A 51,422-nucleotide genomic window follows, 5' to 3' on the forward strand; every position below is an offset into this window, starting at 1 on the left:
GTGAGGTATTGCCGCAATCGTCTGAGTGAGAGCAATAATTCTAGCAAAAGACCACCTCTGTAACTCTGACCTGGTAACCATAAAAAATTTTTTTAGAAAGTCGCTTATGGGGATTTTTAGGTACCGTAATTTGTCACCATTCCACAAGTGTGCGCAATTTCAAAGCATGACATGTTAGGTATCTATTTACTCAGCGTAACATAATTTTTCACATTATACAAAAAAATATTGGGCTTACTTTACGGTTTTGTTTGTTTTTAATTCATGAAAGTGTTTTTTTTTTCCCCAAAAATTTATTTTGAAACGCCGCTGAGCAAATACCATGGGACGTAAAATATTGCAACGATTGCCATTTTATTCTCTAGGGCAGTGGTTCTCAACTCCTGTCCTCAGGACCCACCAACAGGCCAGGTTTTATGTATTACCTTGGGGGAGATGCAGACCAGAATACTGAAATCACTGAGCAGCAAATGATATCACCTGTGATGTATTTCAGTTATCTTGCAAACCTGGCCTGTTAGTGGATCCTGAGAACAGGCGTTGTGAACCACTGCTCTAGAATCTGCTATAAAATATTACATACTGTATAATATTTGGGGAGTTCTAAGTAATTTTAAGAAAAATACGGATTTTAACTTATAAGCAACAAATGTCAGAACTAGGCTTAGGCATGAGTGTTTTAGGGTGTGCTGGAAAGAAATTTTGAAAAGGGACACATGATGGCACTTTAGAACTGATTAGAGGTACACTACTATAGAGGAGTGCTCTAGGAATGTTTTTTAAATGTCTAGACTGCAAAAGGTTAAAAAAAAATCAGTTTCATTTATATTTGTGTCTCTTTTTACCATCTAAAGCTGTCAATTATACGCTGTAATGACCTTCAGAGAATTGAAAGGCTATGTTAAAGTGCGGCTTCAGCCAAAATATAATTGGGGGGGGTTAGCAAGTCTCAATAGGAGGAACCACCTCTGTCTATGATATTATGTTTCTGATTAGAAATTGCAGCCGGCCCTCATGGTCTTCCATTGGTTTTCCTGGCTGTGTCTGTCATCAGATGGCCTCCCTCTAAATCAGCCTGTCTACACCTTTCCCTTGTAGGTCCATCCTAGCCTCCACATTCATATTGAAATACAGGCCCCAGCTATTAGGTATGGAGGAATACACTACTTTCCCAATGTGACAACTTTGGGGATTAGACCAGCATTGTCACATGGGGTGGGGAGACAGTCCTTGACCCTAAAGCAACGCTAAGCTTGAATAGTGCCATCTTTCTTCATTCTGGCAACTGAACAGATTGATGGAAGAGCAAAGATAGGTAATCATGTGCAATGTCCCAGACTGGAGGAATCGCAGCATCCTGCTAGAAAGAAGCCTAGCATGCCTGATGTCCATGGTGTTGTGGCCAGGCTATATGCTAGGTTTCGATTTGCATTCCATTGATCATACAATTAAAGGGCAGGATTTGCAGTCTCAAAGTGATTCTAAACAATCAATTCAGTTTAAAATAGAAATTAAAGGCAAAACAGTTGTATATATTATAAAAATACATTATAAATACCTTTTTCCCATTTTTTTTATATATATATATATATAATTGATTACATTTCCTCTGTTCTCAGCTGCATAGGAGCTGCAGCAGTACACTGATCTTCCCAGTGAAAGGCTGTTCCGGGTGGTGGGAGGGGTGTCGGGATAAGTCAGATCATTGGAGGAGAGCAGGCTGGGTTCCCAGCATAGCTAGAGAACTGACCACGCTGTGTCCTGCTTGGTGTGGTCAGTTTTTAATAGGAAAGCGGAGGGACTGGCAGGAGCACCAGGGATTGCCCATAAAGGATGCAATACAAAGAGAACAGGAGACTTTTTCATACAAGTACATTAGGCATATATCAGGAATATGAAAAGTTGGATCTATATATTTACAGCTGAACTCCAGGTATGATGTTTATTGCACACTTACAATGGTCCAGCTAGGATCGATGTAAGTATACGTATTTCATACCTGAGGTGCCACTGCTGAAGTTGGCTATCACTGTAAATAGTTGTGATCTTCTATGTCCTGGCCCAAGCAGCATCCCCTCTGCACTATGACCACAGGGGGTTGCTCGCTCAGAACTTCCATTGTTCAAAGAATTACTTGTAATTTTTTTTTTTTGTTTGTTTTAAAGAGCACAAGGTATTCACTGGATGAGGTGGAGAGAAAGTGGTGTTGTCATTGTCTACACCTCAATTACAAATGTTGTATTTATCATAACTGCTCATTTTTTCTCAAGGACTGAACATTTTTCCCGTTTGTTGATGGATGTAAAAAGTCTGCTTATTTCTGATGTAGCACTAGAGATACCAGAAGGTTTTATTACCAACAGCAGTCAACCAACACAGTGGGGGGGGGGGGGGGGGGGGGTTACTAAAACTGGAGCACTCAAAATCTGGTGCAGCTGTGCATGGTAGCCAATGGGCTTTTAACTTCAGCTTGTTCAATAAAGCTTTGACAATAAAACCTGGAAGCTGATTGGTTTCTATGCAGAGATGCACTAGATTTTGCACACTCCATGATTTGTAAATCTCCCTCAATGTGTTTCTCCTTAAAGCTGCTAACTTTACATATAAGGACACTTACCTGTCCAGGGATCCAGCGATGTCCTCATCAGAGCCAAGTTGTCAATCAGCTTCTGGTCAGGTACTGGTATCTTGGGTAAGGAAAACACGCAGTTAACCTTGCAGCTTCAATGCGCTTTTTGAATAGGTCTGCGGTCTTTTGGGACCTGTGATGTGTCCCAGAAGGAGGGGCCGAATATCGCTGCATCAATCTGGCCAGAAGTGGGAGTGGGTACCTGTCAAAAAACAAGTACCCACCCGCCTCAAAAAGTGGCAATTGACTTCTAAATGATTGTAATGCTCTTAATCCTGCTTTGTCCCCAGTTAAAAATAATAATTATATTACACAGAGGAAAGATGTTCTGCAATCTTTCTTAAAGAATTTAGACTCTGTCCACGATCATCATTTACAACCCAACCACCTTTTCTCCTATATTTAGAATTTGGCATTTCAGATTCCTTTCAAATTTGGCCTTATAGACTGTACTCTACAAAGGATAAATGATGGGCTGCTGCCCCCATGCCTTTGCATCGTTGGATATAATTGAATCAAACACATGAATGAAAGTAGTTTCCTGAAACACCAATGATCTACCACCTACAAGTTTGATCAACCTTCTTCTATGGAAGTTGTACCCCATATAGGACACAGCAGCAGTAATGGACACCCCTTGAAGTCCAGATAGTGTTACAGACAGTTGGTGAGTTTTATGGGAGACTGGGCATCTACCAACAGGAAGTGTGCCTGCTCCAAAATACAGCGCTACATCGTTTTCCATCCAGAAACAGATGGGAATAGAAACAGCTAATACTGGAGTTCTTTAAGTGTAGCTGGTGTAAATACGGACTTGGTTTCTGCCTCCCCCCCATGTACAGCAGCACTAAGACTGGAAAAAAGAGCAACATCACTAGGATCCTATCAAGTGTCATTCAGTATTCCTGTGCTGACAGGAGAGAGCAGAGATATCATCAGCGTGCTGTTGATCTTAAACTTTGCAATCACAGTAAGCTTATAGAGAGATCACCTATTCTGTGTTGCTTAAAGGATAAGTTCATCATTTGTAACATATTACACCCATACGCCGGGTGTAACATGTTACAAATCCACCAGCCCTGCTGCTGTTTAGGGGCTCCGTGCTTTAGAAAAATGGCAGCCTCCAGCAAGAAGAAACGGGAAGAAGGCTGGAGGCAATTTACAACAGACACTAATTTTGGTAGCAAAATTATTAAAGTATAAGTTCACCTTTGCCAAAAAAAAAAATGTTTTTAAAAATTTCACTTTTTTTGCAGGTACAAAAATATGCAATTTTTCTTTTTTTAAGGACATGTAAATCATGGGGGTAATGCCACGGTCCTGCAGACCCCTCTGTGTATTTGTCTGCCTGCACCGCTGATACAGGCAGGCAGTTACACTGAGCGGAAGCCCAATGAACCCCAACAGAGCTTAACAACACGGTGGTAAATTCATTGAGAATTATAAGCCAACAGTCGCAAAAGGATGTCAGACCTTATAGGTTTCCCATTCACAGAGCATTGTGACAACTAGTGGGGGGAGAAGACCCGACCCCCCCCCCATGTTACAAAAGATGAACTTATCCTTTATGTATGTTCTTGCTAAACAATATCATTTTTTTTATCAAGTGGTTATGGGTGAAGTTCCACTTTAACTGCAGTGAAGAAGTCTGCATTACAAATAGCGAGGAGCAAAAAGGACTTGTTAGGTCAGAACAGGGGGACCCCCTTGTTATGGCAAACTGACTCTTTCTACCACCTTCAGTGCAGAATTTGCCCCAGTTAGGGATATTATTCATTAGTATTTGCCCATCCTGAATATTGATACAACCTGTGCAGACATTCTTAACCACTTCCCACCCGGCCAATGCGTATATACGGCCGGGTGGGAGCCGCCTGCTCCTGATAGGACGTTTGGGAACGTCATTCAGGAGCAGCGGGATCGCGCGCGCCCGCGCAGCGGCGCGATCCCGATGTGCTCGTGTCACCCGGACACGGCACATCTCAGATCGGCAGGAGGGCTCTGTGATTGGCCCTCCTGATCACATGACGGCCGTGTCCAATCACGGCCGTCATGTGATGTAAACAAACAGCCGGTTGCTAGGCAATCGGCTCTCCTCTCCTCACACGGAAGTCACCGCTGAGGAGAAGAGAGCAGATCGCTGCAGCCGGCTGATGATCAGTGAGTATGGGCTGCTTTTTACAGCTTTTTACTCACTGATCATCAGTGTAGTGTACACACACAACACACCACACAGTACAAACACAGTCCCCACATATGTCCCCAAAACACACATGTCCCCAAAACATACATGTCCCCAAATAATAAAAACACATGTCCCTAATAATAAAAACATGTCCCCCACATATGTCCCACTAAAATCACATGTCCCAATGATTATCTGCACACATATGTACATGATCATTTGCGTACATATGTCCGTGATCACACAAACCAATTATTATACACTTAACGGAATTTTTTTTACCAAAAACATGTAGCAGAATACATTTTGGCTTAAATTTATGACAAAATTTGATTTTATTGGATTTCTTTTCAAATAGAAAAAAGAAAATATAGTTTTTTTTCCAAATTTCCGCTATTTTTGCGCTTATATCGCAAAAAAAAAAAAACGGAGTCGTGAATAAATAACACCAAAATAAAGCTCTATTTGTGCGAAAAAAATGATAACAATTTCATTTGGGTACAGTGTAGCATGACCACGCAATTGTCACTGAAAGAGCGAGAGCGCTGAAAGCTGAAAATTGGGCTGGGAAGGAAGGGGGTGAAAGTGCCCTGTATTGTAGTGGTTAAACAAGGGGTTAATGTAGTATCCCGAAAAACACTAGACATGTGCATTCGTTTTCGTCCGAATGCATTTTCGTCCGAATTTCAGCTATTTTCATTTTCGTTTTGACAAACGATAACGAAAGCACAAAATCCGAAAAACGAAAGATCCGACATAAATAAATGCTTTATTTTCGTTTTCATTGTTACAACAGTTCGATATAGAATAGGAGATTCGACATGACTCTGACAACAATCTGACTATAGAACCTGTGGTCGAATGTGCCTAACCTTACCTCTATTAGTCCAAGATTATATAGAGAAAATATTCGACAGAGAAAAAAGATTTGACAGAGAGAAAAGATTCTGCAAGTTACTGTCCTAAAAAGTGTTTGGGGACCCGGGTCCTGCCCCAGGGGACATGTATCAATGCAAAAAAAAGTTTTAAAAACTGCCGTTTTTTCGGGAGCAGTGATTTTAATAATGATTAAAGTGAAACAATAAAAGTGTAATATTCCTTTAAATTTCGTAGGGGGGGGGGGGTTGTCTATAGTATGCCTGTGAAGGGGCACATGTTTCCCGTGCTTAGAACAGTCCCTGCACAAAGTGTCATTTATGCAGGAAAAAAAGTCCTTTAAAATCACTCGCAGCTATAATGAATTGTCGGCTCCGTAATACAGAGAACACTCATTGAAAGTCATTGATAAAAAAAGAAATAAATAAATTTAAAAAAAAGCGTGAGGGTCCCCCAAATTCAATTACCAGGCCCTTCAGGTCTGGTATGGATATTAAGGGGAACCCTGCCTCAAATTTAAGAAAAAATTTGACGTGGGGTTCCCCCTAAATATCCATAACCAGACCCTTTATCCGAGCACGCAACCTGGCAGGCCGCAGGAAAAGAGGGGGGGACGAGAGAGCGGCCCCCCCTCCCTCCTGAACCGTACCAGGCCACATGCCCTCAACATTGGGAGGATGCTTTGGGGGTCTGTGACCCCTCAAAGCACCTTGTCCCCATGTTGATGAGGACAAGGGCATCATCCCCACAACCCTGGCCGGTGGTTGTGGAGGTCTGCGGGCGGGGGGCTTATCAGAATCTGGAAGCCCCCTTTAACAAGGGGACCCCCAGATCCCAGCCCCCCCCCCCCTGTTTGAAATGGTAAGGGGGTACAAAAGACTCAGTTAGACTTACCGGTGACGGTATTTCTAAGAGCCTTTCAGGACAACCCCGGAGAGAGTGTAGCTCCACCTTGCAATCAGGAAACACATGCCCACTTTAAAAACACCTCCTCCTCCTCCATGGCTTCAGTTATTGTGGCCTTCCGACGCTGGAAAACAAAGCACAGAAAGCACAACACCATGGTAGAACTTAATACATTTACTAAGCATAACCTAGGGAGGGAAGTAACGGTTGTCCTGAAAGGCTCTTAGAAATACCGTCACCGGTAAGTCTAACTGAGTCTTTCTCAAATCGCCTTTCAGGACAACCCCGGAGAGGATAACCGAGAAACTTACCCTAGGGCGGGACTACTGCCTGCAGTACCTTCCTGCCGAAGGCCTGATCTGCTGCAGACAGTAGATCTAACCAGTAATGCCGGAGAAATGTCGAATAACTGGACCAAGTGGCAGCCTTGCAGATTTGTTCAGGCGTGGCACCGGCCCTTTCAGCCCAGGAAACTGCCGTGGATCTAGTAGAGTGGGCAGCAATACCTGAGGGAGGTATTTCTCCTTTTGCTTTATAGGCTTCTGTTATAGCCAACTTAAGCCACCTACCCAGCGTACTTTTAGAAGCTTTCTCCCCCTTGCGTGATCCAGAAAATATCACAAAGAGGGCGTTTGATTTTCTAAATTCTTTAGTAACTTTCAGAAACTGTAAAAGACATCTTCTCACATCCAATGTGTGAAAAACTTCCTCTCCTGCATTTGCTGGGCTTGCAGAGAATGTAGGTAACACTATTTCCTGTGATCGATGGAAAGTTGAGGATACTTTCGGTAGGAATGCTGGATCCGTCCTCAGTACCACCCTGTCCTGATAAATTCTAAGGAAGGGTTCTGTAATAGCTAGAGCTTGGAGCTCGCTGACTCTCCTGGCCGAGGTGATGGACACCAAAAAGATTGTTTTTAAAACCACCTTCTGCAAAGAAGCTTCCTGTAAGGGTTCAAACGGTGCTCCCGAGAGACCCTGTAAAACTGTAGACAAATCCCAACTGGGAAAGTCTTTAAGGGCTACTGGTCTATTTCGAGCAAGAGCCCTAAAAAATCTAGAAATTAAAGTTTCTTTAGATAAAGTCTTTTCAAAGAAAACTGATAAGGCAGCCACCTGAGTCTTCAGGGTACTGGCTGCGAGACCCTTCTCCATTCCTTCATGGAGAAACTCCAAGACGGACACCGTGCTCTTGACCTTGAGTTCTCTAGAACTGCACCAGGAGTTGAACTTTTTCCAGACCTTCATGTAAATTGCCTGTGTAACTGCCTTCCTACTGGACAGCAGGGTCTTTACTACTTTATCTGAGAGACCTTTAGCCTTTAACAGGTCCTCCTCAGAAACCAGGCGGTTAGCTGCAGGAGTTCCACTTCTGGATGACTTACTGTCCCCTGGGATAACAGATCTTTTCTGAGTGGTAACCTCCATGGGGGCTTCGAGGCTAGGTTTCGAAGACCCGCGAACCAGGGTCTTTTTGGCCAAAAAGGAGTGACTAGTATTAAGTCTGTCCTTTCTTCCCTGAATTTCCTCAGTACTAGTGGAATTAGAGGAAAGGGGGGAAAGGCATAGCACAGCTGGTAATGCCAGGGGTGAGCGAATGCATCCAACCCTATTGCTGCATCTCCTCGGTGAAGAGAAAAGAATCTGTCCACCTTTGAGTTCTGCTGGCTGGCAAAAAGGTCTACCTGAGGAACCCCCCAGGCCTCGGAGATCATCAGGAACACTTCCTGATTCAGACTCCATTCTGCCTCTAGCAATTTGCGCCTGCTTAGGAGGTCCGCAAACAAATTCTGAGAGCCCTTCAGATGCACTGCCGATAGTGAGGCTGTGTTCTGTTCTGCCCAGGCTAACAACAGATTGGCCAGCTCCATCAAGCTCCTGCTTCTGGTTCCCCCTTGCTTCATAATGTAGGTAACCGCTGTTGTGTTGTCTGACAACACCTGAACATGGTGGCCTCTCAAACTCTGCTGAAATGCCACTAAACCCAGAAAGATCGCCTTCAACTCCCTCCAGTTGGATGATCTTTGAGCTTCCTGTTTGGACCAGACCCCCTGAGATGTCTGACCATCCAGATGGGCTCCCCAGCCCCAGGCACTTGCGTCTGTAGTAAGGCGCTTGTCCACAGGAAAGGTCCACACCAGGCCCCTTGAGAGGTTTGCCTGGTCTCTCCACCACCAAAGAGCCCTTTTCGTCTTTGACGAAATTTTTAGCTGTTTTTCCAAAGGATCCTGATGGGACCAGCTTGACAGAACCTCCCTCTGAAGGGGTCTGGAATGGAACCTGGCCCACTGAACAGCCGGGATTGCTGCCGTAAGCAGGCCCAGAACTGCCATAGCCATCCTGACTGAGACTGTCTGGTTGCTCTGTATCCGCTGTACAGCTAGCTGTAACTTTTCCTGTTTTTCCAACGGCAGGAAAACTTTCTGGAGAATCGAATTTAATGTATACCCCAGAAATTTCATTTCCTGTGAGGGGGTCAGGATTGACTTCTCTAGGTTTAGAAGCCATCCCAGGCCCTCGAGGTGAGACTGGGCCCTCTGGAGATTGACTAGGACCTGCTCCCTGGAGTCTGCAAAAAACAAAAGGTCGTCCAGATAAGGAACGACTGGAATCCCCTTCAATTTCAGGGGTTCCAAAGCCTCTGCCATAATCTTCGTAAAGACCCTGGGAGAGGACGAGAGTCCGAACGGCAGAGCCCTGAATTGGAGGTGCCATACCGAACTCCCTACCTTCAATGCCAGGCGCAGGAACTGCTGCGATGCCTGATGAATTGGTATATGAAGGTAGGCATCCCTTAGGTCCAGGGATGCCATGAAGCATTCTGGGGTCAACAGCTTTGTGATGGAGAAAATTGTATCCATCCTGAAATGTTTGTACCGAATGAACCTGTTCAGGAATTTCAGATTCAGGATTAGACGGTACTTCCCTGAGGGTTTTTTCACCAGAAAAATATGTGAATAAAAACCCCCGCCCTGCTGGCTTACTGGGACTTGAATCAGAACCTCTTGCTGTATCAGCTCCTGTAACAACAGCTTCATTGCAGAGGCCTTCTCCTGATCCCTTGGCAATGTTGTCACATAAAACCTGCTCGGGGGTAGTTCTGAAAACTCCAACCTGTACCCCTGATCGACAACGCTCTTCACGAACAGATTTGGAGACAGCCTGTCCCATTGTTCGCGAAAAGCTGACAGTCTCCCCCCCACTGGGGAGATATTGTCACTTGTTCTTAGGGGACTGCTCTGGGGGAGATCTAAAGAGGACTCCACCCCTGCCTTTGCCCTTCTGTGAACCCCATCTGCTCTTGTGCTCCTGGTCTTTTTTATGGGACTGCTGAAAAGCACGAAAATTCTTTTTAGCCATCTGCTTTTTCTTAACTGGAAAAGCCTTCTTTTTATCGGCTGTTCTATCCAGCACAGACTCTAAATCAGGACCAAAGAGCAAGTCACCCGAAAAGGGAAGACCACACAGCTTGACCTTAGAGGCAGTGTCCCCAGACCATGTTTTCAGCCAAACTGCTCTCCTGGCTGAATTTACAAGAGCCGAAGACCTAGCGGCCAGTTTAACTGATTCTGCTGATGCATCCGCCATGTATTTGACTGCATTCAGGATCAGTGGAAAGGACTCTAAGAGATCCTTGCGGGGTGTCCCCGCCTCAATATGGCTCTTCAGCTTCTCTACCCAACATTCCAGATTCCTGGCCACCACCGTAGCTGCCATTGCTGGTTTTAGACTGACTGACGCAGCATCCCAAGCTTTTTTAAGGATGGAGTCAGCTTTTTTGTCCATTGGGTCTTTAAGGATCCCCATATCTTCAAAGGCTAGATCCGTTCGTCTGGATACCTGCGAGAAAGCTGCATCGACTCTGGGTTTCTTGTTCCAAACCTCTGAGTCCTTATCTTCGAAGGGAAACCTTCTTTTGAGAGCTTTAGAGAAGAAAGGGGCTTTTTCTGGGTCCTTCCACTCCTTTCTCACTGAGTCTGAGAGGACCCTGTGGACAGGAAAAACTCGCCGTTTTGTTTCGTCCAACCCCTGGTACATTTTGTCATGAACTGACAGTTGTACTCTTTCTTCCTGAATTTCTAGAGTAGTGTAGATTGCTTTTAAAATATCATCTACTTCCTCTAGTGATAGCTTGAATTTGGAGCCCCTGCTATCTTCTTCCTCTTCCTCCTCCTCCTCAGAATCCCTGAAGGAGATGAGAGTACTACCCCCTTCGTCTCCAGACTCTTCAGTTTCCACCTGTCTGGATGACGACGCCCTGGGGCTGGGCGGTAAGTTCTGAGGCTCGGTCTGTGCGGGAGGGTTTTGTATCAGGATGGACTTGACTGAACTCAAAGAGTTTGTCAGCTCTTTAACCGAAGAAAACAAATCCTTATATTGTTGAGATGTTTCCTCTTCCACCAATTCTCTGATACAATTTCTGCACATTGCCTTCTGCCATGAATCTCTGAGGGGGGTTTTGCAGGAAGGACATTTTCTCTGACCTGGTCTAGCTTTTCCTAGTGATTTTTCCTGAAACGACATACAGGTTTAATTCACTAAAAGCTCTCAACAACCAGTTGCTTAACACCAAGCCAGTGCAGAGACCCACCACCAAACAGACCTACTAGTGAGACCCCAGAACTAGGCTGCAAAAGGTCAGAGCGAAGTCCACCTCTGACCTGCAGCGACAGGCCCCCAAGAGGGGGGAACAAACAAAGACATACCCACAGTAAAGCAGAGGGTGCCAGTGCACCTTACGTACCTGGGCTGGACCGGTGCTGGGGGCGCCTGTCTCCGCCATAGCTGGCTTGCACTCTTCCATCGTTTGAGTGAGGCAGCTATTTTACAAACAGCTCTCATTTTAAATTTTCCCGGCCGCCGCGTCATCAAGGCCGGCCGGAAGCGGAAGCACACGGTCACCTGACCCGCCCCATGACCCCTGCGTTCCAGGCGCTGAACCACGGCGCCACGCCCCCTCAGAGCGCCCGCGCGTCACCGTGAACGACGCCGTCGCCGCCCGGGACCCGGCGCCGAAAACGGAGCCATGCCGCTGACCTGCAGCGGCCTCCGCCAGCAACAGAGCCCTCCCTGCGCTAACAAGCGGACACCGGGCACCCGACGCCGGCACTCCGAGGGTCCTTACTCCCGTGAGATGGCGGGACCAGGAGCTCCAGGAGTCCTCTCCCCGTGGAGATGCTGCTGGGGGTCAAAGAGAAACAACCTGCAACAAAAGGTAAGCCTTACTCCCCTGCAGAGAGTGTAGCTCTCCCTGGTTCAGGCACATGCTTCCTCCAAGGAGGAAACACAATAACTGAAGCCATGGAGGAGGAGGAGGTGTTTTTAAAGTGGGCATGTGTTTCCTGATTGCAAGGTGGAGCTACACTCTCTCCGGGGTTGTCCTGAAAGGCGATTTGAGAAAGTACCCCTACCATTTCACAAAGAAAGTGTAAAAAATGGTTAAATAAAACAAACACACTTTTGAAAAATATCTAAAAAACACCCACGATAGGTCTGTCATTATCTCCAAGTTTTTTCAATCCTTGAAAACAAGTGCAGTCATTCGTGTGGCTGCACTTTAAAGGACATTTTAAATGTAGAGCCCATGACCCGTGGTGTAGCCATATTCGGGGGGCAATACTTTTCAGGCCACAACTACTCAGAAACAATTTCACATCTCATCTTTTTATTAAAAACTGCAACACCAAATATGTGGTTTACCTGATTATGTGCGATTTGTGCAACCTACAAGGTTGAGGGACCATTTTTACAAACGTGTACAGTGTTCAGAAAAAAAGATAAAAAATACCAATGTAGCGTGATATTTCAGGGAATCCCGTGCTGGTGATATTTCTGCTATGAAGGTTCAGGTTATTGAAAAGATCCTCACTCCCAAAAGAGGTGGGGATAGATCTTCCATATGTTATGCTGCAGGAAGGTGGTCTGGATTTTTTTTTTTGCTCCAGACCCATATTCCCTCCGGCTTGGGATGTAAGCCATTTTTATAACTAAGAAGTAGCATATATAATATGGGGTCTCCCCCACTCTAACTTGCTGTTCATTTGGGCCCCCATGAGCCCTTTGACTATTGGCCTGTTTATACTTATCTGTATGTCAGGGGGTTGTGATTAGGTAGGTTTAGGGAACTATTTAGAATACGGTTTTATTAGGTTGTTATTTATCCCTGTACCTACTATATTCAGGTCTGCCACTGATATTTAGCAGGGCGCTTTTCACATGTCTCCACATAGTATATTTGTGCCCATTTCCTTTTTGATCTGTTCCCCCTGGACAGCTGCGTGAGCGTGGATCATCTCCCTACCCTACTTCTTTGCTTCCTCCCCCCCTTCCCATTATAACCCTGGTTTCATTTCGGACTTCCTTTAATACAATCATATTGATTGTGGACTTGAGGCCCCTCTATTTGCATGCATATATTATAATGCTTATCAAGCACATTGATCAAATAACTCTGGGATTATAATCATAGTTTTGCACCTTCTACTTGTATAAATTCCTTTTTGTATTGTGATGATGTTTGGTGGCGATTTGTTGTTATTGCTTTAGGAGACGCATTTATTTTGTTGTCCTCCATACAAATATTTGTATTCACTTTTGTATGTACTTTTCGATTGGTGTCCGTTTTTTTTTTTTTTTTAATGTGGTTACTTTGGCTTTACACACATGTATTTGTATTGTCGTTAAGAATGTTTTGCTTATCAAGCTAAGGGGAGCGCTGATCACACCACCCTACACCAGTGTAGTTTTGGTAGGTCAGTCTTCCTTTGGGTTTTGACAAAGCACAATGTATGTGTGAAACGTCGTCACCCCTCGGTCCGTTGTTTTAGTCCTGGTGGCAGCCTTTCAATAAACCTGTTGTACGGATGTTGGGGTGCAGCTAATTTTTCTCACTTGGTCAGAGAAGTCGGCTGACCTGCTCCTAGGGCTGTGAAAATCACAAGACTGAATGAACATACAGTATATTCAAATCCTGTCAGATGTAATGATGTATTTTAGCGGTGTATCTACTGGTTAGCCTAGCGATCAAATTCACTGAGGGACGCAGTTCATGTCCTTCTTTCTCTTCTACGCTTGTTCCTGTCCAGCTGTATCCTTTCACTGCTTGCTATAGATTGAAGAGTCTTTGCCCAGGGTAACGCCCAGGGTAGAAGCAACTTTCTTCTGCCCAATCTTTTATACGCATGTTAAATACCCCAGATGCAATTCTGCATTCCCAGTGAATGGAACAAATAAAGAAGGAATGCTCATGATGTATGGGGACAAGTGATAGGAATACCTCAACATTCCTATGTAATGGTTGGGTCACCAGCGCATACCTCTGAGATTCTGGAAAATAAGTCAGAATGCAATCCATTTCTGGAGACAGTAACCACAAATTTCATAGTTTCGATTTGGGAAAAAATAAAACACAGCAGGATAAAGAAATAATATATTTAAATTTTTTTTATATTAGTCCAAGTTGTTTTTTGTTTTTTTTGGGTTACTAGTGTGCATCCTGTAGCACTCGGTTAATGTACTTCTCCATGTCATGATCATTACAAATCGTGGAGATTCCTTCCAGTGCAATCTGCAGAAAATACAAAAACACATTATGAGCCACGATCCAGACAGTTTTACTATGGTTTTTTTAAAAGTAAACAGGAGTAGATGAAATCAGCCCAGAAAAGATCTGAGAATCTTAAAATGCAAGTCCATGCAAAAATTTAAATCCCTTTATCTATAGCCACCAGCATTCTAACACTAGCCTATCTGACCCTGTAAACAAAAAAAACCAAAAAAAAAAAAAACACCTGAGTATAAATATTTTTTTGAAGCTGCAACAATCCGATCCCATGCCGAGTTGTCAGCCGGGGCTTCGCTGTGGAGGCGGGTGCATAGGACACAGATGACAACGGAAGCCCAATAGTAAGTCTATGGGCGATGGTTCCCACATTCCCATAGACACAGAAGCTGTTATAGCTGCAAAGGGTGGGCCAACTCAATATAGAAACCTACAGACTAAGACTGGAATGCCATTAAAGTTCATGTACATGTGAAGGCAGGTATCCCAATACAGTGGGGGGTTATTTACTAAAGGCAAATCCACTTTGCACTGCAGGTGCACTTGGAAGTGAAGTTGCTGTAGATCCGAGGGGGACATCCAAGGAAAATAAAAAACAGTTAGGGCTGAAACAACTAATCGATTAATCGACAACTAACCGATTATGAAATTAACCGATTACTATTTTCATAATCAATTAATCAGCCAGTAACAAAATGGGGTTAAAGTTAATGAGTCTGATATTTACCAGATTGACCCTTTAATAGTATATGCACTCTCGCCTCTAATATTATATACAGTATCTCTATATCTACATACACACAGTATACATCTCCTCTAATATTTACACAGTATCTCTCTTCTGTCTGTTATTCTCAGAGTGGATTAGATATTTTGCTCCCTAACCATATAGTTGGTTATTTATATTTACTACTGCATATAGAGATATTTAAGAATAAATTGCCCCTTTTTAAACTTTACTTATTAACTAAATTATACACCACACTTTTTTTTTTTTTAAGGTAATTAACCGATTAATCAAAACAATAAATCTGTCAACTAATCGATTATGAAAATAATCATTAGTTGCAGCCCTAAAAACAGCATTTTAGCTTGCACATGACTGGATGATAAAATCAGCAGAGCCTCCACTCATTTCAGATCTACCCCTTACATTTAGAGCGACTGCACTTGTAGTGCAATGTGGATTTGCATTTTGTAAATAAAGGCAAAAAAGGAAGACATTTAAGTAAATTAGATCATGCTTTATTGCCTTCCTCTGGATCAACTGTGGGTATAGAATTGTTTATATGGAGGTTTTCTATGCATTCGTGGCGTTTTTTTGTTTTTTGTAATTGCAACACTAAATATATATTTATTACACATATACATACAAAAACAAGGGCAAGTGTGGTGTACAAGTTTCACGAGGCAGAAAGGGAGGAAAAAATAAAAAATATCCAAGGGCAACACATATTTTTCTTTGTATAAATAGGGAAAGCTAGAATCCCCCCCCCCCCCAACAAATTTGTGTCTCTCTGTCAGATTTGTCTTCCTTTCCTATCTGGATAAACGGTTTTTACCATGACAGTAAGAGGAAATTTCACTAATGGTGTAAATGTCCATCACAGGTTTCAAACCTTTGCCCACTTTATCCAAAATGGAAAAATAAATAAATTAAATTAAAAAGGTTGTGGCTGGATATAATCTATTTCTCAGAGATTTGCTTATTTCCGTTTTCAGCCAACTTTGAGGCTGGATTCACATATGCGAATTTAATGTGCGTTTCTCCAAATCCGATTTGCATGACAGGCAAGTGTGACCGGCTCCCAATGAGGCCGGTTCACACATGTCCAGAGCAGCCGTGGTCCAGATTGAAAGAGGGTCCGGTGCGTCATTGGGTTTGTTTCAGGTTGCAAATTCAGGGTACAATTCACACCTGAACCGATGTACAGAACGCCCCGGACATGAACCAGCAGTCACACATGTGAAGCTGGCCTAAGACATTAGGCCGGGTTTCCCCGCATCCAATTCGCATGACAAGCAAGCGTGACCAGCTCACCTTGACTTGTCCTTTGGAACAGCACTCTAGAAGCATCAGACACTCGGTGGCACTGTGTAGTAAAGCTTCTCGAACCAGCTCAGAATGCTGACCTGGGTCAGCTGAAACCTCATACATCAGTTTCAGTAGTGCCTTCACTAGCAGTGGTAGTCTTGGTGGGATCCTAGGAAACAAAGAAGGGTGCGTTTATTAACATAAAAGCATAATGACACCTTTTAGTTAAATCTAATATTGTAATAAAAAAATAAAAAAAATAAAACATAGCCTGGTTATGCATTATGATATTAAAAAGGGACGTTCACATTCTGGGAGGGTTGGGGGGAATTGATGAGAGAAGACCAGAGCTCTGACTATCACTAGACCCTGGAGTAAGGCAATAATGCTGCTCTTTTTAAGCCCCCTAGACTAAACCCGCAATGTAGCCCTTTTTTTTTTTATATTTGAATTCGCAACAAATACTAAAAAAAAAAAAAAAAAAAAAAAAAAAAAAAAAACATGAAATATCACTATAATAAAAAAATGTTTGAATGTCCTTTGCAAGATAGGGTGAATGATCTATAGGCACCTTAATCTACCAAATTTGGGAAGTACCTTCTTAAAAATAGGATACCACCCACGAATAGGCTCACCTAGGCCATGCATACTTAATAGTCCCCTGTAAGGTATCCAGGATACACAGCCGGGCAGTTTCTTCTGGTCCATCATAAACTTCCAGATAACCAACAATGACACGCAGCAGCCTTTTCATGTGGCGGACTACCCTTACACCTAGTCTGCAAGGAGAAGAGGGATTAGAGGCAAAAGGTATGACATAGAAGAGAAAATAGCTGTCATATTATCCGTTTATCGTCTTTTGGTACAATAGTTTATTAAAAGCAGAACTCAGATTTAAAAAAAAAAATAAAAAAATCCCCCATTAGTATACACCCCCCCCCCCACACAAAACACTAAACAGTTATTCCATTTGTGAAATTTCTTACCGTTTAAGAGATGACCGATTACATTTTCAGAAAGTCGGCTCTGTGATTCAAAAAAATGCAGCCTGTATTCTAGCAAAGAGGTGTTAGAACAGTGATTGCATCATATCCTTTTCTCCCTCTAAATTGTAATTAGACTACATTTCCCATGAATCCTGGGATTGGGGTGAATGTGGTAGGTACACTACTAGGCTTGTACATGTAAATGTGAACTCGCCTACTTCAACATAAATCACACCCCTCATTCTGCAGCCAGCAAGTCAGACTGCCCAGTAACAAGCAGTATGATAAGTTACAGCCTTATAAATGCAAACCATTTTAATGTTAATGCATATTATTACAATATTCATTTAATATAAATGCAAACCAGTGCCAAATGTCAGGGACCACCAGTGCAGTGTCACCAGTGCAAATTATCAGTGCCCATCATTACAGAGTGGGAATAGTTACAGATCCTCTGGCAGACAGGGCGCATCTCAGGCTGACAGGTCTGTATGTGAAAACACTGTATGGCCCCCACCTCCTGCACCGGAATTGTGATAGACAGCGCAGAGCGCACTGTTCTAATATTCAGGGAGGCAGAGCTGTACAACGAGCGGTGCTTTCACATACAGACCTGTCAGCCTAAGATGTGCTCTGTCCCGATTATCTGGAACTATCCCCACACTGGAGAGATGGCGGGGGCAGTGCTGGCAGGGAGGAGGAAGAGAACACCCCCCTCTATGGGTGGCACAGACCAGGGGCTGTGAGACCCCCTCCATCCACTTCAGTGAACCAGGCAGAAGTACAATTCCCTGCTCGCTTTCAGAGGACTACAAGGGGGCATATCAGACCACTGGCTGAGGTTACTGTAGGAAGGCAGCCAGTGGTCTTGCAAACAGGAAATCACCAGGCAATAACAGTTTTTCAGCAAGTTCAGTAGGCTATTGCAGAGGAACTACAGAGCTCAGAAGAACATGGTTGGCATAGTTGGTAAAGGTAGGAGATCAGCAACAGGACCATGGAAAAAAAAGTTTGACTGAAGTTACGTAAAACAATGCCAAAATACAGGCCTAAAGGAAAAAAAAAAAAAAAAATAGGGAAAACGGTCCCACACAGAGGAACAAAACATCATATTTCAAGTTTTCAAAGTGTAAAAGTAAACAATAGAAGCATCCGGCATAAGTCCCAGAAGTGGCAATAAATAACTTTTTTGGGGGGGGGGGGGGGGGTTTCATCCCTTGGTGGAGGGGAGAAGGGAGGGACAGGGTTGAGTGGGAACGGAGGAGGAGGAGGGAGGAGGGAGGAGAAGGGAGGGACAGGGTTGAGTGGGAACGGAGGAGGAGGGAGGAGGGAGGAGGGAGGAGGGAGGAGGGACAGGGTTGAGTGGGAACGGAGGAGGAGGGAGGAGGGAGGAGGGAGGAGGGACAGGGTTGAGTGGGAACGGAGGAGGAGGAGGGAGGAGGGAGGAGAAGGGAGGGACAGGGTTGAGTGGGAACGGAGGAGGAGGAGGAGGAGGAGGAGGAGGAGGGAGGGAGGAGGGAGGAGAAGGGAGGGACAGGGTTGAGTGGGAACGGAGGAGGAGGGAGGAGGGAGGAGGGAGGAGGGAGGAGGGAGGAGGGAGGAGAAGGGAGGGACAGGGTTGAGTGGGAACGGAGGAGGAGGGAGGAGGGAGGAGGGAGGAGGGAGGAGGAGGGAGGAGGGAGGGAGGAGGGAGGAGAAGGGAGGGACAGGGTTGAGTGGGAACGGAGGAGGGAGGAGGGAGGAGGGAGGAGGAGGAAAAGCGAGATGTAGAACTAGGCCAAGAAATAGAGAGAAAACAGTCAAGACAAGAATGGAAAAGGAGGACCTTGCTTTGTACGCTGGTGCTCAGTCATGGTGGAATTGAAGAGCATAAAATTGTCAAAAATGTCTTGGTATGCTGACGCCTTAAGAGTTCCCTTCACTGGAGCTAAGGGGCCAAGCCTAACCCCTGAGAAACAACCTCACACCATAATCCCCCCTCCACCAAATGTTTTGGACCAGTGCACAAAGCAAGCTCCATAAAGACATGGATGAGCGAGTTTGGGGTGGAGGAACTTGACTGTCCTGACCTCAACCCGATAGAACACCTTTGGGATGTATTAGAGCAGAGTCTGTGAGCCAGGCCTTCTCATCCACATCAGTGCCTGACCTCACAAATTCACTTCTGGAAGAATGGTCAAACATTCCCATAGACACACTCCTAAACCTTGTGGACAGCCTTCCCAGAAGAGCTGAAGCCGTTAACCCAACCATAACACCTAGCATTTAACCATCCCTAAAACTTAAAGCAGCCTTGCAGTACAATGTAGGGTCTGCTTATTATTACCAAGACCCCCTCTGTTAAAAAAAAATAAAAAGATCGGATTTTATACTCACCTTACCAGTCTTTCCTTTCCACAGCTGATTTAAATCAATAACGTGGTATTGAGAAGAGCCATTTAATCTAAGGAAAGTTCCCAAAACATGGCCCGTTGGGGGTACTTGAAAACTGAGGTTGAGAACCATTGTTCCACATCACTGGGTGTGACATCACAGTGCTTCTGGCGGGATTCCTGGGAACTGCAGAGCAGGCCAAACCTCGCAAGACACTCCACTACACTGGAAGAGCATCAACATTTGGGCTGCTTAGGTTAGTCTATGTAATGTACACAGTCTGTATGAACCTGTGAGGGGTTGGGCTGAGATGACTGGTATTGTTGTGGCACATCTGATGGGGGCTGTGCTGATAATGTGCTATCAGCGCAGACCCCCCCCCCCACGCTGACAGGCAGAGCCGCCGAACAGCTCTCCCTGTCAGCACAGAGGAAAGCCATTTAACGGCACTTCCTGGTTCACACTGTGTTGTCACAGCTGATCACGTGGTAAAGAGCCTCCATCAGAGGCTCTTTACCTTGATTGGAGTTGTGGTGTGTCAGACTGACACACAGCAACATTGATCACGGTGCTGTGCACCCCCACGGGTGCACGCCGGCTCGTCATCCTGAAAGACATCATATGACATCCAGTCAGGGTAATGGAACTGCCCGGCCATCATTCTGTAATAGGATGGACAGGAAGTGGTTAATTACCAATTGTTTAAAAAATATATTATTAATAATAAATGGGGGAGGAAGAGGTGCTTGGGTTACTTAAGACAACCAACTTACCTGCCATTTCTACTGAAAAAAATAAATTAAAAATTAGAAGGGGACACCTACTTTGATATGGTTCTCCCCCCCCCCCCCCAGTTTATAGCCGAGGTGTACTGTGCCAGGAAAGAGTCTATAAGTATCATTAGTTTAAATCTATGAATAGGAAACATGTATATGAACCTTTCTTGGAGGGCAGGCAGGTTGCGGGCATACAGGCGCCGCAGGGCTATCTTATGCTCCATCTCCATGTGAGTGAGGATCAGCTGCATCACCTGGTCTGACGGGTTCTCTCCATCTTTCTGAAATGAGCCCACAGCTGGGGGAGGTTTGTGTAGGACGGGAAACAAGTCCAGCAGGCAGGGCAGGACCACCTGAAAACAGAAAATGTAGTTACCTACATATAATGTCTGCATGGAAAAAAAATTTTTTATATGTTCTAAGCGGACACTGGTGGACTATATTAGAGACTCACATTATTTATAGATTGAGGAACACCAAAATCACTTAACCTCAATGCTGTCAAAAACAGTCTGCAAAACGTTAGCTTTTGATCTTTAGTAACGACAGGATTGCAGGTAAGCACATAAGGTATGGTTCATGGGGTGGAGTATTTAATTGGGGTGTTGCAGATCTGATTTGAAATAAGTCTCAGACCTCCTACTATAATTTCCAAACAAATTGCAGGTAAAGTCTCATTACCAGTAAGGAATAAACAGTATTTTATATCTGCAGGCTAATAATGCAAGGTGCAGAAAGGGGGTGGCACTGAGCAAAGAACCATTGCGGTGTGCAGAACAGAGGACCCTAGGTTTCTGAGATCCTCAGTTGTACAGGGCATCCTTAAACTGGCCATACATGCATAGATTTCTTTTGTTGTTCAGACTCTAAGATTCCCTGCTAAATCTTATTTATACCCTTCATGTATTTGCAGGCTTCTACAGCCTCAAGATTGTAGATATAATGATCCTGATGTTTCTTTTGATATGTTTATCCCCCAGACTCGTCACCATTTTTGCTGACCTCCTCTGGACTCAGGAGGTCTTCAGGGCTACACCCAGTTCTAACAATGTCTAACTGAATTTTGTTTAGTTTTTTTTTTTTTACATCATGTAATCTTTACATAAAAAACACAACTTTGAACTACTTTGTTCTATTGTGTACCGTTTTATTACATATTTTCCATATATAAATATTTTGTCATACATGTCATTTTTCCCCAACATCATCATTCTCCTTCACACTGCAATTTCCATAAAAGTAGAGCGAACCTATTTATTTTCAATATTTCATTTATCAATATACCACAGTCCTTTATTTTAACTGAAATTCTTTATAGGGGGATCTGGACTTCCTTCCTCCTGTCGGTAATCCCTTTCACGATACACCCCAAAATTCTCATAGCTTTTTTCACTGCTTGGCCACACTCTTTGCATTTATCTAAAATAAGTACCCCTAAAATCGTTTTCCTATATAGTGCTGGCAAATGCTGTACCCCCAATATTGTACTCTCAAGGAATTATTCCTCCCTATGTGCATTATTTTACAGTTAGAAACAAAAAACAAACTGCAGTTCCCCATTCTTTGGCCAAACCTCGAGCAATGCTCCATGTTACAAAAGACCTCCAGGAATTATTGCACACCTTTGTGTTATCAGCAAAAGGCATACCTTGCCCACCAACCCTTTAGTTATATCACTTACAAATAGATCAGAACCTAGTACAGAGCCTTGTGGTAAACAATTAGCAACTGCACTCTGTTCTGAGTGAACCCCATTTACACCCACACTCTGGTATCTATCCTTTAGCCAACTACATATCCACTGAACCACCCAACAGTTAATCCCTAAAAATTGTACAACCTTTTAGAAGGTCTTTAAATGGAAACGTATCAAATGCTTTGCTGAAATCAAGATGGGCTGTGTCCACAGCACCACCCTGGTCCAAAACTTTTGTGATATAGCCAAAAAAATCCAATCAGATTAGTCATATATGATCTGTCCTTAGTAAAGCCTTGATACTTTGGGTCCAGAGGAGTGTCGCTCGGTCTGTGATCGGACCAACATTTAATGGCGGCTGGTGTAAGGTTTTGCTTACTTTCTCAAAGAAATATTTGTTTGACAACTTCTGTCGTTCATGAATTAATGCTGGCTATTGTTTAAAGTGTTTGTTTTTTCCAAACATGTGGTCTTTTATTAAACCGTCCATAATCATCCCAACTATAGTCCTGTTAAACTAACAGGTCTATAATAATTACTTGGTAAAAGACTTTGACCCTTTTTAAATATTGGCACTACATTAGCCTTATGCCAATCCAGTGGTACTATGCCAGTCATTAACCACTTGCCCTCCAGAAGGTTTACCCCCCTTCATGGCCAGGTCATTTTAGGTTGAGTGTTATGTGATCACTGACCCTCCTTTTTAGAAGTGGTTCCAATAATTTAACTACAACAGGATGTTAAACTCATTGGCCTGTAGTTGCCAATTTCTACCTTGCTACCCTGCTTGTGGACAGATACAATATTAGCAGTCCACCAGTCACTGGAATGTCTCCATTTAAAAAAGGTTGATTAAAAAGATCAGTTAATGGTCACTTTGAAATGTAATTGGGTTTGCTTTAATAAACAATACCTATGACAAAAAAAAAATTATATCAACATAATTTGAGCTTATAAATGTTATCTGATTGACATCCAATTAAAGCGGAGGTCCACCCTAAAATGGACCTTCCGCTCATCGGATTCCTCCCCCCCCTCCGGCGCCACAATTGGCACCTTTCAGGGGGGAGGGGGGTGCAGTTACCTGGATTATCCACTTCCGGGCTAGCTCTCTGCGGAAAGGGGCGTACATTACGCCCCTTTCCGCAAGTGCCCCGCTGCCTGCTGGGAAACACACAGATCCCAGAGGCAGCGGGGACCGTCCTCATTGTGCAGCGCGGCTCGCGCATGCGCAGTAGGGAATCGGGAAATGAAGCCGAAAGGCTCCATTTCCTGATTCCCGTACCCAAGATGGCGGCGGCAGCACTCGAGTGTCCATCTAGAGATCGGCTTCGGGTGCCGACATCGCGGGCGCGCTGGACAGGTAAGTGTCATTATTTTAAAAGTCAGCAGCTGCAGTATTTGTAGCTGCTGACTTTAAAAAAAAAAAAAAAAAAAAAAACGCGGAGTCCCGGCAGACTCCCGCTTTAACTGGGGCTGGAACAGGTTTTCGGATCAGAGGTTGGTAAGCAAAGGAGGAGAAGCTCGAGTGGACAGAAATGCTATTCAGGAGAGAATTTGGACTTAAAGTTTAACTCCTTACCTCAATAACCTCGGCCTCTGTTGTGTATAGGTGGTTACGCAATGCATGATACACAACCATTGCCCGGTTGTATTGCCTCAAGTCTGCTGCTGGCTACACAAAAGAAAAACATGTGCATTAGCGTCATACTGAGAGCATGTCTAGAACATAATGGACACCAGAATTGCAACAGATCACCTTCTAACATGAGGCACATGTTTACTAATCACACCAATATTCAGTCTATAAACATCTTACAACAGCCAACCGCATTCACACCTACACTGGAAAATGTAGTCTATAAAAAGGACATTTGCGAGGCAGACATAGATGAAGAATGAAGCCCAACCACATAAGAGGGACCGACTTGACATTAGAGCATGCCAGCACAGAGGTATACCTGCACCTCGGACACGTCAGATGAACCTAGGTAGAAAAAGTCTGAGCTCACCTTTTAAAATGAAATTACAATGCGGTCAAAAGATCTCGGCGGTGTAACAAACATTACCAATCTCTGCTTCCCCCAAGCCCGTCGAATTAACTACCACCCTTTCAGTTCAACTCTCTTCTTGGAATAGAAGCTGGAAAGCTCTGACCTTCGAGCATACCCCCAGTCTAACAAGGAGAAAGCACTCTCCATTGTGTACAGTGTCTCCCCATGTTGCAGTAGCGGTTGAGCTCATCACTAATACAATAGGTGGACAGAGAAGGTAGTGCACATGCATGGGTCTTGAAAGAGTGCGTTCCTTTTTGTAATGCTAGGAGTGCGCCCAACACACAGTGGGGCAGATTTAATAAAACTGGGGCCTGCAAAATCTGGGAGAGGGGGGTAATCTCCCAACATGGATATAAACTACAATAAAAGTGTGGCAGAAATTCTAACTCCAGAACTCCCTACTTCATGCAAAACAAGAAAAAATATATATGGGGGGTGCTGGAATTGGGCAACAGGTAAAAGGAATCTCTAATGTACCAATGCCAGTGTGGTAAAGTCAGGCAGTCCACACAATTAACCTTATAACAAACCTACATCTGCAATACTTGCAAAATAACAGGAACATGTGACACTCCTCCAACCTCCCTATAATGCAGCTTTGGGTACTAAAGTAGTCAATCACTAGGCCCCTGCATTGTTACTTGGGGGGGGGGACTAGCTGAGCGCTGTAATATAGTTTTCATAACTTGTATAGAGATTTGGGACACTCTGGCATCAGGGCAATCTACGGAGCTTTCTATGAAGCCAATTGGTTACTTGGCCCCGGCTTGCTTTAATCAGTTGCTCTTCCATAATGCCATTCAGATCATGGAACCAAGAAACAGACTGCAATCATAGAAAATGTATCTAGTGAAGCAGCTGGGTAATGTAAATCAATAACATGGTGTAAACTGGAGCAATTTATCAGAAGGCTGTGCCAAACTATAACCTATACCCCCTACATGAAAAGGTCCTAAAAGGAGGAAAAGATTCCAAGTACTTTTCTTACCAACCTCACTATACCAAAAGATGATGAAAGAAAGATGTTGCAGTAGTTGTGAGGAACCTCTACTGGACCACTTGGTCCCTATGGTTTCATGAACACTTCTATTTATTGCGGTTTTAGCTCTCTCTTTTGTTATGCATTGCCTTATTTTTGCCTTCCTTGTGAGACCACTTCTGGCATAAACCTCATTGCTAGCCCCTGCGTGGGTGCAACGCTTGCATGTTAACCTTGTTAAAACTGAATAAAACGAATGATTGAAAACAGAAAGCAAGACATCTGCTCTAATTACTATACAATGATTTGATGGCCATCTTACCACGTTCTTTATGATGTGATGCAGGCACTGTACCCCTAGCACCTTGTTCTCCGGCTTGTAATCATCAGAGAAGAGGAGCGATGGTGGCATAACTCTACCAAGAAAGTCAGCAAGCCAAGGTCGGGGGACCTGATACAGCATCCAGGAGAAGACTATCTTTGCTTCTGGGTGGGATTCCCATGTGTCTCTAAAATTAAATATGCAACAATCTTAAATTAAATTACTTTTTTTCTGAAATTTTAAAAGAAGTCTGAGAATTGGAAAAAAAAATAAAAAATTGTACACACACCTAGGTAGATGCAGCATGATTCCGATGCTGAATATGTCCCCCGCTGCCTCTAAGATCGAGAGCTGAGCCATCAATCACCGCTGATTGCTCAGTTCTTGGTCTTCAGTGCACTGAGAGCTGGTGGCGGTCATTTTCCGGTTCTCTGCTCCTCCAGCACTCACTGGAGCACCGGGCTGTGGAGTGGGCAGGAGTGGCTGGCTCAGGCTCTCAGCAGCTTGCTGAGAGGAGGAGCCAAACAGTAAAGTGGTTGTAAAGACAGGTTTCTTTTAAAGCATTCAGCCCACTTCAGCCCCCTAATACTTACCTGAGGTCCATCTAAATCCAGAGATGTTGCATGAGAGACTTGGCTGTCCTCATTGGCTGAGACAGCAGCATGGCACCACTGGCTCCCGCTACTGTCAAAGTCAGTGAGCCAATAAGGAGAGAAAGGGGGCAGGGGGTGGCTCCGTATCTGAATGATACAGAGTGAATGAGCTCATCCTTAGTGCCTAGACACTCCTGTGTCTACAGCCTTCTATCTGTATATCTGCAGTGTGAGATCTAAGGCATTGCTGCCTCTGACTGATATTCTCCGGAGATTTGAAGGATGATCTGGTGAAAGAAAATTATAGAAAAAGACAAATTTGAGTTGTCATCAGAACATGGGGACACCTGTTCTAATGAACTCTAAAAGGGGACATCCTTCACTTTGGAAAGGGTTCCTTTCACAGATATTCTCTTAAAAGTGATCTGCAGTGGATTGCTGATGTCTCATAGCCTGTTTAACCCCGTAAATGCCATACCACTGTGTCGCAAAAGTGTGCCAAAAGCAACAGGGGGCATCATTTTTACCAGGGGAGATGTATAATCTCATCCGTCTGCCTCTGCAGCTTGAGAGTTGGGGGGGGGGGGGGGGGGGGGGGTTGTGAAAGTGTTAAAAAAAAAAAAAATCACAGGTTAAAGCAGAGTTCCACCCGTCCCCTTAAAAATTAAAAGCCAGCAGTTACACATACTGTAGCTGCTGACTTTTAACATTAGGACACTTACCTGTCCTGGAGTCCAGCAGTGCTGCTGCCGCCGCCGCCATTGCGGGCACGAGAACCTGGCAGTGTAGCCTTTCGGCTTCACGGCCGGGTCCCTACTGTGCATTCGCGAAGCTCGCTCTCACTGGCCCGGCAGAAGGAGGGGGAAGGGGGGGGTGACCCCCCCCCCCCCCCCCCGAGATGCTGATGTAACTCGCGGCGACCCGGTCTCCCGGAAGTGGGGGACCAGGTAGCTGTAAAAAAACAACAACAGGTACCCCCCCCCGAAAGGTGCCAAATTCGACACTGTCACTAATCATAAGTGGAAGTTTCACTTTTGGGTGGAATTCCGCTTTAACAACCATTCCCCCCCCCCCCAACTGCAAGCATAAACTAGCTTTTACTGCATCTACAGCATGGAAAGAATGAAGACAAGGAGGAGGTTGTGTCAGCCTCCCTCTGCATTCCTCCTACTAGGGCTTGTCCCAGAAAAGTGCTTGGAGACAGAGTCAGGTGCTCTCCATCAGACTAGGTTCACATTGATGCGATTTAGCATGTCCAATCACATGCCAAATCAGCGGCTATTGCCGGCAATGGCACCATCTGAATTGGTGCGGTGCCACACCAAATTCCCAGTAGTAGTTTCTGTACTACCTTTGGTGCAATTTCAATAGACATCTGTGCAGCAACCTGCAGATGTATCCAAAATTGCCCCCGAAGTCGGAACTAACATGCTGGTATAAAATCGTGTGCATTCAGCTAAACTCGCATAATTGCAATCCCGCAGTAGTGTGAACCAGAGCTCAATGGAATGCTCTCCTTGCTAGATGCGTTGTCAGACAACCTTGAGATATGGAGGGGGCACCTTGTCCAACCATGGAGCTTCCATAGTACGTAGGAATATGGAACAAAGTACTACATACAGAACGTTGCAAAAAAAGAAGAAAAAAGGGAGGGGGGGGGGGGGGGGGGGGGAGAAATGAGACCCTTTTAAATGCATCTAAAAAGGCAAGATATTTTTTTTTTCAATGCAGTTATCCCTTGGCACCAAGTTGTCGGTCAGCCATGGGAAAAGCCAAGCTAGCCTTGTAGTCCTTGTATGAAGGTGGAGCCAAGTTCTCCTGTCTATGGGGGACAGAACACTAATAAAAGAAGAAATTAGACTTCTTAAAGGAAGGCCATTGGTCAGCAGTATTAGGACCAGGCTTATGTTTAACAACATCCATTACACAACGAAGGTCTCACTTTCGCAGACGTGGTCCAAGAAGCCCCAACGCCTCCCTGAAGACAACATAGTCTGGTTCCTGACGATTGGGTCCCTTCAGAAGGTCGCCTACTGACTCGCACTCGGACATCCTTAGTAGTGTCTGCAGCAACTGCTCGGCCAGAGTCCGGGAACGTGAATCCGTCCATGGCTTCTCCTGAAGGTGCGCCCCGCACAGCAGGAGGAGGGGAGCGGTGACACAGGTCAGGACACGCCTCACATCTACAGATCCGACCTCAGAGGAATCCAACGTACTCCCAGAGGAACTAAAGGCTTCTTCTTTATTGGGTTTAGAAGCCACATCCACTTGTGATTCAGGGACATTTCTTTTCCCACTCAGAAGCTGCACCTCCTTGTTCTGTAACAGGTCTCCAGGCACCTCCAATGGCGCTGACTCCGCCCCTGCGGTACTAGACGTAGTACGGTTGTCACGTGACGAGGTTCTCAAAGCATCCAGCACACTGATAATCGCGCTTACGGCGGCACTTGCTTTGTCTGATGTCTTCTGCTGACTAACCGGGTCCTCTCCGGGTGCTGTCCACACCACCACCGCCTGGAAAAGCTCCGCATAGCCAGCCGGGGTCCGGGGGATAACGATAGAGCGCTCGAGGCAGGAGGATAGCTCGGACAGCGCCTGAGACACGACATTCCCCGGAGCCGCCGCCGCCGCCGCCTCCTCCATGGTGGAGGTAGAAGGCAGCACACCCGGAAGAAGGAGAGGTCTGCGGGCGGCCATTTTAACTGCTGGCAAGGGAGCTGCGGACGCCATTTTTGTGAATGGCAATCGGTGACCCGATCGTTGTGTTTTGTACAAAAACATGTACCATATATGAAGCAGTTTTCATCTGGAAACTATGATTTCATTATTGCTGTAACAGCCAATCGTGCACCTAACATTACATTGTAAGATGAATTGTAATTCTGAAAAGTGATATATCATAGCAGGCTACTGTCATTGGAGCAACATGCCCAGCCCCTTTTCTTTTCTGTTCCCCTCTTCATGGTCGGATGTATATAAAATGCATTATTTATCTTCAGCGGGTGGTTATGCTACCTTAAAGTGACTCTAAATGTTGGGAAAAAATAAACATGTTACACTTACCTGCTCTGGGTAATGGGTTTGCACCGAGCGGCCCCAATATCTTCTTTTTTGGGTCCCCCACTGGTAGTCCTGGCTCCTCCCCCTTACCAATTGTCCCCAGTAACAAGCTATAGGGAGCACTTGAGCAGGCTTACTCCCGAGCCGCACTCCTCTCAATGGACACACAGAGCACAGGTCAGCCTTGCCCCCCCCCCCAGCAGGATTCAATGGTTCCCACTGCTGTGTGAACCAATGAGGAGGGAGAGGCCCGGGAAAAATGCTGCTCTCATGCACATCACTGGATCGATATGGGGCTCAGGTAAGTACTTGGGTTGAGGGAGCTACACCCAGAATGTTTTTTTAACCCTAATGCATAGAATGCACATTTTGCCTTTAGAACCACTTCAAAGCAGAACTCTCATGTTGCTCCACCCCCTGAGAACGCCACCATTGCGGCCCAATGCGCAGATACACCTAAGGGCTCTGCCCAGCCAACAGGTCCTGGCAAAGCCTGTCTGTGCATGCGCAGGGGATTTCCCGCATAAGTTCAAAGACAAGGTTTCAGACTACCCTGGTAGCAGTCTTTGCGGGTGCACAGGAAACCCACGCCTACGTGCGCACTACAGAAGGCTGCCTTGCAGCTTAACCACTTCAATACAGCATCATAGCCTAAAGATGGCTACAGTGCAGCTCTGTTGTTCTGGGAGGACATCTTCCCAGAACATTCCTCTTGCATGCCATCTGTCCTTCAGATACAGCTGATCAAGGTAAAGGACCAATCACAGCTGCTCTTTACCATGTGATCAGCTGTGGCCAATCACATCATCATCATGTAAACAAACTTATTGGTTATTGGCATTCCTTTCCTCGCACGCTGTCACACCATGAGGAAAGGAGAGCCAGTAACTGGAAAGTTTGACAGGGCACTTTTACACTGATAATCAGGGCACAGATCCCCTGCTAGCACTCCTGGCTACTCCCCCCCCCCCCCCCCCGCTGAGTGTGGGGGCACTTGTGCATGTTCACTTCTGAGCCAGCTGTGTGTGTCTATTAACACACACAGTGCAGCTTGGCCCCTTCCCCACTGGCTGTAAATGACAGCAGCAGGAGCCAGTGTCTCTGGGCCTATGAGGAGGGAGAGAGCCAGTAGAGCCACTGCTCTCTTGCACATCGCTGGATCAAGATTGGACTCAGGTAAGTAGATGGGGGGCTTGCATCCAGAAGGTATTTTGCCATAGAATGCATTAAGGTAGAACACTTTGTATATTTAGAACCACTTTAAAGCAGAATTAAACTCTCCAATACCTATCTCCCCACCAGTGAAACAACATTTGCCAGATCCCTTTCCTGTGCCGAGAGTTTTTCCTCAACTTTTTCTGGGTTCCGTATTTTTGGCCACCTTGATTTTCCAGGCCAGGATGATGTAGCGCCCATGAGTGCCTACAAATATTAATTCATCCTGACACTGAGATGTGCAAAAATGTACATTGAGCTGTACGCTGAGGGTGATATTGACCCCTTTCCACTATGGTGCCACATATGTATGTACAAGTGTTTGTGCTAAGAGCACTGCATAGCACTCTCCCAGTACAGGGACCGAACTGTCACCAACAGCTCCAGGTCTTGTACTAATGATTAGAAGTCAGGAGGACTGGCCACCGATCTCATGATTGCTGTGATAGCCTGTGATCAGTCACTGTATAGCGCTGCCCTAATGTGTTGTTTCTTGTGAATGAAGAAAAAGATATGAAAATATGATATACTATAGGGGGTTATTTAAGAAAGGCAAATCCACTTTGCACTACAAGTGTAAAGTGCACTTGAAATTGCACTGAAAGTGCACTTAGAAGTGCAGTCGCTGTAAATATGAGGGGTAGATCTGAAATAAGAGGAAGCTCTGCTGATTTTATTATCCAGTCATGTGCAAGCTAAAATGCTGTTTTTTATTTTCCTTGCATGTTCCCCTTGGATCTACAGTGAGTGCACTTTGCACTTGTAGTGCAAAATGAATTTGCCTTTCGTAAATAACCCCCGATGTCTTTTTCTCCTTGCTAGAAGAGAAGATTGTAACAAAAAAATGTGTGCGGGGAAAAAAAAGCAAGATCAGGGTTTGATTTAGGTTAGAGTTAGGATGAAAGGTTATGCCCCGTACACACGAGAGGACTTATGTCCGACAGACTTCCAAAGGAGTTCCGCCGGAGTTCCGACGGAGTTCCGACGGAGTTCTGACAGACTTTTCGGACTTGGCCACACACGATCACACTAAACTCCGACGGATTCGAACGTGATGACGTACGACCCGACTCGAATAAGGAAGTTCATAGCCAGTAGCCAATAGCTGCCCTAGCGTCAGTTTTAGTCCGTCGGAGTAGCATACACACGAGCAGAGTTTTCGAAGGGACCGGGTCCGGCGGAGTTCCTTCGGGAAAATTTGAAGCATGTTCCATATTCTAAAGTCCGTCAGACTTTGGTGAATCAAAAGTCCGTTGCAGCCCACACACGATCGGATAGTCTGACGGACTCGGTCCTTCGGACTTTGGATGTTGAAAAGTCCGCTCGTGTGTACGCGGCATTAGTATGTTTAGGGTATGATTGAAAATAACCAACAAGTGTTTGCTATTGTTTCTTGGCCCTAGTACAGGTACAAACAACAAATAACATACACACATGTGGTATCGCTGTGATCTTCAGGAGCCAGATAATTATATGGGGTTCCTTGGCAGCAGGTTATGGTAATACTGTAGGAATAAAAATACAACTATATTTCAACATATGATTTTTTTACACTTGTTTTGCCCAGTTTTTCTTTGGTAATATAAAAAGCAAAATAGGATATATCCATTACTATTCACCGCCAAATGAAAAAAAAAAGAACGGTATATTCACCTGAATGCACCAAGTAGTTGTGATGATATATACAGTTTTACTAACAAATGTCAAAGTTGCAAGTTATTCATTTTTTTTTTTTTTGCTGGCTCCCATTGTCTTTTTGCAGGTGCAATGGGGACACCCTATTGCTCTGCTGACCTCAATTCCATCCACTACAAGTCGGATATGGAGAAGGGGCGAAGATCATGCTGGAGCAGTGGCAGTGATAAGAGACTGCAGGTAAGTGTTTGGGGATGGGTGCAAAAAAAGGCAGAGAATGCATTACCTGCTTAATGACCTCATAACTCCTTAGCGTTCACACGATACAGAAGAAAAGCCGCCTATTTCAGATTAAAGCCCAGTTAAAAGGCCATTGGTTGGAGTGGCTTCTGTAACATGTGGCCACTGTGGTTGGCTCTAATAGTGGTCATATGTGATCTTTGCCTAGGCGAGGACTGAGGAAGTGGGAGCAAGTACCTGTTGAAAAAGGTACTTGCTACCCAGAAAAAAAGAAAATCCAAATGTGTAATAGGGAGGAGGAAGTCCTGGACCACCAAAACCTCCTGGGTGCATGTAGGAGCAGGCCACAATGATCTTTACAGGCATACCCCACTTTTAAGTACACGATGGAGTTTATTTACTAAAGCTGGAAAGTGCAAAATCAGGCTCACTTCTGCATAAAAACCAATGAGCTTCTAACCCCAGATTGTTCAATTAAGGTTTGATAATAAAACCTGGAAGCTCATTGGTTTCTATGCAGAAGTGAGCCGGATTTTGCACTTTCTAACTTTAGTAAATAAACCCCATTGTGTACTTAAAAGTGGGGTATGCCTGTATAAACCTTGCTGTAACTGGTTACAGATGAGATATACATAATGAAGTATATATTTTTTGATAAATGGTTAGACGAAAGAATGTTGAATAGGAAACTTTCCAGGAAAAAACCTAATCAAACAGAAAAATCTTCAGCTTATCATGTCCACCTTAATCCTTTTAGATATATTACCGGAAACCGCAAATAAAGATGGTTTCTGGCATAGGGAGAAGTATGCACCATCTCTAAAATTTACCCTTGCAGATAATCCATTCAAGTCTAACCAAATATAAATCTTTTTTCAATTTCAAGATTATTTCCATCTACTGATTTTTTTTGGTATGGTAGTAGTCACCACTACTACAGTGATTGCCTCTGATTTTCCAGGTCTTGTGACATAGGGGATTTTTGGATTGGCAAAGGCACAAGAGCACGTTGTTTTCTTCTCAATAAATGGAAAGTGTCCTCTGATTGGATCAGGTTTAGATTATGATGTCACCACCCACCTTTCCATCTTATCCAGTCAGAAAATGGCATGCCGTTATCGAGAAAAACACTAAGCGTTGTGTTCATGCCAAGTAAGAAAGCTTCTGTGTTCACTATGTGGAAGGGCAGCCACTTGGCACAAGACCTCAATGATCACTGTAGTATTGATTACCAGTACAACGATTCTGTAAGTATGCTACATGCATACTTAATGTCAGGAACAGGGTTTGAACCCATGACCTCTGCTACATCTGGCATTAGTTATCCTTGCTGAGCCATCTGAGATGCTAGACAGACGCCTGTCTGAGACCTTGGATAATCTTGCTGTATACCTTGTATCTGGTGAACCTTGAACACCTTGCTCCTGCAATTAACTTCCTATTTAAGCCATGCCTTTGCTCTTTATGTTTGCCAGATTATTGTGCTCTTTCTAGCCAATATCTTGCTCCTTTGTGTAACTGACCTTATCTTCACTACCAGTCGTTACCAACATTTGGCTTGTTCCTCAAAGGCGCTTCTGCTTGATCCCAACCTCCAACCACTTGTTACCGACCTTTTGGCTTTGGTTTACTGACTAGGCATCTACTTGATCCCTACCTGCTATATCTGTTACTGGACCTTGCTAGCTTCCAGGTGGGGTGATTCTGAGTACTGGGACCTGCTACTATTATGCAGCAGAACTCATCTCCACCACCAGGAGCTCCGGTGCCTAAAGGCTGCACCTCGGGTGTGTCCTCGTCATCTGCCAGGGTGACTTGCTTGTGTATTTATTTATTGATCAGTGGGAGCATCTCCACTGCTATAGCTACTGGTCTACAAGCCTGACCCCTGACCCTAACCTGGTTCGCACACATGCATTTTTTAGTGCATTTTCACTTTTGCAGAAACACACTACAGTACATTTATCATGGTTTTCACATTCACATCTATGCATTTTATGGAAAGGGCCAGGGACTTTTTTCTGGTTTTTGGTTCCATAGACTTCAGTGGATCAATGCATCTGGAATATGCAAACTGCAACCTACATAGGTGTGAACCTGGCCTGACACTTACATTGGTCCAAGTTGAACCAATGTAACTATGCAAAAAAATCCATACCTGGAATTCCTATTTTTCTGGAGAGTGTTATGGCTAAGGTTCTGTTATGGTTCTTTCAAATCATCAATGTAACATAATGTGAATGGTGTCTTCCTTGGTCCTACACAGATGTGTAAATACTAAATATGGGCAATCCCACGATTGACTCTGGCAGGAGTGTCAGACTCAATTTCATCACGGGCCGCATCACCATTATGGTTGCCCCCAAAAGGCCGTTTGTATCAGTAAGACTAGATGGGAAGCAGAAAGTGCAGGGTCTAGAGGAGGGCCAGAGGAAGGCTGTAGTCAGTTGCCTGAGTTTGCTGAATGCTGGGGCCATAGGAGAAGGAGATGAGGGGGTGCTGCAGCTGCACAAAGAGATGCAGGATCTGTAGAAGGAGTTCTGTCTTCCTCTCTGTTGCTGACTGCTGAGACAGGGGATATTTCGGGGGTGAAGGGTCAGAGACAAGCGTCTCTGTGGCCACACAGCGAAGCACGGGATCTGGCAGTAGAGTTCTGTCCTCTCTGCTGCCAACTGCTAAGACAAGGTAGGGGCGTGGGGTGTGCCGCAGCTGCAGAAGAGGTGCAAGGGCCACGTGAAATGCCCTGGTAGGCTGGATTCTACTCAAGGGCCTTGTGTTTGACACATGTGGATTAAGGCATCAGATAATATATTTTTCAATGACGAGGTTTCATTACATATGAAAGTACCTCCAACGTACCCAAGTGGTCCCATAGGAGTCCCACCTCAATCAGTAATAAGCTCTGTGTATAATAATGATAAGTGAGGGTGCTGAGTAGGGTTGCCACCTGTCCGGTTTTGACCCGAACAGTCCGGGTTTGGACACATGTGCCCGGTTTTCAAGCCGCCTGAAACCCGGGCACATATAGCATCAGTTCAAACTTGAGCGGTGCATCCTGATTCCCGCGCCCGCCATCAGTGTAACACATATATTACTGCCTATGCGCTCCGCATCCGAGCCGAGCTCAGCGATGGGCAGCAGGCGTACCTATTCAGCCTGTGATTGGCTGAATAGGTCACGTGCGGGCGGCGGACACGAGGATCTCGGATTGGCCCAGTGGACCTGGTCACATGTGGAGGCTTGGCTGGACTGTGGGTGATCACGGCCGCCCGGAGTCCTGCCTCCTTGCCTGGCGTGTGCTCTACTGTGTCTCCACGAGTCCTCACTGAGGTATCTTTCTCATCTACCCTCTCACTCCCCTCTGTAAGCCACTCCCCATCTGTCACCTACCCTCCCCTGTCAGTTACCCCCATCTGTCAGCTACCCTCCCCCGTCAGTTACCCCCCTCTATCAGCTCCCCCTCTCACTTACTCCCCCTGTCATTTACCTCCCCTGTCAGCTAGCCCCCCTCTGTCAGTTACCCCCCTGTCAGCTACCCCACTCTGTCAGATACCCCCCTGTCAGATACCCCCAGTCAGCTACCCCCTCTGTCAGTTACCCCCCTGTCAGCTCCCCCGCCTCTGTCAGCTACTCCCCTTCTGTCAGCTACCCCCTCTGTCAGTTACCCCTCCCCAGTCAACTACCCCCCTGTCAGCTACTCCCCCTCATGACAGCTCCCCTCCCCAGTCAACTACTCCTCCCCTCTGTCACCTACTTCCCCCCTCTGTCAGCTACTCCCCCCTCATTGAGCTACTCCCCCCCTCTGTCAACTATTCCCTCCTCATTGAGCTACTCCCCCCCCCTGTCAGCTACTCCCCCCCTCTGTCAGCTGCCCCCCCCCCTCATTTAGCTACTTGCCCCCTCTGTCAGCTACTCTCCCCTCTGTCAGCTACTCCCCCCTCATTCAGCTACTCTCCCCCCTCTGTCAACTACTCTCCCCTCTGTCAGCTACTCCCCCCTCATTCAGCTACTCTCCCCCTCTGTCAGTTATTCACCCCCCTCTGTCAGCTACTCTCCCCCCTCTGTCAGCTACTCCCCCCCATTCAGCTGCTCCCCCCTCTGTCAGCTACTCCCCCCTCTGTCAGCTACTCCCCCCGTCAGCTGCTTCCCCCCCTGTCAGCTAATCTCCCCCTCTGTCAGCTACTTCCCCTCTGTCAGCTACTCCCCCTTCATTCAGCTACTCTCCCCCCTCTGTCAGCTACCTCCCTCTCTGTCAGCTACCCCCTCTTTTTAACACCTTTCTCTCTCACCCCTCCTCCCTCTCGGACCCCTTTTCTCTCCCACCCCTCTTCTCTCTCTCTCTCTCTCTCTCACAGCACACCCCCAATACACCCCCCTCTCTCTTTCTCACGCTCTCTCTCTTCTGCCTCCTTATCCCATTACCTCCTCCTCTCACCCTTTCTCACCTCCCTCTCCCACCTCTTCTCCCCCCTCAGGGGGCGAGGTCCCCATGATTCCTAACAGCGGCCCTGTGAATGAATGCACAAGTTTGAATGTGTTTTGATTCCTGTGTCCTGCCAACACACTGGGCACAGCGATGCAGCACCTGCCTTTGCCTTCTCTCCAAGCCGCCCCCCCCCCCCCCCCCCACGCAATGGAAAGAAGGAAAATAGCACTACAGTAGAGCAGCTTTGCTCTGCCCCCTAAACTCCAGCTCCCACACTTCCTGTCTCGAAACGGCTCTCGGTAAGGCAGTCTAATGTGGGTATTTAGGGGCAGGGGACACTGATGGGGGAGGGGGGTTCCCTGATCTAATATAGGTCTCTAAGGGGGGTGCTGATATAAGGGGACCTTATGGGGGACCCCTAAATTTTGGAGGGGGTAACATTGACCCGTATTTTATGAAGGGGGGTGACAATGACCCCTGTGTTATAGGAGGTAACACTGTCCAATAAAGCGTGCCGCATTATTGCTCTCCCAGGTCTCTACAATGTACATTTACAATGTATTCTACAAAAAAAATTGCAGTGCACCGCTAAAGTGTTCGGGTTTGGCTTGATGAAAAGGTGGCAACCCTAGTTGTGAGAAGACAAACAAGTCTTGTGATGTTACTATTTGCCCCATCTATTTATCAGTGAAAGGTTTTGTCTGGTCACACAGAAGTTATCAGCAGCAGAGCAGGTGATAAATAGCTTGAACAGCGACCTGCCGGCAACCAATCTGTCACACAGCTCTAAATCCAATATTTGGCCACTTATTGTACAGATTCAATAGAAAGAAAGCAAACAGCTGGGAGCATGGACTCGTTCACTGCCAGGCAGGATCTGTCACATTTACACTGATTGAAACTAATGTGGAGCAGGAGGCTCAATACACTGGACACTGTCACCTGAACTCCAGATGGGGTGGTGCTGTGTATATCTCACGACTGGAAGGACAGATATACAAATCATTTAGTAGTTAAATCAGCTTCTATGTATGAATTTCATTTATGTATTTACCAGTTTGCCTTGTGTTTCATTCATTATTATTGGCTTGCCAAGGCCAAAAAATGCACAGAATCCTTTTTTAGCAACACAGTGCACCACAATATGCAGCATGCCCTTTGTTATGTGTTGTACATTGCTCTCTACTATATAGTACATTGCAATGCAAGTCACAATAAATTACACTACACATAGGGCAGGCTGCCATTGCCATGTGTTGTAACAGTCTGTGCATTTTACCATGCATTGCCACAGTGGTGTAGTGGGTAGCAATTTCACCTAGCAGTAAGAAGGGTTGCTGGTTCACATCCCAACCACAATACTACCTGCCTGGAGTTTGCATATTCTCCCTGTGCCTGTGTGGGTTTCCTCCGGGTACTCTGGTTTCCTCCCATACTCAAAAGACATGCTGGTAGGTTAATTGGATCCTGTCTAAATTGTCCCTAGTATGTATGAATGTGAGTTAGGGACCTTAGATTGTAAGCTCCTTGAGGGAAGGGACTGATGTGAATGTACGATGTATATGTAAGTTGATGGCGCTATATAAGTAACTGAAATTAATAAATAAATGTGTAACAATCTGTGCATTTTACCATGCATTATCTCAATGCACAAGCATGAATAGGGCCTAAAACCTGTAAGCAGATGGATTTTTCAATGGATATTCAGAAGAATACTTTCCCATCAGAAGGCTTAAAATATCCCATTAACATGTTAGCCAAATAGCATTGCCATTATGTAAGGAGAAGTATTTGATGACCCTTAACACATCTTGGGGTGGAAGTAAGCCACTCATCTATGCCAACCATATGCACAGATCTGCATTTCTCTTGGTGGCTGGATAGTCTATACTTTTTCCTACCAACTAATCCAGGGATGCAATGTCATTTTCAGCGACACCGAGAGGATTGTAATACGATTGGTGCAGAGCATCGGCCTGGTTCACAAGAAGACCAGAGGATCCGCCAGTGGACCCCTGCTCCCCCCAAATACTGCATTGCCATAGGCTGTAATTGACGGCTCTCTAGGCTGTTAATTACAAAGCTTGGCTTACTTACCTACGTTTTCTACCCACCCCACCACTGTGTTATCTTTGCATGTTCCAAGCTGGTTCCTTGGTGTCCTGTTATAGCCATGGTGATGAGCCGTTCTATATGCACTGTTCAATTTAGGACAAAAAAAATGCTAAATTATAACAGGAAGGTCAGTTCAGGGTCTGGAGCAATGGAGCAGGGAATTGTGGGGAGAAGATCTAGCTGCTGTGTTCCCCAAGAAAGCCATCAGGTATTGCCGACAGCCATGCCCACTATCCTGTTTGGGCGGAATGACATTGTTGAAGCAGTCCATTTCTGTTATCCTGGTATCTCAGATCGTTCACCTCCTATCTGGATAAGCCTGCAGACACACAGAGAAAGAGACCGGACACAAGGAGGAAGCTGGGCATGCACCTGCCTTGTGCTTTGTGTTCTGAATAGAATGTGTAATTAAAAGATTACAATGGAATGGGACACACAACACATGGATATATTACTTCCCTTTTGTTCTTTTTAATATCCTTGTGTTAGATAAAGCACATGGTAAAATGTCAGTAATAACCTAACATTATTTAACGAGGGTGTGTGTGTGGTAGGCAGAACAAACGGGGTAAAGGTCCTCATTTTATGTTCTCCCTACAAACTTCATTTAGCCAAAAGAAGGAACAGCGAGCCATGCTGTGTAAGGCTGGATTCAAATCTATGCATTTTTTGTGCTTTTTGCATTTTGCAGATTTGCACTACAGATCGTGTTCCATAGAATTTTTTTTTAATTGGACTGTAATGCAAATCTGCAAAATGCAAAAAGCACTAAAACTGCATAGTTGTGAATCCAGCCTAAGGCTGCATTCACACCTGAGCATCGCATTTTTGAGAGTTTTTTTCAGGGGTTTGCATGGGCATTTATTGAGCATTTTTGTACAGTGTTTTCAAAGTGTTTACCTGCTTTCGTGTGTTTTATTAGCCAGTAGAGAAAATTATCATCTGTTTCCTCATATGTTGCTATGCTTTTCTTCCACTTTTCACCTTTCATCCACAACTCACCGGTTTGGAGCAATAATCTTTTTTTTCTGTGTTTTTCTGTATTTTGTTAATTTTGGATTATTTTGGTTTCTTTCTGATAAATTGCATATTTATTGTTGTCTCTTTCTTTCTGATGTATATTCAATAGAATTGGTTATGCTCCTGAAGAAGCGTATCTCTACACGCAACATGTCAAGCAATTAAAAGAACATGTATACCCGGATTCACATTCTGACCCACAAGCCTGTCTATTCACACCCTTAACAGGAATACTATTACGGGAATTCGATTCCCAGTTGTCTGGTTATATCATTACTTTTCTGTACTGTATGAAATGGTGTTAAAGGTTATGTGGCGGGTATAAAGGATTAACCTCATGGAATTATTTTTTATTTTATTTATGTATTTATTTATTTTCAATGTGTCCAGTTTATTTACATGGTAGCTGGTAGAAGAGGTGTAAACAAAGCATTTATTCTTCACATTCTGGTAGCTGAAGATCACAGCTGTTATTTTTAAGTTGATGTCAACCAGTTCCACTTCAAAAAACAGCTTGGCATTGGGTGGGATGTTAGGGTCAGGTTGGCCCTTTCTGCCATAGGCCCATTCAGACTCGATTTCAAGCTTTTTCACCTTTGCTCATGGTAAGAAGAGCTTCATCCCAACCTCTAATGACTCTGCCAAGACCGACTTTAAAGGTTAAGGGCTTGGTATCTCTCTTCTTCTTTGCACTTGCTTGTATATTGCTGTCAAACACGGTTCCATCCGCCAAAGTCCCAGTGTACCAACAATGAACAGTGTCTCTTTTCTTTGGAAAGTTGGTCTTGTCTCCCTTCTTCAGAGTGGACTTGGTGTACTTGGGGGGACCCTCATTAACCACCTCTATCTTGGTTTCAGCTTGCTTTTCATCATCGACTTTAAGATCTTTCACTTGTCTTGTCTTCAGCGCCATCTGTTCCCTTCAAACGCTTTTGTTTTAAATAATTTGTTATAGGCTGTGATTAGATGATCCTTATTGGCTGTTTTTGCTACATTTTTGACATTTCCAAGCAACTTGTGTTCTGCCAGGAATGACTCCGATGAGTGCTGCTGCAGGAAGATGATCACATCCTTCTTCAGTAAATCGTCTTTTGTAAAGTTGCTCCTCGCTCCACTCTCGGCTCGGCTCCCCGTTTGCGACAGCCATGACATGTGCTTTTGCTTATGAATCCGCCCCCTCATGGAATTTTATATGTACCTATTGTTCTTACCATATGAATTTTGTATTTAACTTCATGAGATCCGCGCTATAGCCGAATGAAGGCTACAGCGAGGACCTGCTTTGCCGGGACTACGTCTATTGACGTCGTCCCGTGCACGAGCGGCCTGCGCGCCCCCTGAGGGGGCTCGCTCTGTGAACAGCCAGTCGATCCTGACCCCTTACCACGTGATCAGCTGTCAGCCAATGACAGCTGATCATGTGATCACAGCACAGCCGGTAATCGGCTATTTTTCCTCCTCTCGCTGACAGCGCGAGGAGAAAAAAAAAGCCGATCACCGGCGGCCATGATCGGGACATCAGTCCCGATCACGGTGAGCTGGGGACAGCTCATCAGTGCCCACCTGCCCCCTGCCAGTGCCACCAAAAATATGTCAAAAAGTGACACCCATCAGTGCCCACAATCCCACCCACCAGTGCCCACAGTGCCACCTATCAGTGCCCACAATTTGCCTCGCACACACAGTGCTGCACCTCAGTGCCACATATCTGTGCCCATCAGTGTCATGTACCAGTGCCCATCAGTGCCCATCAGTGATGCCCATTAGTGCCCAGCAGTGCCACCTATCAGTGCCACCTATCAGTGCCCATCAGTCCCATCTATCAGTGGTACCTGTCAGTGCCCATCCGTGCCACCCATCGGTGCCACCCATCCGTGCCATCTTATCTGTGCCCATCTTTGCCCATCAGTGCCGCCTTATCTGTGCCCATCAGTACTGCCTTATTTGTGCCTATCGGTGCCACCTTATCTGTGCCTATTAGTGCCGCCTTAACTGTGCCTATCAGTGCCCACCAGCGCCGCCTCATCAGCGCATTTCAATGAAGGAGAAAAATTACCTGTTTGCAAAATTTTATAACAAACTATTAAACATGATTTTTTTTTATTTATTTTTTTATTTTGCATCTTTTTTTGTTTGTTTAGCAAAAAATAAAACTCCCAGCTGTAATTAAATACCACCAAAAGAAAACTCTATTTGTGGGGAAAAAAATGCAAAAAATTTAATTTGGGTACAATATTGTATGGCCACGCAATTGTCATTCAAAGTGCATCAGCGCTGAAAGCTGAAAATTGGTCTGGGCAGGAGGGGGGGTTTAAGTGCCCAGTAAGCAAGTGGTTAATAAACCAACTTTATCTTTTTTAGATAGTTTACTTGCATACATGCTTTTTACATTGCCTTTTTATGTACCGAGATCTCTTTTTATTGTCAAATTTTGATGTGAATAAAATCAATTTTATAAATTGACCTGCACGGAGTCCTTCCGTTTTTTTTTTTTGCACCTTTTTTCCTTATACATTGAATGGAACTGTGAGTCTCCAGTCCTGATGTCCACTGATCCGCTCGGGGGTTGTAATCCTTCATGTTTGGTTCCGGTCCAGGAGTCTGCCCTATCCTAGCGCAGGAGGTTGAGCGCTATAAGCCTGTACGATACACCGCTGTAGGGTGGCTGTGTCCAATGGATTTGGTAAGAGTACCTCATTATTTGCTTACTGTGATATCATCTGTGAAGTCTACTTCTGGCAAGTCTGTTCGAGTGTCAGTGCCTGACTACATCGAGACTGCTATAGACATCCACTGAACACTTGGCACTTTTTGGCATGTATATGCTTTTACTTTAATTCTTACAAGATTTAGCGCCACAATTTTGTGTTTGTATATGATTTAGGACTTTCTTAGTTTGATTGTAGGCAGCTTCCAGGTATTGTTTTGAGATATAGCGCAGTCTTTTTCCTTTTTTTCTTTTCTCTAACAAAGTTTGAGAGCTGGATATAAAATTTTCAGACAACATGATCTGATCGGACTTTGTCCGATTGTTTGTAGAGAATTCCGATCGGACAAAGTGCCAGGCATGCTCAGATCAAATTACGAGACCAAAGCTATTGGCTACTAGCCTGAACGTAGTCCTGTTGTAATGAACGAACGTCATCACGTTCCGAACGATTGGATTTTCTGACAACTTTGTCCGACCATGCGTATGCAACACCAGTTTCGGACAAAATCCGTCGGAAAAATAAGACGGATTTTGTGGTCGGAATGTCCGACCGTGTGTACAAGGGCTTAGTATTTACTTGTGCCGATTATCTAATATTTGCCTTAGTCAGTCTTATCAGCTTCAGCTGATAAGACTGCAGTAATGGCCAGGTTTACACTGCATGTGATGTCACATGGTCACATGGTGTGTAGGAGGAAGCTCTGAATGATTCTGCAGCCTCCTGGGATATCAGTGGTGTACCATAGGAAGTCCTGATAACAGATAGACAAGCACATAGAGAATGTGCCGTAAATCAGGGAAGATCTGGGCATGCTCAGTGACGTCATTCTAAAGAACAAAAAGGATTACAACAATACTAAGCAAATAAGGAGATATCTACAAGCAGTGTTCATTAGGGTTTTTTATGCTGATTTACATGGGACAAAGTTGTGGGGGAGAGTTTACAAACACTTTAAGCCAGCAAAATGGTCCGGCCTCAAAGTGGTTAAAGTGATTGAAAAAGGCTTGTTTAAAAAATAAAAAATAAACATGTTATACTTACCTCCTCTGTGCAGTTGGTTTTGCATAGAGAAGCCCGGATCCTCCTCTTCTCAGGTCCCTCTTTGCTGCTCCTGGCCCCTCCTTCCTATTGCGTGTCCCCGCAGCAAGGAACTTGCTATGAGGGTACCGGAGCCGAGTCACAGCTCTGTGTGTCCATTCAGACAAGGAGCCCTGGCCCCTCTCTCCCCTGATTGGCAAACTGACATTGATTGACGGACGGGGGATCAATGGCGCTGCTGCTGTGTCTCAGCCAATTAAGAGGAGAGTCCTGGACAGCTAAGACACTTGTGGACATCGCTGGAGAGAGATGGGGCTTAGGTAAGTATTAGGGAGGCGTAGAATGCATTAAGATAAAAAAAAAACTTCTGCCTTTACAACTCCTTTAAAGGGTGGAATGTGGCCTGGTCTGTCTGAGCCCAAATGGGAAGGTCTGCAGCAGCAAAGAGTGCCCCTATCCTTTCCCTGCTCGTCTGGAACCTCTCCTGCCACTTATGACTGTCCCTGTCAGACCTGTGAATTGTCCCTACACTACCCACACACAAAATGCACGTCAAGCCTGGGAGCCAGGGGCTTAAATAGGCTCTGCCTGACTCAATATGGCTGCTAGAGTCACATGGGGTGGCAGAATCCAATCAGATAGCTTCGCCAGTGACCCTGGAAACCATAGAGGAACCATGTTCCACCCTGCGGTTGAGCACCACCTGCAGTGGAGAAAGTAGACTATACCTGTCTACACACGCTAAACAGCATGAATGGATGAATCTCTTCTGCTCTAGCTGTTGATTGGATGGCGCTGTTCGGCTGACAATTTTTTACCCAGCTCCTTCTTAAAAAGTCAATTGTTCGGTCGACTTTTGTCAAGCTGGGTGGTTTCGACAGGGGCAAATTTTGGACGGTTTGAATTGACTGAAGGTCTTAGGGTTAATTCTTTTAGCGGTTATAAACCCAAAAGCTTTCTCCACTACTCTAGATGGCGTGTCACCAAAAATCTATTTAGCAAGCAAACATTTAAAATAGGCTCATAAGAGAATGGGGACTGGAGAGGAAGAAGAGAGATAACTAAAATTAAAGAAGAAGTGTCAGAAACCATGACATCAGGCCAAGACAGAAGTACAGTTAAAACACGATTGTTTAATAATAAAAGTAAAAAGAACAAACATAGTCAAGACATAGCCAAAGTTCGGTAACCGGAACGGATATTCAGCCAAGCCAAAAGTCAGGGATCAATGTAGTGGAACAGCAAGCAGGATCTGGCACCAGAAGAGATGTCAGCAAAACAAGTCTTGAACAGGATCGCAGGATTCTGTGATGTCGACCGACACAGCTCCTCTCTGTAACTAAATGGGACGTCCCCAAACAGTGCCAAATGAGGGGTGGGAAAAACAGCATAAAAACGTCATCCACCATGCCAAGTGGGAACTAGTGAAACTAAACCCACAAAAAAACAGCAGTGTGTGGAAAAACACCATTATATAACTGGGTATCCTCAACAGGAGTGATCCCCAAGACCGCAACATTGCGGAAGTAATGGAACAGTGCATTAACCAACACAGTACTGCGTTTTTATCGAAAAACCAGGAAAAAAATTCCATTGCAACTACACGGCCGCCTGCAAAACTTTGCGGCCAAAACAGGCATCAGCCGATGCACTGACGTCTACCTTGTAGAATTTGGTAAAGGTATGGACAGACGACCAGGTCGCTGCCTTACACACCTGAGCGACAGACGCTTGGTGTCGGAAGGCCCAAGACGTTCCGATTGCTCTTGTAGAGTGGGTCGTGACTGGAAAGGGAGGTACCTGCCTCTTCAAGGCATAGGCTTGAACTACCATCTGTCTCATCCACCTGGAAATGGTGGCCGACGCGACCGTCATGCCCTTAGGACCAGCCACCGAAACAGTGAGTCTGACTTCCGAAAGGAAGCTGTGGTGGACAAGTACACCTTCAGAGCCCTAACCACATCTAGCACGTGAAGGGACACCTCTTTGGGGTGCTTCAGCTTAGGACACAATGATGGCAATACAATGTCCTCATTGATATGAAAGGCCAAAACCACCTTTGGTAGAAAGGACTGTTGTGGACGCAACACCACCTTATCCCTGTGGATGACCAGATAAGTCGACTTGCAGGACAAGGCCGCCAGTTCCGAAACCCTCCTGGCCGATGTGATGGCCACTAGAAAGACCACCTTCTGTGAAAAGGTCAGCAGAGGAATCTCCCTGATATTCTCAAATGGCGGCTTCTGAAGCGCCAACAACACCAGGTTCAAATCCCACGGAGGTAACGGAGGACGCACCGGAGGGACTACATGTCTCACCCCCTGCACAAAGTTACTCACTAATGAGTAAGATGCCAGGGGTCTTTGAAAAAAGACAGCCAGAGCTGAAATCTGCCCCTTGATGGTGCTCAACACCAACCTCTGGTCTACACCTTGCTGCAGAAACAGCAGGGTCCTGGATACAGAGAAGGAGCGCGGATGCCACCCTTTCTCCTCACACATGGAGATGTAGGCCTTCCAAGTACGATGGTATATCTTCCTGGAAGAAGATTTCCACGCCCTCAGCATAGTTGGAATCACAGAGTCCAACAGACCCCTGTTCCTCAATACCTGGCTTTCAATAACCAGGTCGTTAAAGCCAGCGATGGTAAAGCAGGGTGAAGGATTGGACCTTGAGATAGGAGGTCCTCTCTCAACGGCAGTCGCCAGGGAGCGTCTGCCACCAGGTGCACCAGGTCTGAGTACCAGGCCCGCTGAGGCCAATCTGGGGCAACCAGTATTACTGGAATCCCCTCGGCTTCCACTCTGCAAAGCAGACGTGGCAACAGTTTCAGTGAAGGAAAGGCGTAGAGCCACCAGTGCATCTGACGCGTCTGCCCACGGATCTCTTGTCCTGGACATGAATCTCGGCTCCTTCCGATTGAGCCGGGAGGCCAATAGATCCACATCTGGTGTGCCCCATTTCAGGCACAGCCGCCTGAATATCTCCGGATGCAATGCCCATTCTCCTGGATCCAGCATCTGAGGACCCAAGTTTCCACCCTGGGATGTAAATGGCCGACAGGGCCGGAACGTGTCGCTCTGCCCACCGAAGTATCTGAGCAATCTCCCGAGCAGCGGCTGAACTTCTGACACGCCGACCATGTGTGGAGGCACAGCCTGATCACTCTCAATTCGAGCAGATTGATCGGCAACTTGGATTCCTCCGTCGACCAGAGGCCCTTAGCCGACTGAATCCCCATCACTCCACCCCAGCCGGACAGACTGGCGTCCGTGGTGACCACTGTCCATTTCAGAGGAAGTAACGATTTTCCGGCCTGAATCACCGGGGACCTCAACCACCAGATGAGGGAGTCCCTGACTGGCTGGCTCATCTGGATTTGCCGATCCAGGGACAACAGAGGTTTGTCCCATTTTATCAAGATCTCCTTCTGCAGGACTCTGGTGTGGAACTGGGCATAAGGTACTGCCTCGAAAGAGGCTACCATGAGCCCCGGCACTCACATGCAAAAGAACCACTTGCGGTTCATCAGTAGTTTTACCGCAGATCTGAGAGTCAGCAATTTGTCTGAGGGGAGAAAAACCCTTGCTTCCCTGGAGTCCAATAGTAACCCCAGGTACTCCAGACGCTGAGTTGGTACCACCACCGACTTCTTTAGGTTCAACAGCCACCCAAACGCTTGTAGGGTCTTCAAGGTGATCGCCACATCCTCCTCTAATTCTGAGGTGGAAGAAGCTCTCAGGAGGAGATCGTCTAGGTAGCCCACGATCGCGATCCTGCGTTGTCTCAACAACGCCAACACTGGAGCCAGTACTTTGGTAAAGACTCGGGGGGCTGATGCCAGGCCAAAGGGAAGAGCCACAAACTAGTCATGGGCTTACCCGACTGCCAAACGCAGAAACTTTTGATGCCGAAGGCATATAGGTATGTGCAAGTAGGCATCCTGAATGTCCAAGGATGCCAGGAAGTCCCCTTGATGGAGTGCAGCGACTACTGAGCGAACTGATTCCATTCTGAACCTCTGCACTTTTACAAAGTGATTGAGGGATTTCAAGTCCAAGATTGGACATACCCCTTCCTTCTTGGGAACCACAAACAGATTGGAGTAGAACCCCTGGAAGCGTTCCGATTCCGGAACTGGTACGCTTACCCCCTGATTCAGCAGGTCCCTCACTGCCCCTAACAGGGCCTCCCGGCGAACCGGGGACACGGGTATGCTCGAGGGGAAGAATCTGTTTGGCGGCCAAGAGAGAAACTCTATCTTGTAGCTTGTAGAAATCAGGTCGCAGGCGCATTGGTCGGATAACCGGGAGGTCCAACGGGCTGCAAACTCCCGAAGGCGACCCCCCACCCGAGATGTGGGTGGGGGCAGACATTCATGCGGTAGCACTTTTGTTCATAGGCTTGTTAGGCTTGCGGTTCCAGGGATGCTTCTGACCGTCCGTGGGCGTCCTGTCGGGCTGGGGTCATTTTGCCGATGCACCGGGCGGACGAAAAAGCCGCTTGTGAGCGGAAAAGGAGGGCCCTTGCCTGCGGCGTGGCTCCTTAGCCTTCCTGGCCTGTGGGAGTAGTGTACTCTTACCACCCGTGGCATTTTTAATAATGTCATCCAACGAGGCTCCAAAGAGCCGGTTGCCAAGGAAGGGAAGATCCGTCAGGGCTTTCTTGGATGCCTAGTCAGTGGACCAGCATTTCAGCCAAATAAGGCACCTCAGCACCACAGCTGACACTGAGGCCCTGGATAACAGAGGGAGAGTATCCAGGGCCGCGTCACAAACGTACTTAAGGCCATGCACTAGTTGGTCTGCTAACTCCACGCAGACAGGGGAAGCATTCTGCTCTCCCAATTCGTGGTGCAAAAGTTTTGCCCACTCAGTCAGTGTCTGCGACTCCAGTCCGGATGCCAGTACAGGTCGTACGGCAGACCCCACAACCGTAAACAAGGAATGAGCCACTGCTTCGACCTTCCTGTCTGTGGGATCCTTGAATGCAGGAGTCCCCTCAACCGGGATCGTGGTTACTTTATTTAACCTAGACACTGGGGGGTCCACAACCGGAGGAGCCGACCACTTTTTGAGAAGGCTTTCCTCAAAGGGGTAACGCACCGTCAAGTTTTTGGGGACCAAAAAGGTCCGTTGCGGGCGACCCCATTCCCTGTAGATGAATTTGTCAAAATAAGTCAAATACGGGAACACCTTAAGTGAACGTGTTGGCTTGTGGGACCCAAAAGGGACCGGTACATCAGCAGAGGAATCCGCTGGTTCCTGAATCTTCAGGGTATCACGCACAGCTGTGATAAGTGCTCCAACAAGTGCCTTGTCGCACCCGGACCCGGACGGGGAATCATCCTCACTGTCCGAATGGTTCTGGTCAACCACGTCTGATAGGTCAGAGCAGGGGTCTCCAGCCGCAGCAGGGCCCGAGTCTGCATCAGAGCTTTCCCCAGAGGACGGGGGGTAAGGGCCTCTTACGTGCACCTTTCCTGCCATGTGCCACCTCTATCTTAGCAACATAGGAGTCCAGGAATGCCGTCAGGGTGTCTATGCGCACCGCACTAACCGCAGGTGACCCGGTTGCTATAGCCTGGATATTGGGGGAAGAAACACCAGTTTCTGAAGCCATGCTGCCCCCATCCTGTCTGCCACCTGCAAGGGGACTTAGGACAGTGAAGGTTCCACCCTCCTGCTGCCACCGCGTGGGGGTGCTTAGCGCTAGACTCACCACCCTGGGGCATTCTGTGAATGCGAACAACAGTGCCTGTAGTCCCTAGGAGGTTCCCAGATGCAGAGAAGAGAAAAAACTGTGTCAGCAGCAGCAGCTCTAACAGCGGTGCAACGGTCTGCAGAACAGCTTCAGCATTCCACACAGAGCCATCCAGTGTCCCTCACACACAGGGAATACAGGAAGTGACAAGAGAAAGCACATTGCAAGCTGTCAGAAGAGGCCAGCAGTGAAGAAAGCATTTTGGCCTTCACAAAATGGCTGCCAATGTAATCCATAGGAATCCCAGGGGAAATGGTTGCTGAAGCTCCCCAGGGGAATCTATAGATTGCTCAGGTGATAGGGACTTGAGAGAGAAGATAAGGAGGTGAGGTGGCCCCCGAATCGACCCCCCAGGGAATGCCCAGCTGCTCCCCCCGCTGAAGCAGGGAGAGCCATACTTACCAGTCCTGAAGAGCTGGGAGACATTCCGTGGTAGCCAACTCCCGCGCAGTTACAGAGAAGGTTACTGGCCCGGTATACTGTGATCAAGACATCAGTAGCCCAGTTATATGTATACCCCAGAGCATTGAAGCTCACCGACCACCTCTGGAGCATGAGGTATGTCGTGGCCTGCCGAGCCGTAGCTGCGGCCTGCTCACACTCGATGGCCGGACTGGGGAGACTACAAGGATTTCATTAACCAGCCTGTCACCCAGCCGGCAGTTGATAGAAGATCTCAAGATCTCTCATCTTGTGCAAAAAGCAGCAAACCTGCAGCAAAAACATGGACCGAGAGGCCCGCAGGGTTTCCTAGGTCATTCTCCTTGCTAGGCAAAATAAAAACTGAAGCTGAAGCTGCTAGGAGGAGTGGGAAGGGTTGATAGCATGGGGCCCGCCCCCCAGGGCGGGATTAAAGTTCTGTGTGAATATAAGAGAAAATTGTTTTATTAAAAATACACAAATGACATAGCACATATAGAAAACAGATAATTGGTGTAATAGTCATCATAACCAGTAGCCCAATATAGGGTAATAAAATCTGAGGGTATTAACATGAAAAAAAAAAAGTAATGTAAACATCCTTGGCCAATTGTTTCATATATAAAAAAGGTTAGCATTGGCATAGAGTAAATCACATCATATGTAGGAACATGTATGCATCATAAATAGCCTATTAGGGGATCATACCACATCATCAAAAGCAAATGCATTTGATCTGTAGAAAAAAAAATATATAAGAGCCAATGTAATCTACTAGTAACCCCAATACAGGGAAATTGTACAAAAGAAAAGGAGCAAAGGGAGCCAGGAGGAAGGAAAGTATCCATCCCCTACTTACATGTTAGCACACAATATGAACACGTGGTACTGTACAGATGGGGACCATCAATGTTTATATGACTTTTTTCCATGTTGATACCCTCATTTTTTATGACCCTATAGTGGGCTATTGACTATTAAACCAATTATCTGTTATGTACATGTGCTATGTCGTGTATTTTTAATAAAACTATTGTTTGATCAAATCATTGTTTTCCATTAATTTGCCTCATTCAAAGTCCCAAACACCCCCCCCCCCCCCCCATGTTATATATTGGTATATTGCAAAATCAATAAAAATATAATAATAAAAAATAATAAAAAATTGGTTCATAAATACCTTTTATTTTTGTAACTGCTAAAGCTGGTCGATTGCTATAACTGGTTGGCCAGTGAGCTGAACCAAAAAAAAAAGACTGGATTCCCCCATCCACACAAACTGAAGATGTTGCAGAGTTGTCAGCTCCTCATTGGTTGGATCCACACAAACAACATGGATAAAAGAATCCCTACCACTGGGACATTGTATTCTGACAGCTGAACTCCGTGTCAGAGTATACTTTCCAACATTCCCATGTGACAGAATCAACTTCTGTCCAGCTGGGACAGCCACATTGAAATTCAGCTGGCGCCTGCTGAAACAATCACATTTCCAGTGATCGGGGTCACGGGTTGCAGGAAAGAAATTTGCTCAATTCCCCCATCAACACAGCCAGTGTAGATGCGGGAATACCTCCTGCTGGGCCATTGACTTCTCCCGGAAGAGGTGTGGGGGGAGGGCAGGGGAAGCCGTCCCTGCCAGGAGAAGACAGTGATTATCGCTATTGGATATTCGCAAAAGTATCCAGCAGGCTGGTTGTACCCAAGTTGATCATCAGTATAGCATTTTTGCTGCCATACTTGCCTTCAATCCAGAGCTGAACCCTGAAAAAGGTATCCACTCCTCCCATAGAGGGGGTTATATA

General features: G+C 45.8%; 1 protein-coding gene and 1 pseudogene across 1 annotated transcript; both read right to left on the reverse strand.

Annotated features, from left to right (window-relative positions):
• Positions 1-14,013: 14,013 nt before the first annotated feature.
• TTI2 (TELO2 interacting protein 2) lies at positions 14,014-28,719 on the reverse strand. Its single transcript, XM_077469795.1, has 7 exons — positions 27,917-28,719; positions 25,382-25,568; positions 23,606-23,698; positions 20,490-20,680; positions 16,828-16,971; positions 16,199-16,361; positions 14,014-14,163 (listed from the first exon to the last, which is right to left on the reverse strand). The coding sequence occupies exons 1-7, from the start codon at positions 28,702-28,704 to the stop codon at positions 14,080-14,082; spliced, it is 1,650 nt and encodes a 549-aa protein (XP_077325921.1). The 5' UTR covers positions 28,705-28,719; the 3' UTR covers positions 14,014-14,079.
• A 5,820-nt stretch (positions 28,720-34,539) lies between these two features.
• Positions 34,540-40,832, reverse strand: LOC143962260 (peptidyl-prolyl cis-trans isomerase FKBP3 pseudogene; annotated as a pseudogene).
• Positions 40,833-51,422: the final 10,590 nt, after the last annotated feature.

Source organism: Lithobates pipiens, unplaced genomic scaffold (genome assembly GCF_037356315.1).
Source record: "Lithobates pipiens isolate NorthernLeopardFrog02 unplaced genomic scaffold, aLitPip1_a1.2 Scaffold_8, whole genome shotgun sequence".
NCBI lineage: Eukaryota > Metazoa > Chordata > Amphibia > Anura > Ranidae > Lithobates > Lithobates pipiens.

Excerpts from the sequence above, each read along its gene's own strand:
- TTI2 (XM_077469795.1), bottom strand. The coding sequence starts at position 28,704 with ATGGCGTCCGCAGCTCCCTTGCCAGCAGTTAAAATGGCCGCCCGCAGA. Across the intron at positions 23,699-25,381 it reads ATCACATCATAAAGAACGTG|CCAGCAGCAGACTTGAGGCA; the intron begins GTAAGATGGCCA and ends TCTTTTGTGTAG. Across the intron at positions 14,164-16,198 it reads GTTCCAAAGGACAAGTCAAG|ATTGCACTGGAAGGAATCTC; the intron begins GTGAGCTGGTCA and ends TATTTTCTGCAG.